At 34.8% G+C, this 72,089-nt stretch overlaps 1 pseudogene; it reads left to right on the top strand.

Moving 5' to 3' along the window:
- Positions 1-14,756: 14,756 nt before the first annotated feature.
- On the top strand, positions 14,757-37,678 carry LOC105712068 (small ribosomal subunit protein eS1-like; annotated as a pseudogene).
- Positions 37,679-72,089: the final 34,411 nt, after the last annotated feature.

Below are 72,089 nucleotides of genomic sequence, written 5' to 3'. Positions count from 1 at the left end.
GTTCCCACACATAAGATCAAAGGGTGGTCTTAGGACCCCCTGAATAACAAGTTATTTAGATAAACTCCTCTACATTCCTATGTAATTATGCCCTAAAGTTTTAAGAGAATTTAGCTGCCTTCAGGCATACCTTTTACTGAAGCTATGCAAACCCCCTGGCCTTCCAAGAACTTTTGTGACGTTTTCCTATAACTATCTTTATAATTTTTTCTCTAAAATTTTCCCACCACCCTGACTGAACTCCTACCTTTAGTAGAGACAGGGTTTCACCATATTGGCCAGGCTAGTCTCGAACTCCTGACCTTGTGATCAGCCCACCTTGGCCTCCCAAAACAGTGGGATTACAGGCGTGAGCCACTGTACCAGGCCTACTTTTGAAAAAATACACTTTGACAATTTTTGGCTTTTATTTGATATATTTAGATTATTTATATTTAAGGTAGTTATTGGTACATTAAGGACTATATTTGTTTCTTTATTATATGTTTTAGGGAGTTACCTCTGGGTTTTTGTTGTTGTTTTTCTATTTCTCTTTCTTTACTTCCTGAGTGTTATGTGAACATTTTAAAGATTCCATCATGTTTTACTTATATATTTTTGAATACATTATGTTTGCCTAGTTTTCTTAGAAATTGCTCTAGGTATTAAATATGCATATGCAACTTATCCCAGTTTATTGGTATTAGAGTTTTACAAGTTTGAGCAAAGTATTGTAACCTTAATTCAGTTTAGATTACTGTGCCTTGTCCATTTTTAAGTACAATTATCTAAAGTATTTTCTCTACATACTTGGAGCACCACAATAGATGTCATAATTTTTTCTTGAAAAGTATTTTGCTACTTCCTGCTGGTCTTAGTGTCAAATGAGAAATTCACTGTCATTGGAATTGTTTTTCCCTATTGATAATTCATAATTTTCTTTGGTTGACCTTAATATTTTTACCTTAGGTTTCAGGAGTTTAATTATAATGTGTCTTGGTATAGATTGTTTGAGTTTATCCTACTTGACTTTTGCTCAGTTCTATGAAAATTAAGGTTTATGTCTTTTTCCAAATTTAGGAAGCTCAGCCATTAGTTCTTCAAATACCACATTCCTTCTTCTCTCCCTCTGGGACACTAATAACACAAATATTGAATCTTTTGTTTTTGTGCCACAGGTCTCGGGATCCTACTTGCTTGAATCTATTTTCTCTCTGTTAATCAGAGTAGGTAAATTCTATCATTTTGTCAAATTCACTGATTCTAACTTCTGTCATCTCCACTTTACTATTGAGCCTATCCAGAAAGTTTTATTTTTTTATTTCGGTTATTGTATTTTTCAGTTCTATAATTTCCATTTGGTTCCTTTATAACTTGTATTTCTTTTCTGAGATTTTCTATTGTGCTATGTGTTTCAAATGAATTTGTTACTACTTACTGAAGGAATTTTGTGTTGTCTAATTTAAAATCTTTGCTCAATAGTTCCAACATCTGATCTCAGTATTGATCTCAATTGACTGTTTTTTCTCTTTAAGTTATGATTTTATTGATTCTTGATAAGACCAACAATTTTGTATTGTATTCTGAACATTTTGGATACTACATTAGGAGACTCTTGATCTCATTGAAATTCTCTGTTTTAGCAGAAAGGCAATTACTCTCCTTTGATAGAACATATAATTTCTGGCCTGCATTTGTGGGCTGTAGTCTTAAAACAATTTAGTCTTTTGAGTTCTTATAATTTTTCCTTCCTTTTTATTTTGTTGTTATGATTAAGCACCTGCTGGATCCCCATTGGTACTGCCACAGTGCTAGAAGATGCTTTTTTAAGCCACCCAGTTTTCATTAGGTATAGGAAGGGAAGGTGTTGTGTCAGTAGGAGAGAGGAGAGAGTCTTTCCTGTGTTCCATTCTTTGGCCACTGAGTATTGGTGGGTTTCTTACTCAATTTTTATGATGCTAGGGGGAAGAGAAGTGCCTTATCAGGACGCATTCTGTTTCTGGGTTTCGGACCAGAAGCTCCAAGGCCTGAGTATCTCTGATTCTAGGTAGTGGACCTAGTTTATCATCTGACACTGGATAGAGGGCTTGAAGACACCAGACCTGCTGTACTGTTGCTGCAGATAGAGACACTGGTGTCAGTAAGTGAGGGGTAAAGAGTAGGTCAGCTCACTTAGGTGTGTTTTCACTATCACTGTTGATTTGGGCAGGTTGAGCCTGCTACTGTTACTGTGTATGGGTCTCCCTCCTAAATCCCTTCTCGACTTTCCTTTTCCAAGTTTTTTTTTATTTGTATTTCTTATTTTTATTTTAAATTCCTGTGTACATGTGCAGGATGTGCTCATAGGTAAACGTGTGTCATGGTGGTTTTCTGCACCTATCAATCTATCACCCTTTTAAGCCAAAGACAGCAGGCCCAATTATTGTTGTTGTTGTTTTCTTTTTTTTTTTCCCATAAGTTATTGAAGTACAGGGGGTACTCTGTTACATAAGTAAGTTCTTTAGTGGTAATTTGTGAGATTTCAGTGTACCCATCACCCAAGCAGTATACACTGCACCATATTTGTAGACTTTTATCCCTTGTTCCACTCCCACTCTTCCCCCCAAGTCCCTAAAGTCCATTGTATCATTTTTATGCTTTTGCATTTTTATAGCTTGGCTTCCACATATCAGTGAAAACATACAATATTTGGTTTTCCATTCATAAGTTACTTCACTTAGAATAATAGTCTCCAATCTTATCCAGGTCACTGTAAATGCTGTTAATTCATTCCTTTTTATGGCTAGGTAGTATTCCATCATATATGTATACCACAGTTTCTTTATCCACTCATTGATTGATGGGCATTTGGATTGTTCCACTATTTTGCAATTGTGAACTGTATTGCTATAAACATGCATGTGCAAATATGTTTTCGCATAATGATTTTTTTTTCTTCTGGGTAGATACCCAGTAGTGAGATTGCTAGATCAAATGGTAGTTCTACTTTTAGTTCTTTAAGGAATCTCCACAGTTGTTTTCCATAGCAGCTGTACTAGTTTACATTCCCACTAGCAGTGTAGAAGTGTTCCGTGATCACCGCATCCATACCAACATCACATCTACTGTTTTTTGATTTTCTGATTATGGCCATTCTTGCAGGAGTAAAGTAATATCACATTGTGGTTATCATTTGCATTTCCCTGATAATTAGTGATGTTGAGCCTGTCTAGTCCTGGACGTTTTTGTTGGTAATTTTTTAGTTACCATTTCAATTTTGCTGCTTGTTATTGGTCTATTCAGGGTATCTAATTCTTGCCGATTTTAGCTAAGAGGAGTGTACTTTTCCAGGAATTTGGCCATCTCTTCTAGGTTTTCCAGTTTATGTGTGTAAAGGTCTTTCATATGTTTGCTGGCCATTTGTATATCTTCTTTCGAGAATTGTCTATTCATGTCCTTAGTCTATTCATTTATCTTCTAGGATTTATGTAGTTTCAGATCTTAGGTTTAAGTCCTTGATCCATCATAAGCTGATTTTTGTACAAGGTGAGAGATGAGGATCCAGTTTCCTTCTCCTACATGTGGTTTGCCAATTATCTCAGCACCATTTGTTGAAAAGGGTGTCCTTTCCCCACTTTATGTTTTTGTTTGCTTTGTTGAAGATCAATTGGCTGTAAGTATTTGGGTTTTTTTCTGGGTTCTCTATTCTGTTTCATTGGTCTATGTGTCTATTTTTATACCAGTACCATGCTGTTTTGGTGACTATGGCCTTATAGTATAGTTTGAGATCAGGTAATGTAATGGCTCCAGAGTTGTTCTTTTTGCTTAGTCTTTCTTTGGCTTTGTGGGCTCTTTTTTGGTTCCATATGAATTTTAGTATTGGTTTATCTAATTCTGTGAAGAATGATGGTGGTATTTTGATGGGGATTGCATTGAATTTGTAGATTGCTTTTGGCAGTATGCTCATTGTTGCAATATTGATTCTACCCATCCATGAGCATGGGATGTGTTTTCATTCGTTTCTGTTGTCTATGATTTCTTTCAGCAGTGTTTTGTAGTTTTACTTGTACAGGTCTTTTGACTCCTTGGTTAGGTATATTCCTAAGTATTTTATTTTATTTTATTTTTTTGCAGCTATTGTAAAAGGGGTTAAGTTCTTGATTTGATTCTCTGCTTATTCACTGTTGGTGTATAGAAAAGCTACTGATTTGTGTAAATTAATCTTGTATCCAAAAATTCTGCTGAATTCTTTTACCAGTTCAAGGGGCTTTCTGGAGGATTCTTTAGGGATTTTAAGGTAAACAATCATATCAGCAAAATGTGACAATTCAACTTCATCTTTACTGCTTTGGATGCCCTTGATTTCTTTCTCTTGTCTGATAGCTCTGGCCAGGATTTCCAGTACTATGTTGAAGAGGAGTGGTGAGAGTGGGCATCCTTGTTGTGCTCCAGTTCTAAGAGGGAATGCTTTCAACTTTTCCCTATTCAGTATTATGTTGACTGTGGGTTTGTCATATGTGGCTTTTATTACATTGAGGTATGTCCCTTGTATACCAATTTTTCTGAGGGTTTTAAACATGAAAGGATGCTGGATTTTGTTAAATACTTTTTATGCATCTATTGAGATGCTCATGTGATTTTTGTTTTTAATTCTATTTATGTGATGTATTACATTTATTGACTTGTGTATGTTAAGCCATCCCTGCATCCCTGGTATGAAACACAATTCATTGTGCTGGATTATCTTTTTGATATGTTGTTGGATTTGGTTAGCTAGTATTTTGTTAAGTATTTTAGCATCTATGTTCATCAAGGATATCAGTCTGCAGTTTTGTTTTGTTTTGTTTTGTTTTTTGGTTATGTCCTTTCTTGATTTTAGTATTGGGGTGATGCTAGCTTCATAGAGTGAATTAAGGAGGGTTCCTTCTTTCTCTATCTTGTAGAATAGTGTCAAAAGAACTGGTACCAATTCTTCTTTGAATGTCTAGTATAACTCTGCTGTGAATCTGTCTGTTGACACCAGCACCTATTTCAGTGGAGGTGGCAGGAAGGTGGGGTGCAATAGGCTCTGTGAGGGTCCTTAGCTTGGGTGGTTTAATGCTCCATTTTTGTACTAGTTGGCCTCCTGCCAGGAGGTAGTGCTTTCTAAAAAGCATCAGCTGTGATAGTGTGAAAAGGGACTGACAGTGAGTAGGGCCCCAGAACTCCCAAGATGATATGCCCTTTGTCTTCCACTACCAGTATGAGTAGGGAGGGACCATCAAAGCTAGGCATGTCTGAGCTCAGAGTCTCCTTGTGTGGGTCTTGTTACAGCTGCTGTGGGGAATGGAGGTGAGATTCCCAGGTCACTGGAACTGTGTACCTAGGAATATTAAGGCTGCCTCTGTGAGTCACGCAGGTTGTCAGGGAGGTGCAGGAAAGCCAGCAGTCACAGGGCTCATCCAACTCCCTCTCAAACTGAAGGGCCAGTCTCACTCCCAGTGTGCCCCCTTCAACAGCCCCAAGACTGTTTCCAGGCTGTGGGCAAGATGAGCTTAAGAACGTGTCCCAGGCTACCTGCCTCCCAGCTTTTCCCACCTATGGAGTCTGTACACCAGATTTGTGCCTTCCCCCAAGTTCTGGCCAGGAGGTTTCTCACTCCATTCAAATTGTTACAAAGTTTAGCTAGACTATTCCTTCTCTCTACCCCTCCCTGCTCCTCTGGCTGCCCTCCTTATGGATCCCTGTGATGCCAAGCAGGAATGGCCTGAGTGGGAACCCAGTGAGCTACCAGGGCCTGTCAGCTGCTTCCTCTACCCCTGCATTTAGCTCAGCTCTCTAAATTGACTCAGCTCCAGGTAAGGTTGGAAACTTCTTCCACAAACAGACATTCACTTTCTCCATTGGGGGTGTGCGTTCAGCAAAGGAGGACCTCCCTTTCCTCACTTCCACAGTTGGGGCACTCATAGTATTTGGGTTCTCCTGGGTCCTGCAGGAGCAGCCTTCTCCCTTTAGAGAGTCTGTGGGCCCTTTGCAGATTTCTGGTTGACTCTTGCAGTCGATTTGGAGCTAAAATTAACAATGCAAGCCTGCACAACTGCTCTGTCTGGAGCTGCAATCTAGCCCTGCCTCCCATCCACCATGATGATCCTGTGATCTATTGCTGTTGTTGCAGACCTCTTGGAGAGTCTGGGTTGCAGCACTTTCTGTTGCCCAGTGTCAAGTATATAGAGATAAATAGCCCAGGGAATCTACCCAGAAGTCGAAATACTGACATGTAATTCTTCAATTACTTCCTGTTCACATTTCAGATTAAATGATTGTTATTTACAGGATAATTAGTTACATGTTGTGGGGAGTGGCACGGAAAAGTGAGGGTTCACCATCTTACCTCAGAATTGGAATTTCTTCATCATTTTTAACTTCAAATTATTCAACATATCTTGGCAACTTTACTTCCAAATTATTAACCTCAAGTTTAGGTGCTTCTTATTTGCACTCTGGATAAACCTCATCTACTGCTTTTTCAACATACCATTGTCAATGAAAATATCATCATAAGTTCAAGAATCTCTGTTGAGCTAACTCCTCTATCAAATTCAATTTTAAATCTCCTTGCTATACAAAGCCCTCTAAAGTGGTCTTTTATTCATTAACTCTATCTATTTGTATATCTCTTAGTGTACATTATTTACCACGACAAATAAAATGATAGTGTCTACACAGACTTGCATATACTACAGGTAGATTATTGTGTTCACTTTTCCCTAATCACATCCTATACACACTTTCCTCCAACCATTTGCTTAAGCTCTTCTCATCATCTATTCAATTATTTATACATTCAAGCAAATACCTTTTAAATGCCTTCAATCTGCCTGATATTGTCCAGATTCTGGAGACATAATGTTTAACAGGACAGTGTGGACATCCCCAATGTCAGGGTCTTATAGTTTAGCTTTGAAATCAACATTACACAAAATATTGAAGAAAGTTCATCATACTGTACAAATATGAAGAAAAAATAGCAGGGAAAAATTTGGCTGACCTTTCACTATGCAAATGAAGCTCAAGCTGATATCTGTAAAATAAGTTAGAGTTAGGCAGATGAGCAGGAGGGAGAGGAGTGTTTCCAGCAGAAGGAATTATAGCATGTGAGGATGCACTGAAGACAGAAAGTACACTTTAAGAATAAAATCAGGGGAGTGGAAAGAAGAAGTTTGATAAGTAATCTAATACCTCTCTAGTTTCTTTTCATAACCATTTTCTACTTTCAAGTTTCATGGAACAATTTATATTTCTATTCAATTCTTTTAAAAACCAACTCTACTATTTTATTTCATGCTGTTGGTTTCTTCAGTTAAGTATCTGTAATGATTACTACTGAGTGTCAACTTGATTGGGATTGAGGGATACAAAGTGTTAATACTGGATGTGTCTGTGTGGGTGTTGCAAAAAGACCCACTGGAGAAGGCAGATCCACCCTTAATCTGGCTGGCACAGCTTCCAGCAAATAGTGACTATTCTAAGATTTAAATAACACTTTTATTTTGACCAACTATAAAATAATTAGCAATGCAAATAAATACTCAACGGTTATTGCCCACCAGGTATTTCCAAGAGAGTGACAAAGACAGACATATTTTTAAAATATTCTGTTACAAAGTATGATGAAATAAGTACTATAACAAAGGCTTGTATAAAATGTTCTGGCACATAAGCAGCAAGTAGAGATTAATTTCAATCAGTACACTCTGCAAGTCTTCTTTCAGGAAAAAAAAAATTAATTGGATTTTGAAGACAGGAAGGTATGGCACCCAATGTGTGGAAAGGGGGTCATTTCAAGGAATTCTATTATCATTACATCGCTTAAATGTTTCAAAGGTTTTTCATTGTTCTTAGGATAAATTCCAAAATACTTACTAAGGCCCATGAGGTCCTAACTGAGTTTGTCCCTGTTTATATTTCTAGCTTTCTTCTTTGCTATTTCATATTTAAAATTATTAAGTCGGTGAATTTTTCGTGAGTTAAGCAACACTAAATATTTTTGGTAGGCATTTTTAAATGCACGCTCATATGAATTTTTTACATTGTTGCTTAAATGCCGATTTAATTTTATAGTTAGTCATGTCCCTATGAAATATCTCTTTTTCTCAATCTCATTGTGAAAATAAAATGCACAGATTCATTCAATTTCATGTTCCAATCTCAAGGAGATTTATTTTGTAAGAAAATCTTTAAATGTAATTTGACCCAAGGTTCACATAACAACACAATATCCAGATGGTATCTTATGATTGTATAATATATTATTGCATCTGGAGGACATTATGTTAAGTGAAATAAGTCACACACAGAAATATAAATACTAAATGGTCTCATTTATATGTAGAATCTAAAAAAGCAAAACTCATAGAAGCAGAGTAGAATGTTGGGGACCAGGGGATGGAGTAGGGGTGGAGGAATTGGAGATCTATTGGTCATAAGATACAAAATTCAGCTAGAGAGTTGGAATAGATTCAGGAGATCTATTATACAACATGGTTACTGTAGTTAATAAAAATATATTGTATAATTTAAAAATTGCTGAAAGCATAGATTTTAAGAGTTCCCAATTTATCCATAATTTGTATATTAATGACCTGTTGAAATAATAACATTTTGTACCTATTCAGTTAAGTAAAACATATTAATAAAATATGTCACTGCAATCTCTGAATCATTCATGTTATAAACAACACTAAGTCACAAGGAAGAAAAGATGTATGGAAGGAGAGAAAGAAGAAATATATGTACATTCTAATTAGTCTAAAAACATAAAATTACATATAATTTTAGCATAAAACTCATGAAGTTCTGTCTGCAAATCTGCATGTTAAGTTATTGTTCTTGTCAAATCAGTTAGTCATAATGAGTATAGTAATTTAATTAAGCAGATATTCATTAATATCACTTATAAAAACGGAAAATAAATTTTAAAAGTGGTTGATATGCTCTCCTCGTTTACACAGGATAGCTTCATCATTCAGATCTTTTATTTTAAACAACTTACGTCTTCATCTTTAGACATTAACATCCCTAGATCATCTTTCATATTCTAAATTCAAATTTGTCTGTACTTAATTGCTGGTGTTTCTAATAAATACCTACAAACCAATATTTGTAGGTGGATCCTTATTCTCATGTGGGTTTTGAGAAGTTTCTCAAAGGGGTGGTATTTGGGTTGCACATAAGAAAATGAATAAATTTTCTCCAAATAACAAAAACAGTAGGAAGACTTTAGTCACCTGCTTGTTAGCAAGCAAGTAAACAAAAAATTATAAGAAGTCTGGAGTCTTCCAGACTGAACATGGGGTTAGACTCTGGTATGAGTAAGAAAAGAAAACCAATTTCTCAATTTCAGAGAGAAAAATTTCAACTGTGATGGACTGACTCAAGAGACCCCTAGTTTTACAGGTTAATCTGGACAACAATAAAATATTCTGGCAGTCTTATTTTGAACATGATGAAATTTTTTAAAGTTGAGCAGATGTTAACATGTAAAGCAGAACAGAGAAGTATTTCACAAAACATACTTTTTGCCAGAGAGCAAAATAATACCACACAATTCTTGCTTATTCTGACTTTTAGACATAGAATTTGAAGTTCTCCTTCTCAAAATTTCATAAGGCATCTTTAATGTTGTTCTTTACTTAACAATTCAAAACAATAAGAAAGTATATGTAATAGAATGATCAATTTAGGTTTTTATTTTAAATATCCCATTTTTTTCTGTTTTCTCAATTCAATGTCTATAATTTTTATTTCTTATCAGTAGTAGCAGCCTTCTTAACTGTAAACTCAATCCATTATTAAAATTAATAAGAAAATTCAAAAACTATTCAAATTATTTCAAAATCAACATTGTTTTAAAATTATGCTGTTGCTAAAACCCCATATATGCATTTTATGTGTAAAACAATGCACATTGTTTCTTATGCAACATCTAACATTTAATTATCACAAAACACTGTGAAATATATATTATTATCTTAATTTTAAGATGAGAGGTCCAAGGCTCAAAGATATTGAAAAACTTTGATAGATATTAAGTGCCCAAACTGAGATCTAACTCTTATCTATGTTCTTTGAGGTCTGAGGCTCAAAGATATTGGAAAACTTTGATAGATATTAAGTGCTCAAGCTGGGATCCAACTCTTATGTATGTTCTTCTTCAACCATAAGTTGGTATAACAAGGAAAAAAATAGATGATTAACTATGTCCTATGTTATGAGAACTTCCAGAGAGTGACTATAAAAGAACATTGCTATGAAGTTGTTTGATAAGTGATGACAGAAAAATGTAAAGACATGAAGGCATCCAAAGTAACAGTGAAAAAACCATCCATCCAGTTGAGTGAAGCTCATATTAATTTCCAAGAAATTCTGTTTTTTACTTCCTTTTTAAAGGTTTCTTCTCAGTATTGAACAATAAACTTAAATCTTCTACTGCAACTGGGAGGTTTTCTTAGTCCTGAATTGTTTGGTGTCAAAGTCACTACATAATTCTTCAAATAAATACAAACTATACAAGTAAAATAAACACGATCTTTGTGTGTGATCTGGATAAATTAATGCATATATATTTGCATGATCTTCAGTTATAATTGAATTTGAAGTAAGATCAAAAGCCAAAATTTGGCAATATTTAGCTTTGCTATAGTTTGTTAATTAGTTTTTAATGAATATTTTATTTTTAAAAACCCAACTGATTCTAACTACATGGTAGAAAAAGAGTAGAGGATAAAATCTTTATATCTACCAAAAAAAAAAAAAAAAAAAAAAACAAGAGAGAGAAAAACAAAATTGACACCAGCCTTATAATGTAGGTTTCACATAGTTTGCCATTCTAAATTAAGGTTTGATATTTATTTTGTTTAGGTTGCCTCCTGATGAGACTCAAGGCGGTTTATGAAAACATGTTAATTAACTTAGTCTTCTAGGCACATATTAAGGATCATGAGGTCATAGGTTTGCACAGGTTTGGATATGCAAATGTTCTGTAGTAGCTTAAACTGTTACTATGTGAAAAAAATTAGTGATGTCTCACTAATTGTTTTTTACACAGTTGAAGAGGTGCTGAAATTGGTAGACAAGAAAACTCTAGTAGTAGGTGGAAAAAGGATAATTTTGAGAATCAGCATATGCTTTGAGAAATTCAGATATCACAACAAAGTTCCAAAAAAGAAATCAGAACTCAAATTTTCTATTATTATTTTTAAAGCTCAGACTTATTATAAATCCAATAAAATTACTGAAAATAGGCTTGCTAATTCTAAAAAATCTCAAGTTGTTACTTCATGGTTTTTATTTTTATATTTATAGATACAACTCCTTGCCTTGACTATTTATTGTATGTGATACATACTGACACCTAATATGCACTGAAAGATGTAGTAACAAAGATAATTTTTCTGCAATAATTTATGCACATTTGAGTCTGTGTAATAAACTATTCATACTCATGAAATACAGAATCAGTTCAGAAAATTGCTGTAGGAGATAGAAGGTCTTGAACTGGGTGGCTTCACTAGTATCTCATTGTATGCTTTTTAAAAAATCACGTTTTTCAAAATTGATAAATAATATAGCTTCTGCCAACTCATGGGGAAAAATATCAAATTTCACTGGTAATACTAGACACTAGATAAATCTTTCTTCATCTACTATTGATCACTTTTGAGTATAAGAGGCCATTTTCTTTCTGACATTCTGAGAACTAAGTTGTAGTATATAGTACCTATATTAAATAGAAATGTATAGGGTAAACATAGTAAATATAGTATAGCATAAAGTAAATATTAATATAATAGTGACTTTTTTACATTCAGACAAACACATGTGTTCCCTACCCCACTTGGTAATCAATGGATCCATTTATTTGTAATATTTAAAGGGTAGTCTGTTAAGCTGGAACTGACCTACCACCTAACCTCATTCATACTAAGTTTTGAAAAATTGTGTTAATTGACCTATCCATGGTCAGAAATTTGTACATTAAGTGTTAAGTTTCCATGCCTTCTTCTCCTTCATAGGTAAGAAAAACAAATTACCTCATGAAAATGAAAAAGTTTTTTTATTTATACCAATATTCTATGTGTGAATGTATTGAATCTCATTGCATTTAGTTGCCAAATTATCATTCTAGCAACATTCTAAATTCTGTCTTCACTTTTGGGTCCAAAGTTCTATCTCCATTTTTTGGCCATCAAATCTAGCACTCATAATATTACTGTGATCTCTTGTGTGCACATATATCCAGATATTTATCATTTTCACTTTGTAATGTTAGTTACATTGCTTCCTTTCCATTTCCACTGTTAGCATTTCAGTCCAGACTGGTCACTTTGTATCTATATGATTTGGTAATCTCTTATGAAAAGTTATACATCTTCTCTCTCTCCCTAACCATTTTTCTCAATACCAGTTACTGAAGTTGTGCTCTTGAACCCAGAATGATTCAAATATTTCTTTCCAGTACCAAATACAGTCAATTATTAGAAGCAGTCTCATCCTCTGTGTTGAGAATAATTGTAAGACTCTGAAGAGAAAGAAGATAAATATAAGAAATGCGATAAGAGACAAAGAAAGAAGGGAGAAGACCTGTTGATAATAGTTTGAAAACTATCAATAATAAATATAAGGGCAAAAATTATTTTGCTGATAGCACTAGTCATATTATTTTTTAAGTAATTTCCAAACCATTTCTCATACATGTACTTAAAAATTTTTATTCTTTCAAGTGCATAATTTGAGAAACTCCAGATATAGCTCTAATTTGTTCTAATGAATATTTTAAACACTGATAGTGTTTCAGGAGCTTAAGGAAAGGTCAGAAAAGCTGGCTTTCCTTTATTCTAAAAAAAAACAAACAACAAATTGCTTATTTGGTTTTTGTATACTGACTTCTATTGTAAAAATATGCTCATTAAAATTTAAGATATGACACAGTTCTTTTTCCTAAACTCTAGTTTGTACCTCCAAATGCAAAGGAAGATCATGTATTCTATTCATGCTGTTGATGATTATCTGTTGTTACACTGCTGGTTAAGATTTATTACTTATTTTTAAAATATAGTTCTTGAGTTATAATTAAAATTGCATACAATTTACTAATTTAATGTCTTTAGCATATGTACAGGATTGTGTAATCATGACCACAATTATCCGACCAAAAAGAAACCCTATGCACATCAGCAGTCATTCCCTGTTCCTTTTCACTTGCCATCCTCCAGCCCTAGGCAACTATTGATATACTTTATGTAAAGCCTTGTGATGTATAAGCAATTTTCCCTGTTTTCAAGAAATTTTCAGGACAGTGAAAAGAACGTACACCAATAAATAACCATATCAATAACCATGTGGATTTTTCTCCCAGTTTTTTTTCTGAATATAACAGAAAACCCAAAGCAACAGGGACTTATGAAAGATTTGTGTGATCACATAAAAGGAGTCAGGAGGTAGAAAATTCAGGAATGGTTTTTCAATTTTATGAAATTATCAGAGACTTCACTTTTTTTTCTTTTTCTTCTCTAATATTATTATGCCTGCCTTCTTTCTGAATGGTTATATTATGGCCCAACATCCAAGCACCAGCATTTATGGAAAGAAACAAAAACAAAAAGACAAATATGGGAATGTTGAAAGTGTGCCTCTCTCACCTGACTGTTTTCTTTAGCCAGTCATTACTGGACAGCATTTATAAGAAATCTAGCAGGAGGGACGGCATGGTATTGGCGGTTTATGGTTAGATGCATTCCTAACTTGAATTATAATTTGAATTAGAATCTAAAAAGATAATCAAATTATTAAATTAAATTAATTAGAATTAAATTCTGGACTCTAAGGAAAACAGTGAAATTAAATGTTTAACATTAGCAAATGAGTACTTCCATAAGGGAGAACAAGAAAATCTGTATGCAAGCTTGGAGACTGGAGATATTACTTCCAGTTAGGTGAATGAGACAAAGACAATGTAGTCTTGAAGGGTGGGAAGATTTCACATATTAAATGAAAGTAACAAATCACAGGAAATGCCAGTAACAATTGTGTTTCTGGGAGAGCTCAGACTCTACACAGTAGGTTAGAAAACATTTCAGTTTCTGTGATTCTCCATTGCCTTCTGGCTTGCAAGTCCTCTATACAGGGAACTTGCAGAACAACAGAGTAAGGCAGTCAGAAAACAAAACAAAAATTTAATTGGTTAAATATATATATATATATAAAAATACATATATATATATATATATATACATATATATATATATATAAATACATATTATATTAAAGACACACACACACACACACACACACACACACATTTTAAAAATCTCTGGAATTTCCTAAGAGAAAATAGCAGAGAAACACTCATTTAAGAAAATCCACCAAATCTTGGTAGGAACAGGGGAATCTGTGCAATGAAATGCTTGATTATCATTTTCCCCAACTGTGTGTGATGACAGCTCTGCCCTGAACACATGCAGTCAAAAAGTTGGGGTTTCCTTTGTTATACTCAAGTGAGTTAGAAGGCAAGAGCCACACTCTGAGTTTCAATTGAGAGTCCTTTATTGTCCGCGACCGAGAGTCAGCTCACGCTCAAAAACCTCTCCGCCCTGATGAAGGGGAGGTAAAGTTGATTTATACCAATTTTTAGGGAGGGAAGGGGGAGCCTAGCTGAAGTGGAATTTTATAGGAGCAGAACAAGCAAGTTAGAAGGGGGAGCTGGTTACCAGGAGGTAAAGGGTTCTCATGATTGTTGCTTACTAAGGTGGGCAATCATAATGGCCAGAGGACTTGCCAAGCAGGTTGTGGTTACAATAGTTACAAGGTTCTGGGTACAGCGTGACACAGCTGTGCACCCGAAGGGGGAACTGGTGGGGAGGGTGAGGCTAAGATGGAGTTGGTCAGGCTCACATTTAAGATGGAGTCTGTTTGGCTCACTTCACCTTGTTTTCCCAGTTCTCATTATGGTACTAGGGTTTCATCCAAGAAAGGGGTGGTTTCTGCCATTTCTGACTTCCCCAGCTGCGATGTACAGAAGCTCTATTTCGGGTATATAACAGAGATAACCGTTACCTTTTTCCCTCATCATGTTCCTACCCATACAGTGAAAACTCTACCCAGTGCATGAAAGTCTGAGAATACTGGAGCCCTTATAATTGCCACTGCAGGAGTTTCTATACAGGAAAGGGGATAGAGAAAAGAACAGAAATTTCACACTGTGCCCAAGAGCCTAACTGCAAAGCAGGAGTATCAACCCAGGAAAACTGGGTCCCTGTCTCAAGCTCTGGTAAAGTGACACAGTGTTTCTGCCCGGGAGGAAAGGCTGGCTATAAGAACAAAGAGCACTGCAGCTCTTCCTGAGAGGACTGACTATATTTGGAACAGAGATTGAAATTCCATGCCTAAGGACATTATGGGAAACTATGAAAGTCTTTGTGGAGAACAATGAAGAGAAGACTGGTACCTCTGAAATAGCCAAAATGACAAAGCAGTCAGAACTCAGTGTAAAAAGCTAGAGAAAGGCACATCCTAGAAGAGCCTTCCTGGAATCACAAAATGTTTTGGAGATCAGTAGGCTGTATGCATATACTAGATTGCACCTATCCAGAAACAAAAAGGATTATCTGGGACAGACTTAAAAGGATTCTCTAAAACACACAAAGACCTATGAAAAAAATAGAAGAAACTCATTAATACAAGGGCTTAAACACAACTTTCTACCAAATACTGACTGAACAATTAGCTATTTTGACCAAGGATTTGTTTCTTTTCTTTTCTCTTTTTTTGAGTCGGAGTTTCGCTCTTGTTACCCAGGCTGGAGTGCAATGGCGTGATCTCGGCTCGCCGCAACCTCCGACTCCTGGGTTCAGGCAATTCTCCTGCCTCAGCCTCCTGAGTAGCTGGGATTAGAGGCACACACCACCATGCCCAGCTAATTTTTTGTATTTTTAGTAGAGACGGGGTTTCACCATGTTGACCAGGATGGTCTTGATCTCTTGACCTCATGATCCACCCGCCTCGGCCTCCCAAAGTGCTGGGATTACAGGCGTGAGCCACCGCGCCCGGCCCCAGGATTTGTTTCTTAAAAGCAGATGGTGAGGCAGGTAAAGAAAGAGAAAAGTACGATACATACAAAGGGAAAAAAGCAAAAAAAAAAATTTCTGTCTACTATATCTGTTATTTAGATGACTTCAAAAGAGATTTCTTTTGTAGACAAAAAAAAATTCAAAGCAGCTGTTATGAATATGTTCAAAGAACTAAGAAAAACCATACTTGAAGAATTAAATGAAAGTATAATTAGAATGTCTCATGAAATAGGAACTATCAATAAGTGAATAGAAATTATTTTAAAAAATAAATTGAAATTCTAGAATTGAAAAGTCACTAGAGGTACTCAATAGGGTATTTAAATTTTCAGAATTAAAAAAATTAGTAAACTTGAAGATAAAGCAGTAGAGACTGTATAATCTAAAAAACAGAGAAAAGAAGAAAGAGACTAAATAAATATGGCCTCTGAGAAATGTAAGAGATCATTTCTCTTACATTAAGAGAAATGTAAGATCATTATATTGATGTATGTATAATGAGAATACCAGGACAGGAGAGAGAAAAGGCCAGAAAGAAAATCAAATAAACAATCACTCAAAACAATCACTAAAAACGTTAATCTATATATTCCAGAATTTCAATAAATTTCAATAGGACAAAAGAAAAACTCCAAAACAGATCCATACCCAGGAACATCATAGTCAAAATGTTAAAAGCCAAAAATAAAGAAAAAATCTTCATAGGAGTAAGAGAAAAAAATGACTCATCACATACAAGGGAACTTTAGTAAGATTAATAGCCGACTTCTAGTAAGATTAATAGCCAGAAGTTAGTCAGATGGCATATTCAAAGTGCTGAAAGTAAGTCAAAACAAAATACGTCAACTAAGAATCATATCTGGAAAAACTGTCTTCCAAAACTGAAAGTAAATAATTTTTAGATAAACAAAAAAAAAGACATTATCAGGATTTTCTCACAAGAGGTATTTTTAAAAGTTATTTAGACATAAAGCAAATGACACCAGACGGTACTTCAAATTCACATGTAAAAACAAGAGTACCAGTAAAAGTAATTATGTAGATAATAGGAAAAGACTGTATAATTGAATGCTTGTTCTCTTTTGTTAATTCATTTTAAAAGATATTGTTTAAAGCAATAAGCAAATAATAATATTGTTTGTGTTACAATATATAGAAATGTAATATATTTCACAAGTATAGCACAAAGAAGATGGGTGAGATCAAAGTATGAGTAAATAAATGTCATAGCTGGTAACTCAAAACCATAAGAAGAAATGAAGATTATGAGAACAGAGAAACAAAAAGGCTAACATAAGACAATTTATAAACATATAACTTACTCTCTTCTCTCCTTTAGCCTCTTTAAAGGTTAAAAGACATAGGATTATATAAAGCTTCAATTACAATAATGTAGAGCAAGGATGCCAAGATAATCCAATGGTGGAAGAATAGGTTTTCTACAAATTTCACAGGCACAATGGGATGGTTACATGCAAAAGAACTAAATTGGACCCTTATCTTACACCATAGACAAAAATAAACTCAAAATGAATTGTAGACCTAATGTAAGAGCTAAAACTAAAAATTGTTCAAAATAAAACACAGGAATACATTTGTATGACATTGAACTAGGCAATGGCTTTTTAGTAGACAAAAAAAGCAGAAGTGACAAAAGAAAAAATAAGTAAATAGGGGATAATATCAGAATTAAAATTGTTTTTCTCAAATTATATTATCAAGAAAGTGGAAAAATAACCCACAGAATGGGAGAAAATATTTGCAAATCACATTTACTATAAGGAAGTTATATCCAGAATAGTATAACTGAATGACAAAAAGACAAATAACTAAATTTTTTAAATGGGCATTTCTCCAAAAAAGATTTATATAGGCACTTAAATTAAATTAAATTAAATCGGCATTTCTCCAAAAAAGAAACATAAATGACCAATAAATCCTGAAAAAAAAAAAACTCTGGAAACAAATCAAAACAGAACCTCTTGAAAGCATATATCTCACAGGACCTATAAAACAAAAATATAAAACACACACACATATACACACACACACACACACACATACACAAGCAAGGTATCAGGCAACAAATAGCACAATGAATGAAATAGTACCTCATATCTCAATATTGACATTGAATGTAAATGGTCTAAATGTTCCACTTATAAGATACAGAATTGCAGAATGGATAAGAATTCACCAGCCTACTATCTGCTGCCTTCAAGAAACTCACCTAACACATAAGGACTCATGTAAACTTAAGGTAAAGGGATAGAAAGGATATTCCATGAAAATGGACACCAAAAAATGAGCAGAAGTAGCTATTCTTAATCAGATAAAACAAACTTTAAAGCAACAGCAGTTAAAAAAGACAAGGGAACATTATATAATGATAAAAGGCCTTGTCTAACAGGAAAATACCACAAATTTAAATATACACCTAACAATGGAGCTGCCAAGTTTATAAAACAATTACTACCAGAAGTAAGAAATGAGATAGATAGCAACACAATAATAGCAGGGACTTCAGTACTCCACTGACAGCAGTAGACAGGTCATCATGACAGAAAGTCAACAAATAAATAATTGATTTAAACTATACCCTTGAACAAATGGGCTTAACAGGTATTTACAGAAAATTCTACCCAACAACCCAGAATATACATTCTATTCATTAGCACATGGAACTTTCTCCAAGGTAGACCATAGGTAGGCCAAAAAACAAGTCTCAATAAATTTAAGAAAATTGAAATTATATCATGTACTGTCTTAGACGACAGTGGAATAAAACTGGAAATCAACTCCAAAAGGAACCTTCAAAACCATGCAAATACATGAAAATTAAATAACCTGCACCTGACTGATCATTGATCAAAAATAAAATCAAGATTGAAATTAAAAAATTTTTCAAACTGAATGACAATAGTGACACAACCTATCAAAACCTCTGGGATACAGAAAAGGAGGTGTTAAAAGGAAAGTTCATAGTCCTAAATGCCTACATCAAAAAGTCTGAAAGAGCACAAATAGACAATATAAGGTTACATTTCAAAGAACTAGAGAAACAAAAAGAAACCAAACCCAAACCCAAACCCAGCAGAAGAAAGGAAATAGCCAAGATCAGAGCAGAACTAAGGGAAATTGAAACAAAAAAGGAAGACAAAAGATAAGTGAAACAAAAGCTAGTTTTTTGAAAAGATAAATAATATTGATAGACCATTAGCAAGAATAACCAAGAAAAGGAGAAAATAAAAATAAGCTCAATTAGAAACAAAACAGCAGATGTTACAACCAATAGCACATAAATACAATGGACCATTCAAAGCTACTATGAACATCTATACATGCATAAACTACAAATCCTAGAAGAGATGGATAAATTTCTGGAAATATACAACCCTCTTAGCTTTAATCAGGAAGAATTAGTTACTCTGAATAGACCAATAACAAGTAGTGAAATTGAAATGGTAACTAAGAAATTACCAACAAAAAAATTTGAGAATCATTGGTACCAATCTTATTGATACTATTTCACAAGAAAGAGAAAGAGGGAATCCTCCCTAAATCATTCTAGGAAGCCAGTATCACTCTAATACCAAAACCAGAAAAGGACATAACAAAAATAAGAAAACTGCAGACCAATATCACAAACATAGATGCTTAAAGTCTTTGACAAAAGCATCTATGACAAACATAGATGCTTAAAATCCTTAACAAAATACTATCTAACCAAATCCAATAACATAAAAAAGAACAAATCTTCAGGCATCACATTACCTGATTTCAAACTATACTATAAGGCCATAGTTACCAAAGCAGCATGTTACTGGTATAAAAACAGGCACATAGACCAATGGAATAGAATAGAGAACCCAGAAATAAACCTGAATACTTACAGCCAACTGATCTTCAACAAAGCAAACAATAACATATCTTCAACAAACATAACAATAATATAAAGTGGGAAAAGGACACCATTATCAACAGATGGTGCTGAGATAATTGGCAAGTCACATGTAGGAGAATAAAACTGGATACTCATCTCTCACCTTATACAAAAATCAACTCAAGAGGGATCAAGGACTTAAATCTAAGACCAGAAACTAAAAATTTCAGAAGATAACATTGGAAAAACCCTTCCAAGCATTGGCTTAGGGAAGGATTTTATGACCAAGAACCCAGAAGCAAATTCGATAAAAGAAAGATAAATAGATGACACATAAACTAAAGAGCTTTTGCATGGTAAAAGGAACAGTCGGTAGAGTAAACAGAAAATCCACAGAGTGGAAGAAAAACTTCACAATTTATACATTTGACAAAAGACGAATATCTAGAATCTACATGAGCCTAAACGAATTATCAGGAAAAAACAAACAGGCCCATTGAAAGTGAGCTAAGAACATGAATAGACAATTCTCAAAACAAGATACACAAATGTCCAATAAACATATGAAAAAATGCTCAACATCACTAATGATCAGGGAAATGCAAATCAAAACTACAATGCAATACCACCTTACTCCTGCCAGAAAGGCCATAATCAAAAAAATCAAAAAACAGTAGATGTTGGTGTGGGTGCACTGATCAGGGAACACTTCTACACTGTGGGTAGAAATGTAAACTAGTACAGCTGCTATGGAAAATAGCGTGGAGATTCCTTAAAGAACTAAAAGTAGAACTACCATTTGATCCAGCAATCCCACTACTGGGTATCTACCTGGAGGAAAAGAAGTCTTTATACGAAAAAGATGCTTGCGCAGGAATATTTATATCAGCACAATTTGCAATTGCAAAAATGTGGAACTGACCTAAATGCCCATCAATCAATGAGTGTATAAAGGTGTATATATACATACATACATACATGCACACCATAGTACCTTTATACACTGTGGAATACTACTCAGTCATAAAAAGAATGAATTAACAGCACTCACAGCAACCTGGATGGGATTGGAGACTATTATTCTAAGTGAAGTGACTCAGGAATGAAAAACTGAACATCATATGTTCTCAATCATAAGTGGGAACTAAGTTATGAGAATGCAAAGGCATAAAAATAACACAATGAACTTTGGGGACTCAGAGGGAAAGGGTGGGAAGGGGTGAAGGATAAAAAACTACCAATTGGGATCAGTGTATACTGCTCAGGTGATTGGTGTGCCAAAGCCTCACAAGTCACCACTAAAGAACTTACTTATGTAACCAAACACCACCTGCTCCCCAAAAACCTGTGGAAATAAAAAAAAAAAAGAAAATGAAGAGGATACAAACAATTGAAAAGATATTTCAAGTTCATGGATTGGAATAGTCAATAATAATACAATATTCATACTACCCAAAGTAATCTACAGGTTAAATGCAATGTATATCAAAATTCCAAAGACATTCTTCACAAAAATGGGAAAAAAATTCTAAAATTTGCATGGGATCACACACACACACACACACACACACACGCACACACACAAATCAGAATATCTGAAGTAATCTTGAGCAAAAAGCACAAAGCTGGAGGAATCACATTTCCTGGCTTCAAATTATACTGCAAAGCTGTAGTAACCAAAATTGCATGATACTGGCATAAAAACAGACCCATAATCAATGCAAAAGAATAGAGAACCCAGAAACAAATCTATATTCCCATAGTGAAGTCAGTTTTGACAAAGTGCCAAGATAATACATTGGGAAAAATATAGTTCCTTCAATACGATGTGCTGGAAAAACTGGATATCCATATGCAGAAGAATGAAATTTGGCCACCATCTCTCGCCTTATTAAAAAAATTAATACAGATGAAAGACTTAAATCTAAGATCTCAAACTATGAAACTACTACAAGAAAACATTAATGAACCCCTCTAGGACTTTCATCTCGGCAAAAATTTATTGAATAATACCCAACAAGCACAGGCAACCAAAGCAAAAATGGACAAAATGGATCATATCAATTTAAAAAGCTTCTGTACAGCAAAAGAAACAATCAACACAGTGAACAGACACAAAATGGAAGAAAATATTTGCAAACTACTCATTTGACAAAGGATTAATAACCAGATTATATAAGGAGCTCAAACAACTCTATAGGAAAAAAATCTAATAGTCTGATTTTAAAATAAGCAATAGATCTGAATAGATGTTTCTCAAAAGAACACATACAAATGGCAAACAGGCATATGAAAAGGTGCTTATCATCATTGCTCTTCAGAGAAATGCAAATCAAAACTTCAATGAGATACTATCATTGGTTCTTATCCAAAGTGTTATTTATCCAAAACTTAAGCAATAACAAATACTGGTGAGGATAAGGAGAAAGAGGCACTCCCATACACTGCTGGTGGGACTGTAAGTTAGTACAATCAATACGGAGAATAGTTTGAAGATTCCTCAAAAAAACTAAAAAGATCTACCATAGCATCCAGCAATCCCACTGCTGGGTATATATCGAAAAGAAAATAAAAATCAATATATTGAAGACATATCCATGCTGCAACAAACATATCTCCCATGTTTGTTGCAGCACTGTTCACAATAGCCAAGATTTGGAAGCAATAGCCATCAATAGATTAACAATAAAGAAAATGTGGTACATATACACAATGGAGTACTTTTCAGCCATGAAAAGGATGAGATTCTGTCATTTGCAACAACATAGATGAAACTGGAAGTAATTACGTTAAGTGAAATAAAACTAGGTGTAGAAAGCAAACATCATATGTTCTCACTTATTTGTGGGACCTAAAAATCAAAACAATTGAATTCCTAGAGATGTAGAATAGAAGCATGCTTACTAGCATCTGGGAAGTGTAGTGAAGTGTTGGGTAAAGGGGAAATGGTTAATGGGTACAAAAAATAGTTAGAAAGATTGAATATGACCTAGTATTTGATACCATAGCAAGGGGACTATAGTCAGTAATAATTTATTATACATTTAATAATAACTAAAGGTATAATTGACTTGCTTTTAACACAAAGGATAAGTGCTTGAGGGGATAGATACCCAATTTTCCATGATGCGATTATTACACATTGCGTGCCTGTGTCAAAATATCTCATGCACCCCCATAAATATATATAGCTTCATTTATAGAGATCAAAAGTGGTTGCTTACTTCTGCAGTATGGAGAGAATGAGAATTGAGAGTGACTGCACAAGATTTCTTTGATGAGGGATGTAAAATTTGTTTAGTATTAGGTTGGTGTGATGGTTACATAATCCTGTGAAAATACTAATTTTGAATTAGTATTCAAAATTTTGAATTGTACATTTCATATGGGTGAAATGTATGGTGTATAAGTACTATCTCAGTAAACTGTTAAAATTTTGCTACATTTTAAACTTCTTTTCCTTTGCAGGTAAACTCTCTTTTTGTCCTTGGTGATTTCAAGATTTGATATTTATGACTGCTGTTCATCAATATGGTGAAAATGAATGTTGTTTCCTATATGTTTCTACTGCCTAGGTTCTTTAGCTTTCTTTAATTTATGGAGTTTTAGTATGCACAAAATTTGAAAGTTTTTCAGCTATTTATTGCTGAAAACATTTTTCTCCTTCTTCATTTCTGGGACCCATTTATATGTATACAAATGGCTTCGTATTGTCCCACTGGTCATTAATACTCGGTTCATGACTTTTCAGTTCTTTCATTCTTTTTTGTGTGAGCTAGTTATGTTCTGTGACTATGTCTTGAAGTTCACTTATCAGATATTTTCTTTTACAGTGTCTTATCTGCTATTAATCTTATACCACTTTTTAAACTTCTTACATATTTCATCACTTGAAATTCCATTTGGGATTTTTTATGTCTTTCATTTCTCTCTTCATCATATTCATGCCTTTCTTGAGCATATGAAATATACAAGTTAGAGGTGTTTGATGCCTTTTCTGTTAATTTCATCGTATTTACTTCTGAAAGGGTTCCTCTTCGTTGCCTTTTCTTCTTGGTTATAGTTGACATTTTTTGATTCTTTGTATATCTAGTAATTTTTATCTGGATTCTGGACACTTTATTTTAGTATGTTAAATTCTGGATTTTGTTGTATTCCCTTGAAGTGTAACTTTTTCTTTCAGGCAATTCATTAATGGTAGATTGGTTTATTATAGTTAAATTTTTGAAGGATTTTTTAAAAACTTGTGTAGAGGGCTCTTTATTATAGAGTTAACTTGGTCCCTACCTTGAAGGCTTGCTCTTCTGGTATGTCTACTATATTTTCTTTGATTTTAATGAGGTCTTTCATTCTGATTGGAGGGAATTCAAAGGATTCCTGGTTCTGGGTGAGCTCACAGAAGTTTTCAGCTAGTAGATCCTCCAGAATTATTTCTTCTGAGGAAGTTGTCCTTGTCTGATGTTTGGGGGTTTCATTGTATGCATTGACTGAGTGGTACTTAGCCAAGGGTTCATGTGAACCACCATCTTAATATCTGAATCTATTGTTTAATGTAGGTCCCTTTTCTGTGGTTTTCTGCTTTGCAAATACCAACTACCTTGGTCTCCCTGAACTCAAATACCTTATCCTCTTGTTATCAGATGTTCCAAGCTTTGTTTGTATTTCCCTTCTTATGCCATTTTCCAGAATACAGAAAACCCAGATGATAGGTCATATCACATTTACTTGTCTCAGGGATAGCATCTTTTTCTGTTGCCCATTGTCTGAAAATTACTTTTCCCTCAATTTTGTCCAGTTTTCTACTTTATTTTATTTTATTATAGCAAAAAGACAATTCAGTCAACTTATTCCCTTAGGACTAGGAACAGATTTCTTGATATATTATGTTCAGAACAGAAAGGAGAGGGGTAGAAATGACCTGCCATCTCATAAAAAATAATTAGGGTCAGAAGTCCATGGAATGACTTTTTAAAGTGCTCAAGCAAATAGCTGTCAATCTAGAATTCCCTACATAGTAAAACTATCCTTCAAGAAGTAAGTGAATAAAAATGTTTTCTGATGCATAGAAACCTTAAGAATGCATTGCCAGCCAGCACAATATCATTACTATTAATGGTAACATAACTTTTTCTGGCCAAATGTCACTGAAACCAGATAGTAACTATGACCTACAGAATGAACTTATAGATCAAATGATTGGTATATATAAAAGATGGTAATTTTCTTATTTCTTTAAAAGAAATATTGCCATTTAAATAAAAACTTTATAACCAAAGTGTGACATTTATAAAGTGTATACATATATGGCAACAATCCACACAAAGAATGACAAGCAAATAGAACAATACCGTTATAGATTCTTGGGCAGGCAGGATGAATTATGCCTATAATCCCAGAATATTGGGAGGCTGAGGTGGGAAGATTCCTTGATTCCAGGAGTTTGAGACCAGCGTGAGCATCAATGCATGACTCCATTGCCTAAAAATAAATAAATAATTTTTAAAAATCATCATATTCTATGTAAAGTAGTATCATGTTAACTACATGTTCATTTTGATAACTTTAAAAATGCATATTATAAACCCTACGACAATCACTAAAAAATGCAAAATGGTATAACTAAAAGAAAATTGAAGAAATAAATAGGTAGAAAAACATGTTTGACAGGAAAGAGAAAAGAGATAAAACACTGATGATTCAAATATGATATAAATATAAAATAAGTAGATGTAAGGCTGGGTGCAGTGTCTCACACTTTAATCCCAGCACTTTGGGAGGCCAAGGAGGGCAGATCACTTGAGGTCAGGAGTTTGAGATCAACCTGGCCAACATCATGAAATCCTGTCTCTAATAAAAATAAAAAAACATAGCTGAGCATGATGGTGTGCACCTGTAATCCCAGCAATCAGTTGACTGAGGCAGGAGAATCACTTGAAACCAGGAGGCAAAAGTTGCAGTGAGCAGAGATTGTGCCACTACACTCTAGTCTGAATGACAGAGCAAGACCCAGTCTCAAAAACAAACAACAAAAATGTAGAAGTAGACTCCTAACCCTCAAAATTATAGATATTTTCTGACTAGATATATAAACAAGATACAACCATATGTGGCCTACAAAAGAAACATTTTAATTAAAAAGCACAAATAGTTGCAAAAAAAAATAGATGGAAAGACTGTACCATCCAAGCTCAAATAACAAAATATTGAAGAAGGTATACTAGTATCAGACAAAATAGACTTCAACACAAAAACTAAAGGCTATACATATGATACCTAACCTTCACAGCACACAAAGCAAAAATGATGGAACAAATAAGCAATATAGCCAAGTTTATAATCATTAATAAATTAGGTATCCTTTCAATAATTGAAATAAGAATTAAACAAAATAATCAGTAAAGATACTGAAAATCTGAATGAGTCTATGAACCACTCTGATTTCATTGACATATTTATAGACCATAAGACAAAATAACTATAGAATAAACACAATTTTCAAATGTACATGGAATATTCTACAAAATAGTTCACAAGATAGGCTGTGTCACAAAACACATTCCAACAATATTAAAATATTAAAATCTTATAGTGCATATTCTCTGACTATAACAAAATTAATTTGGAAAGTGATTATGAACTAAATTTTAACTATTAGCTAGTTGTAAATTTAAAACAAATCTAAATTATTTCCAAGAAGAAAAAATTACAAAGAAAATAAACAATATTTTAAATGAGTGATAAACAACAAGAACGTATGTAGACTGAAGTAAGACAGTGCTTGGAAGTCAATTTAAAGCTGTACACGTTGCTTGGAAGTCAATTTAAAGCTGTACACGTTTATATTGCAACAAAAGAAAAGCCTCAAATAAATAATTTAATCGCCGGGCACGGTGGTTTACGCCTGTAATCCCAGCACTTTGGGAGGCCAAGGTGGGTGGATCACGAGGTTAAGATACCGAGACCATCCTGGTCAACATGGTGAAACCCCATCTCTACTAAAAATACAAAAAATTAGCTGGGCATGGTGGTGCGTGCCTGTAATCCCAGCTACTCAGGAGGCTGAGGCAGGAGAATTGCCTGAACCCAGGAGGCGGAGGTTGCAGTGAGCCGAGATCGCGCCATTGCACTCCAGCCTGGGTAACAAGAGTGAAACCCCGTCTCTAAAAAAAATAATAATAATAATAATAATAATTTAATCATCCACCACAAAAACTTCTAACAGATAAAAATAAAGTTTAAAGCAGTGATCAATAAAATAAGTACATAATAGAGAAGAACGTAAATGGTAGAGAAAGTTAACAAAGTCAAAATTGGTTATTTGAAAAGATTAATAAAATTGGTAAATCTTTAACAGGGCAGATCAAGGAAAAAGAGAAAAACAAATTATTAACGTGAATTCAAAGAGAGAATATTGTTACAGATCTCATAGAGAGCTATGGTAAAATAAGGAAATATTATAAACATTATTCTGATAATCTTGACCACTTAGAAGAAATGAACATAAACCTTAGGAAGTATTACCAAAGCTGAACCAAGAAGAAAAGATAAAATTTAAACATCCTTTTATCAATTAGGGAAATAAAAATTATAATTTAAAATCTTCCCACAAAGAAAACCCCAGTTCAAGATAATTTTACTGATAAATTCCTTCAAATATGTAAGAAAAAAAAAAAAAAGATTTAACTCCACAAACTTTTTTAAAAATCAAGGTATAGAATCCAGGAGGCGGAGGTTGCGGTGAGCCGAGATCGCGCCATTGCACTCCAGCCTGGGTAACAAGAGCGAAACTCCGTCTCAAAAAAAAAAAAAAAAAAAATCAAGGTATAAAAAAACACCTGATTTGGAACAACAGAATTCTTATAACAGAAGCTGACAAAGATACTATAAAAAAAGAACATTATAAACAAATACCTTTATAAACATAGAAATCATGTTTAAAATTGTGAAGAAAAAAATATGAAGATAAAATGTGTGAAAAAGCATACGTCATCAAGCACGATTTCTCCCAGGAATACGCAGTTAGCTTAACATTTAGAAAAACTAATCAGCAATGAATATCCACTTGTAATAATATGAATTTTAATTTTACCTCACACCATACACAAAACTAAAAACATATCATAAACCTAAACTGAACCATAAAAATTCTAAAGCTCTAGGAAGATAGGAATGAATCTTCATGACCTTGAGTTAGGTAAAAGTTTCACAAATAAGAGTTCAAAAGCACAAATGAGAACGGGAAAAAATGGATAATTTGGTTTTATCGATATTAAACACTTTTGCTTTCTTAAGATGGCATTATAAAATTCAAAAGACAGAACATATTCTGATGGAAAACATTTGCAAATCAAATATGTGATAAGGCAGAAAACACTGAAGACAGAAACTTAAAAAAGGTCCAAATCAATGCTCATGGATATTGTTAAGATGTAAATCCTTCCCATATTAATTTATAGATTCAATATAATTCCAACCTTACAATCCATAAGCTTTTTAAAATATAAATTGCAAGTTGACTTAAAATGTACATAAATATAGTCAAAACAATCTAAGGAAAGTATATAGCTAGAGGACTCACACTCTGTCATTCTGTTTGAAAGTACCAGCATGACTCTTTTATATCTTTTTTATGAACTGTTTTCTACAATAGTCATAATAATGGTATAGCAAGCTTTTAGATTTTAGCTAATGGTATTTTTACTGTGTTCATTATATATTCTAGTTTGCCTAAAACACTATAGCTTTATGTCTGTCGCTCCTGTTTTAATATTTTACATTTATTTTTTAACAGACTTTATACTTTATAGTTTTAGATTTACAGAAAAAATTGACAAAATACCACAGAGAGTTCCTATATACCCTACCCTGTGCCCAGTTTCCCCTATTATTGACAGTTTGAAGAAGTATAATACATTTTTTTATAATTGATGAATATTGAAACATTATTATTAATTTGTCATTGTTTATTGAAATTTGTTTGGTTTTTACATAATGTCCTTTTTCTGTTCCAGGATTCCATACAGAATACCACACCACATAACATTTAGTTACATGTTTTCTTAGGCACCTCTTGGTTGTGGGAAGACCTCAGACTTTCCTTGTTTCTAGACCGCCTTGACAGCTCTGAGAAGTACTAGCCCGGATTCAGTAGGAAAGCCTTAAATTGGAATACATGTGATGTATTTCTCTTAATTATTCTAGGGTGATGGATTCTTGAGAGGAAGGCCTTAGAGGTGAATTGCCATTGTCATTACAAATATCAAGAGTAAATACTATTACCATGATTTATGACTGTTGATGCTAGCCTTGATCACCTAGCTGAGATAGTGTTTGTCAGACTTCTCCACTGTAGCATTACTTTTTTTCTTCTCCGTACTGTAATTTTTGGAAGGAAGTCACAATGTACTTAAGTGGTAAGAAATTTTGCTCCCTCTCTTTTCTCTTTGTGGGCAGCATACCAACATAAATTATTTAGAATTGTTTGGCTCTGGATATTTATCTCTTCTCCTCATTTATTAATTCATATAATCATTTCTTCATAACAGTATGGACTTGTGGATATTTATTTTATACTTGGGTTGCAATCCATTGCTACTATATATGTATGTAGTTATGTACTTTTGCTCAAATTGTTCCAGCTTTGGACCCTGGGTGATCTTTAAGTAGGCTCCTGTACCTTTTGGTATACCCCTGTCATGTCATCAGTTTTTTAGGCACCTTTCTTACTTTCTGGCATTAAACAATGCTCCAGGCTCACATTATATATTACCCTACCCAGTCCTAAAATCAGCCTTTTCTCCAAAAAGTCTTTGTTTCCTTTATTAAACAACATTAGAAACCAATTTCTGTGCATTCATTATATTTTTGCTACTGATGTATTGTTACTTTTAGACTTTGTCAACTCACAAAGCAAGGAAATATGTGTGTTACTAATGCACACACATATTAATAAATATTTCCATAAATAATCATTTCTGTCTATATGTAGCAAAACTTGAGTTCATAGTGATGTTTCCTATTCTAATCACATATGGCATAAATCATTTCAACCTCCTCCAGTTGTATATCTATAAAGTCCTACTTCAACAATGAGAAACCAGTCTTCCATCATCTGCCACCAATTTACTTAATTGTTCAATTCTTAATGTTCATGTATAGCAGTATCAGGATCGTTAATCTATCCCCTCTGGGAAACAACTTTATCAACTAGAATACAGTGCTTTTCGCAGTTGCTTTTCCATTAGTCTTACAGATTCTGTTCATTTCCAAAATTACTGGCATAAGCATCTTTTCCTTTTACTCTTTTCACTCTGGCAACCATTTACTTCTTTACTTCCTCTATAAGTTGCCTTTGCCAAAATGTTATGACATTAGATAATACAGCCAATTAGATAATATAGCATGTCATCTTGTCAGATTAGCTTCTTTCACTTAGTGATATGCATAATGTTTTTATGGCTTGATAGCTCATTTCTTTTTTATCACTGAATAAGGTTCTACTGTCAGGATGTACCACATTCTTGTTTATCCATTCACTTAGTGAAGGACATGTTACTTGCTTACAGCTCTTGGTAATAACAAACAAAGCTTATAAAAACATTCATGTGCCGATCTTTGTGTTGACATAAGTTTTGAAATCAGTTGAGTGGACAGTCAGGAGCTCATTTGTTGAATTGTATGGTAAGTCTATACTTAGCTTTTAGCCAAGCTGTCTTTCAAAATGACAGTAACATTTGGCATTCCAGGTAGCAAAGAATGAGTTTTTGTTGTCCTGCATCCTTGTTAGTATTATGTAGTGTCAGTTTGCTTAGATTTTAGCTATTACAATAGGTGTGTAGTATTATCTTGATGTTTTAATTTGCAATTCCCTAATAAAGAATACGGGTTGAGCATCTTTTATTTACCATCTGTATGTCTTCTTTTGGTGAGATAAGTTTTCAGATAGCTTTTTACCCATTTATTAATAAGTTGTTTGTTTTCTTATGGTTGAGTTTTAAGTCTTCTTTGCATATTTTAGATATCAATCTTTTATCAATTGAAGTATTAACAGCATTTATCTTAGTGTTCTGCACATTCACTAGTACCATAAAAATAGCCTTAATTACATGTAATTTCAAAGACCATAGAAAGACATTAGTGTCCCAAGAGTACCTTCAGCATCTGATAATTGATTTAGTGTTGATAAGTCTATGTACTATTAGAAAATCATTCTTGTATTTTAAGATTCTCAGTCACATTAATTTAGAAATGTCCCTAGGAATTACCGAACTACATTTTTAACTTTATTAATTACTTGTACTTCACTTCAGTCTGTATACAAGTATTATAACATATTCTTTTTAAATAACACAATGTAAGAAGAATTCAGATTGAAAAATAAAGTTTCTTAACCCTTTATTTGGAAAATAGAAAAGATGAAAACTTGACATACCAATGATGAATATATTTTAATTCAAAAAAAAAATGGAAAGGGTGGCACTAGTTAGCAATAATAGCACTAGTCATGTAAGAAAATTAGTCAAGAATATATCTGATCTCAGAGAGTAAAGAATATTTATTAGATTCCTGGGATATTTTTAAGTATTTTCATGTTAAGTAACCAGACATATGATTTCAGCTGTTGCTTTCTTCTTCACAATTTAACAACTTTGTGATTCATTAGACAAAAAGTAAATAACGAAGCTATTTGTTCAAGTGCACTGAGAAGTAGGGTTCCACAGTCTTGCAACAGGATGGCCTGAACTTTGGGAGTAGTTCCTACATACTTCCCTGGCAGGTGGGACTCAAATATCTTGCTTACTCCAGAAAAGTTCAGTTGCATCTCCCTGTTGAATATTTTACTTAGTTCTACATAAGTCCCCCTGGTCTTCAAGGATCCACCATGTCCAGAATACAGATTGTTTTTTGCTTTTTCCTTATTGAGAAAGATTGTTCTAAAAGAATATATCTTGACTTTTTGCTCTCTGAGTAGCACCATTGCAGTTGGAAAGAACAAGCTTCTTACGAAAGGCAGCAAAAAGGGAGCCAAGAAGAAAGTGGTTAATTCATTTTTTAAATAATTATTTTCTTAGTTTTTTTGTTGTTGTACTTTAAGTTCTGGGGTTCATATGCAGATCTTGCAGGATGCTACATAGGTACATACATGCCATGGTGGTTTGCTGCTTCCATCCCCCCATCACCTACATCAGGCATTTCTCACAGTATTATCCCTCCCCAACCTCCCTGCCCCTATCACTGTCCCTCCCCTAGCCCCCACCAAACAACAGACTCCAGTGTGTGATGTTCCCCTCCCTGTACCCATGCTTTCTGATTGTTCAACACCCACTATGAGTGAGAACATCTGGTATTTGGTTTTCTGTTCTTGTGTCAGTTTGCTGAGAATGATGGTTTCTAGATTCATCCATGTCCCTACAAAAGAAACAAACTCATTTTTTTTAATGGCTGCATAATATACCATGGTGTACATGGGCCACATTTTCTTTGTACAGTCTATCATTGATGGGCATTTGAGTTGGTTCCAGGTCTTTGCTATTGTAAACAGTGCAGCAATGAACATACGTGTCCATGTGTCTTTATAATAGAATGATTTATAATCCATAGGGTATATACCGAGTAATGGGATTGCTGGGTCAAATGATATTTCTACTTCTAGATCTTGAGGAATCGCCACACTGTCTTCCACAATGGTTGAACTAATTTACACTCCCACCAACAATGTAAAAGTGTTCCTATTTCTCCATATCCTCTCCAGCTTTTTTGTCTCCATATTTTTTAATGACGGCCATTCTAACTGGTGTGAGATGGTATCTCAATGTAGTTTTGATTTGCATTTCTCTAATGACCAGTGATGTTGAGCATTTTTTCATATATTTGTTGGCCTCATAAATGTCTCCTTTTGAAAAGTGTCTTTTCATATCCTTCACCCACTTTTTAATGGGTTTGTTGGTTTTTTTTCTTGTAAATCTGCTTTAGTTATTTTTAGACTCTGGATATTAGCCCTTTGTCGACTCTGGATATTAGCCCTTTTTCAGATGGGTAGATCGCAAAAAATTTTTCCTATTCTGTTGGTTGCTGGTTCACTCTAATGATTGTTTCTTTTGCTGTGCAGAAACTCTTAAGTTTAATTAGATCTCATTTGTCTATTTTGGCTTTTGTTGCCATTGCTTTTGGTGTTTTAGTCATGAAGTCCTTGCCTATGCCTATGTCCTGAATGGTATTACCTAGGTTTTCCTCTAGGGTTTTTATGGTGTGAGATCTCATGTTTAACTCTTTAATCCATCTGGAGTTAATTTTAATGTAAGGTGTCAGAAAGGGGTCCAGTTTCAACTTTCTGCACATGGTTAGTTTTCCCAACACCATTTATTAAACAGGGAATCCTTTCCCCATTGCTTGATTTTGTCAGGTTTGTCAAAGATCAGATGGTTGTATGTGTGTGGCTTAACTTCTGAGGCCTCTGTTCTGTTTCATTGATCTATATCTCTGTTTTGGTACCAGAACCATGATGTTTTGATTACTGTAACCTTGTAGTATAGTTTGAAGTCAGGTAGCATGATGCCTCCAGCTTTATTCTTTTTGCTTAGGATTGTCTTGGCTACACAGGCTTTCTTTGGTTCCATATGATTCTTCTCTCTTTTCTTATTAGTCTGGATAAAAGTCTGTCTGTTTTGTTGATCTTTTCAAAAAACCAGCTCCTGGATTTATTGATTTTTTGAAGGATTTTTTTCTGTCTCTATCTCCTTCAGTTTTGCTCTGATCTTAGTTATTTCTTGTTTTCTGGTAGCTTTTGAATTTTTTAATCTTGCTCTTCTAGCTCTTTCAATTTTGAAGATAGGGTTTCAATTTTAGATATTTCCTTGCTTCTTGTATGGACATTTATTTCTATAAATTTCCCTCTAGACATTGCTTTTAATGTGTCCTAGAGATTTTGGTATGTTGTGTCTTCATTCTCATTGGTTTTGAAGAACATCTTTATTACTGCCTTCATTTCATTGTTTATTCAGTCATCATTCAGGAGCCAGTTGTTCAGTTTCCATGTAGTTTTGTGTTTTTGATTGAGTTTCTTAATCCTGAGTTCTAAGTTGATTATGCTGTGGTCTGAGAGACTGGTTGTTATAATTTCTGTTCTTTTGCATTTGCTGAGGAGTGATTTACTTCCATATACATGGTCAGTTTTAGAGCACGTGCAAGGTGGTGCTGAGAAGAATGTATATTCTGTGGATTCGGGGTGGAGAGTTCTGTAATGTCTATTAGGTCTGCTTGGTCCAGATCTGCCTTCTAGTCCTGGATATCTTTGTTGATTTTCTGTCTCATTGATCTGTCTAATATTGACAGTGTAGTGTTAAAGTCTCCCACTATTATTGTGTGGGAGTCTAACTCTCTTTGTTGATCATTAAGAACTTGCTTTTTATATCTGGGTGCTCCTGTATTGGGTGCATATATAATTAGGATAGTTAGTTCTTCTTGTTGCATTGATCATTTTACCATCATGTAATGCTCTTCTTTGTCTCTTTTGATCTTCGTTGGTTTAATGTCCATTTTATCAGAGACTAGGATTGCAACCCCTTCTTTTTTTTGCTCTCCATTTGCTTGGTAAATCTTTTTCCATCCCTTTATTTTCAGTCTGTGTGTGTCTTTGCAGGTGAGTTGGGTCTCCTGAACACAGCACACTGATGAGTCTTGACTCTTTATCCAGTTTCTTATGTGTGAATTCGATCCTCCCGTTTTGATACTAGCTGGTTGTTTTGCCCATTAGTTGACTCAGTTTATTCATTGCACTGTTGGTGTTTACCATTTCATATGTTTTTGCAGTGGCTGGTACTGGTTATTCCTTTCCCATGTTCAGTGCTTCCTTCAGGAGTTCTTGTAAGGCAGGCCTGGTGGTGATGAAATCTCTCAGCATTTGCTTGTCCATAAAGGATTTTATTTCTCCTTCACTTATGAAGCTTAATTTGGCTGGATATAAAATTGAAGATTCTTTTCTTTAATGATGTTGAATATTGGCCCCCACTCTCTTCTGGCTTGTTGGGTTTGTGCCAAGAGATCTGCTGTGAGTCTGATGGGCTTCCCTTTTTTTCCTTCATTTCAACCCTGGTGAATCTGATGATTATGTGCTTTGGGTTTGCTCTTTTGGAGGAGTATCTTTGTGGTGTTCTCTGTATTTCCTCTATTTGAATGTTGGCCTGTCTTGATAGGTTGGGGAAGGTCTCCTGGATAATGTCCTGAAAAGTGTTTTCCAGCTTGGATTCATTCTCCCTGTCACCTTCAGATACACTGATCAAGTGTAGATTAGGTCTTTTCACATAATCCCATATTTTTTGGAGGGTTTATTCATTTCTTTTACTTTTTTTTTCTCTAATTGTGCCTTCTTGCTTTATTTCATTGAGTTGTTCTTCAGTCTCTGACATCCTTCCTTCTGCTTTATTGATTTGGCATTAAAACTTGTGTATGCTTCGTGAAGTTCTCGTACTGTGTTTTTCAGCTCCATCAAGTCATCTACTTTCTTCTCTAAGCTGGTTACTCTCATTAGCATTTTGTCTAACCTTTTTTCAAGGTTTTTAGTTTCTTTGCATTGGGTTAGAACATGTTCCCTTAGCTCAGAGAAGTTTGTTATTACCCACCTTTGAAGCCTGCTTCTGTCAAGTCATCAAACTCATTCCTCATCCTGTTTTGTTCTCCTGCTGTGAGAAGTTGTGATCCCTTAGAGAATAGGTCTTCTGGTCTTTGAAGATTTCATCCTTTTTGTGCTAGTTTCTTCCCATCCTCATGGATTTATCCACCTTTGATCTTTGAAGTTGGTGATTTCTGATGGGGTCTCTGAGTGGATGTCCTTTCTGTTGATGTTGAAGCTATTTCTTTTTTTTCCCTTCTAACAGTCAGGCCCCTCTGCTGTAGGACTGCTGAAGGTCCACTCCAGACATTGCTTGCCTGGGAATAACCTGCAAGGGCTGCAAAGGATTGCTGCTTGATCTTTCCTCCGGTAACTTTGTTCCAGTAGGGTACCCCCCAGATGTCAGCCAGAGTTCTCTTGCATAAGGCATTTTTTTGGTTATTCAGGGGTCAGGGAGCAGCTTGAGGAGGCAGTCTATACCTTGTCTGCCTACAGAGGCACTACTGGGCTGGCTCGGACTCAGCCAGGCTGCTGTGTTGGCTTTCTCTGGCTGTTGTTTACATAGGTGAGATTAGACCCGCCTTCACAATGGCGGACGCCCTTACCCCCACTGAGCTCAATCATCCCAATGTGCTGGCTGCGAAACTCTCAAGCAAGAGGGCTTCAGTTTGTTGGTCTTTGTAGGGATGAAATCTGCCAAGCCATATCATTTGTCTCCCTGCTTTCAGCTCTCCCTCTTTCTGGGGGGTGGGTAGATCCACCCTGCAGGCACTGTTGGCACTAGTCAAAACTTCTGCTCAGATCTGTGCTGACAACTCCTGGCGCTGGGCCAGCTGGAGTTGGAGCTCAGATCTGTGTTGGTAACTTGCAGTGCTTTCCTGGTGGCATTCTCCTGATCTGCAGCTTGCACAGGCCATGGGAGAAGTGCAGTGTCTGAACTGGAGTGCTGAGGGGATAAAGTCTCTGATCCTCCATCCAGTTGTATGTCCTGGGTAGGGCAGTGCCCCACCCTGCCTCAGTTCATCCTCCTTGGGCTACACCCACTGTCCAACCAGTCCCATTGAAATGAACCTGATACCTCCACTGGAAATGCACAGAACACTCACCTTCTGCATCTTTCTCACTGGGAACTGTGCCCAGGAGCTGTCCTATTTGGCCATCTTGGCTGAAGTCCCTGGATGATCCATTTTCTAAGAAAGATTGGTATGATGTGAAAGCATCAGCTATGTTCAGTATAAGAAATATTGGAAAGATGCTAGTCACCAGGACCCAAGGAACCAAAATTGCATCTGATGGCCTCAAGGGTTGAGTGTTTGAAGTTAGTCTTGCTGATATGCAGAATGATGAAGTTGCATTTAGGAAATTCACGCTGATTACTGAAGATGTTCAGGGCAAAAACCGCCTAACTTCCATGGCATGGATCTTACCCATGACAAAACATGTTCCATGGTCAAAAAATGACAGACAATGATTGAAGCTCATGTTGATGTCAAGACTACCGATGGTTACTTGCCTCATCTGTTCTGTGTTGGTTTTACTAAAAAATGCAACAATCAGATATGAAAGATCTCTTATGCTCAGCACCAACAGGTCTGCCAAATCCAGAAGATGATGGAAATCATGACCCTAGAGGTGCAGACAAATGACTTGAAAGAAGTGGTCAATAAATTGATTCCAGACAGCATTGGAAAAGACATAGAAAGGGCCAATCTATCCTCTCCATGATGTCTTCATTAGAAAAGTAAAAATGCTGAAGAAGCCCAAGTTTGAATTGGTAAAACTCATGGAGCTTCTTGGAGAAGGAAAAGCCACTGGGGATGAGACAGCTGCTAAAGTTGAACAAGCTGATGGATATGAACCACCAGCAAGAATCTGTTTAAAGTTCAGACTTATAATAGTGGCAAATAAAAAGTCTTATTTGAAAAAAAAAAACAACTATGTATCTTTGGATTATTTTAAAATTTGAATTAGAGATTTGGCTCCTTTGTTTCTTTCATTTTACAGTGTTCTCCTTCTCAAAGAGTAGGAGATAGATACTTGCTCTCTGAAATGTATGGTGATGGTAGTGATGGGGGACGGGCCCTCAAGCACCAGAAAATAAATTCAGTGGCTGATTATATATGAATAGTTTATCTCAAACATCCCTGAGCTGGTGATGTTCTATGTTCTTTAGTAAACATATACCAAAGAATATTAGATAATTAAATACATTGACATGAATGAACTAATGTTTTACTATGAGGTTTTGTTTGTTTGTTTTAATCTTAGGTAATAAGATTACTCTTTTTTTTGTTTGTTTGTTTGTTTGTTTGTTTTTCATTTCAAGTTTTAATCAAAGCTTGTATATAATTTTTTTTTAATTTTTTTTAATTTTTTTTTTTTCGAGCAAAACAAAATCAAATTTAATGGTCTTAAATGCAAAAGTAAAAACAAACAAAAAACACAAAAAAGCAAAAGAAAATTAACAGAACAGAACAACCCAAAATGTCAAGGCAGTTATGAAGAGAACTTTGAGGGTTAATCTTTAAAACTACAAATCAAAGGTTTTGGTTAACAGATAACTGGCAAGAAGTAAGTACTTTTCTGCTGACATCTTGTGACTTACAAGATGAGATAGGAGGCCGCTACAATTTACAATTTACAGGGCACAAAGACCCTCTTAATAAAACAGGTTGCAGTAAAGAAGCTGGCCAAGACCCACCAAAACACATATGGTGATGAAAGTGACCTGTGATCATCCTCATTGCTCATTTCACATGAATTATAATGCATTAGTGTTCTAAAATCACTCCCACCAGCACCATGACAGTTCACAAATGTCATGACAATATCCAGAAGTTGCCCTATAGGGGCTAAAGGAGTGGAAAAAAACCCAGTTGTGGGAAATCCCTGCCCTGTTTCCGGAAATCTCATGAATAATCCACTACTTGTTTAGCACGTAATCAAGAAATAACTATAATCATACTCAGTCTTGCAGCTCATGCTGCTGCTCTGCCTATGGAGTAGCCATTCTTTCATTCCTTTTCTTTTTTAATAAACTGGCTTTCACTTTATGGATTCACCCAAATTCTTTATTGCGCAAGGTTCAAGAACCCTCTTTGGGATCTGGATCAAGACCCTTTTTCAATAACATTTCCTCTCAAATCCAAAAATGTCTTTTAAATAGAATTCTCTTAAAGCAATTTTTAATTGTGTAAACTTGCTAAACAACAGCAGGAAAACAAATGAAGGGTATGTGAATTATAATGAATTCAAGCCATAAAATTGAAAGCCCCTCCCACCAAAATAAATCCCAGAACAAACGAATCTGTATAGAGGAACAGATACAGAAAAAAGCCTTTTTATAGGTATAATATATATGTTGGCATGAAGAAAAGTAAATTCACAACTTCGTTTTGAAATTACAGTAAAAGCAGATTCTGGAATATTTCACAAAAATTGTCAAAATAAAATATTTTAGTATTAATAATTCAAGTTACATTAAGTGCTATTAATATTAATTTCATTTAATGTGCTGACCCATCACACTCAGAATAAATCCAAAGTTGTTAATGTGAGACACAAATCCTAACTGAGCAACTTCTGGCATCTTACCACATCTCCTTCCACTCTCAAACTAGATAACTGCTCTAGCCACAAGCCTTTGTGCTGCTCCTCAAACCCACCAAACATTTGGCTACTCAGTTACTGATTGCATCTACTGTTGCCTCTTTCTAAACTGTTCTTCCCTCAGATATATGCATGGTGTGCTTCCTGATTTACGCAGGTCTCTGCTGAAATGTTATCTCCTGATAGAAGCCTGCCTTGACTATGCTGTCTTAAAATAGCACCACCCCACTCCACACTGTGTTTCTTTACTTTGCTTTTTCTCATAATCCTTATTGTGACCTGGATTACTATGTAATTATTTACTTCTGTCTCTCTTTCATGACTAAAATATCATCCCCAAAAGTAATCACTTTATTTGGCTATATCTCTAAAGTTTAAAATAATGTCTAGCATATAGAAGATGCTGAATAAATATTTGTTCAATAAGTAAATGAGTAAATAATTGAATGCTACGTTTATTGTCTTGTTTTATAGATGGCAACATATGTGTAAGAGTTTTATAAGTTAATTTGTAATCTTGGTCTATCAATATAATTTTCCAAGAGGCTTAGTTTTTAAAATTAAGGTAAAATCTATATGTCATAAAACCAAAACATTTTAAAGTGGGCAATTCAGTAGTTTTTTTAAATTATACTTTAAGTTCTGGGGTACATGTGCAGATCATGCAGGTTTGTTACATAGGTATACATGTGCCCTGGTGGTTTCCTGCATCCATCCTCCCATCATCTACATCAGGTATTTCTCCTAATGTTATCCCTCCCCAATCCCCACTCTGCTATCCCTCCCCTAATCCCCCAACCCCTCAACAGGCCCCGGTGCATGATGTTCCTCTCCCTGTGTCCATCTGTTCTCATTGTTCAACACCCACTTATGAGTGAGAACATGCAGGTGTTTGGTTTTCTGTTCTTATGTCAGTTTGCTGAGAATGATGGTTTCCAGCTTCATCCATGTCCCTGCAAAGGACATGGACTCATCCTTTTTTATGGCTGCATAATATTCCATGATGTATATGTGCCACATTTTCTTTATCCAGTCTATCATTCATGGGTATTTGGGTTGGCGCTAAATCTGCTATTGTAAACAGTGCCACAATAAACATATGTGTGCATGTGTCTTTATAATAGAATGATTTATAATCCTTTGGTTATATACCCAGTAGTATTAATTACATTTACAGTGTTGTATAATTAATATCTATCAAGTTCTGAAACAGTGTCATCACCCTTAAGGAAAACCCTGTAGCCATTAAACAGTCACTCTCCATTCTCTCTTCCCCTCAACACTAACAACTGCCAACCCATTTCTGTCTCTATTGGTGTACCTATTCTGGATATTTCATATTAAATAAGATGGAATCATACAATATGTAACCTCTTGAGTCTGTCTTCTTTCACTTAGCATAATGATTCCAAGGTTCATCCATGTTGTAGCATGTACAGTACTTCATCTCTTGTTATGGCTGAATAATATTCCATTGTAAGTATATACCACATTTTGTTTATACATTAATCAGTTGGTGAATACTTAGGTTGTTTCTACCTTTGGAATACTTTGGATATTGTGAAGAGTGTGAGGTAGGTAGGGATCCAATTTCACTCTTTTGCATGTGGAAATTGAATTGTCTCAGCACCATTTGTTGAAGAGACTGTTCTTTTGCCTATTAAATGATCTGATAATAACCTTTTCAAAATCAACTGACAATGGACACATGAGTTGATTTCGAACTCACATCTACTTCATTGGTTACTATGTATATCTTGACACCAGTTCCACCTTAGTTTGAATACTGTAGCTTTATATTAAATTTAGAAATCAGGAAGTGTGAATCCTAAAGTATTTTATGCATTATGATGTCTTCTTTGATCCATTGTTTAAGAATATATTGTTTAATTTTCACATAATTGTGAATTTTCCAGTTTTCCTTCTGTTAATGATTGCTGACTTTATTCTATTACATTGAAGAAGATACCTTCTATAATTTCAATATGTCACATTTATTGAGACTTGTTTTGTTGCCTGACATATAATTTAGAGAATGTTCCATGTACACTTAAGAAGAATGTGTATTCTGTTGTTACGTATGTATTTTTCTATATTTGTCTGAGAGGTGCAGTTTGTTTATATTGTTTTTCAAGTTTCCTATTTCCTCATTAATATTCTGTCTAGTTCTATACATTATTGATATTTTGGTATCAAAGTCTCCAACTTTTAGTGTAGAATTGTGTATTTCTTTCTTAATTCTGTCAATTTTTGCTTTAAATATTTTAGGGCTTCATAATTAGGTGCATATTTTTTATAATTGTCATATATTCTTGCTGGATTGTCCCTTTTATCAAAACATAATGTCTTTGTCTCTTGCCATGGTTTTGAATTAAAGTCCATTTTTTTAAATATTAGTATTTCCATCCTAGTATTCTTTTGGTTACTATTTGCACAGAATATTCTTTGCTTTCAACTTATTTATATTTTTGGATCTATAGTGAGTTTCTTATAGACAACATATGGTTAAAAATTGATTTTACCAAGGTCGGTCTTCTGGTGAATTTAATTTATTCACCCTTTAAGTAATCAATAACAAGAAAGAGCTCATCTCTGACATTTTGCTATTTATTTGCAACATGTCATTTTTTGTGTGTTCCTCAATTCCTTCATTACTGCATTCTTATGTATTTAATTGATTTTTTGCAGTTTATCATTTTGATTATTCTCTCATTTCCTTTTCTGTATATATTTTAGTAATCTCAGTAGTTCTTCTTGGAATTACTAGTCACATTTTAAACTTATAATCAAAATTTAATTAATATTAACTTGGCCTCAATAGTGAAAAAAATCTTCTGCTTTTATACAGCCCCAATAACATGTTTCCTTTATGTGTTGTCACAAAGCATATCTTTACACATGTCTGCCTGTTAGACTAGAAGTACAATTATTATTTTATGCATTTTTATTTTAAATCTTATATTTTAAAAAGAGGATCTCCAAATCGAAAGTACAATACTGGCTTTTAAATTTACCACTCTAGTTACCTTTATCAGTATTCTTTATTTCTTCATATATCCTCATATCCTCATGTTGCTGTCTAGTGTCATTTCATTTTTGCCCCAAAGACTTTCATTAGCAATTCTTATATGGCAGGTATAATAGCAATAAATTCTTCCAGCTTTTTTGTCTGATAACATTTTAATTTCTCCCTCATTTTTGAATAACAGTTTTGCCAAATATAGAATTCTTGGTTGAGTGTTTTTTTTTTTTTCTTTCAGTATTTTAAATATGTTATCCCACTGTCTTCTGGTACCTATAACCTCTGATAAAAAAAAAATGGCTGATATTCTTATTGAGGACCCCTTATAATGACAAATTACTTCTCACTTTTTTGCTTTTAAGATTGTGTTTGGTATTCAATAGCTTGATTATAATGTCTCATTGTTTCCTTTATGGAGTTCTTTGAGCTTACTTAGACATAAAAATTAATGTCTTTATTAAAATTATACTGTTTTAGCCATTATTTATTCAAATATGGTTTCTTCTCTGTTCTCACTCTCATCTTTTTCTTGGACTCTCATTATTCATATGTAGATCTGCTTGATGGGATCCCACAAGTTCCTTAGGCTCTGTATATTTTTCTGCATTCTTTTTCTTTCTGTTATCAGACCACATAATTTCAACTGATCTATTTTCAAATCCATTGATTCTTTTTTTACTGTCTGCTCATCTGCTATTGAGATCCTCTAATGGATTTGTCACTTCAGTTATTGTACTTTCTAGATCTAGAATTTTTATTTTTAAAAATAATTTCTATATCTTTGTTGACATTTTCCATACATTCATGCATTGTTCTACAGATTTTCTTTACTTCTTTGTCCATGATTGGTTTATTTTAGTTCAGTCAGTGACTTTTCTAAACTAGTGTGTGTGTGTGTGTGTGTGTGTGTGTGTGTGTGTGTGTGTAGAGACTATATAATTTGCTGCATACGGTTTCCAAAGTCACTATTTCTTCAGTTTCTGGTAAACTAATGTTTGGACAGAGATGTCCTTTAATCATTGAAACCCCTAAAAAGGGGGAAAGAGGGAGAGCTTAAATAATTTTTGCAAATTGGCCCTGTTTAGGTGTACTCTCTCAACACTTAGCCATGTCGTTTTCAACTTAACATTAGTGTTCACATCCTGCTTGCTTTAAGTCAAATAGCCAGAGATCAAAAAGTAGAGCCTTCTCAGCTTTTTTCTGAGCATGCATCCTGCTCCGGGCATGAGTGTGGTTTTCTAAATTACCCTGCATGCACAAAAGTTTGTCTTTTAATATTTTCATGAAATGACCTCTACATAGCCATTTTTGTACCCTGAAAACTTTGCAAGTTAGATAAAACAAAAGCTATCATTTTATGTCAATTTCATAGGCATTCCCCAGCCAGGTCAAAACTGATAACACAGTTGTTTGAAAACAAGGTCTACTCTGCTGCCTCCATAATCAGAAACCAGGGTCTCACATTGGCAATGAAGGCGTCTGATTTCAAGACCATTACCATCCCAGAGTAGAGATGGAGCAAAGGCATGTAAAAATGCAACAAAGCTTTCTTATTATTTTAACTTGCCCCTTTCTTGAGTCAGTATTTGCTTGGTTACTGTTAACCTTTTATTATTTTCCAGAAAAAGTTGACTTTGACAGGTTTTTTTTTTTTTTTCAGTATTTTTGTGGAGGGACAATTTTCTCTGATGTCCTACCAGACAATTTTAAGTTCTTTGACTTTAAATTTTCCTACTACAGAAGTTCTCTTATGATGACAATTGGAAGTTGAAAAGAATACAATTCTGTATTCTTTCTAAGACTTAGAATATTATTGACCTTGGGGGAGATTCTTCATGAAATACTAATTCATCAAACTCCTTATTGTACAGCTTTACCTTCAAATTATAAAGTTAGTGGGGAAAAAGTGTATTGTCATTTTTCTTGTTTGTTTTTTAATTCTGGAAATCACATTTTTTAAAAAAAATCATTGATCTAATCTTTGAATAATTTTTATGCAATAAGGGTTAGCAAAATTTTTCTATAAAGGCCCAGATATTAAATATTTTAGGCATTGTGGACTACATGATCTCTGTTACAACTCTTCAACTTTGTCACTGTAGTGCAAAAGCAGCCACAGAGTAAAGCATAAATTTATGAGAATGACTTTGATCCTATAAAGCTTTATATATAAATTAGATAGCAGACTAAATGTGGCATACTTGCTGTAATTTACCAATGACTGTTATAGCATATAGACACCAGTGTTTCCAGTTGAGTTGATGTTTCAGTCCTGGTCTACTGGTTCACTTTCCACAATATCAAGTGACATTTGTTAAAAAAAAAAAAAGTAAAGAATTCTTAACTAGAGAAAAATGAGAAACTTGCTGGATTCTTTCTTTCTTGTTCTGTTTAGTAACTCTTAATGTCACAGTTGCCTCCTACAATTTGAAAATAATTCTAAAGTCGGTAATAAGGGTTTTAGTAGCTTTCTCACATTTTACAGAATTAAAAAAAACTTTCCATTTTTTATCTTAAAAATAGGATCATGTTTATCTTTTACAGATATTTACTCTGGAAAACATTCACTAAGTTTCATGTATGTGAAATTTGAGACTAATTTAACTATGTGAAGCTTATTTATTCAGAAATAATTTAATTTCACAGAACATGCTTTAAGCTTTTGAATGTTAAATCTTTACATATTTTAAATCACTTCAGCATTACACATAAAATATAAATTCTAATTCCACCTTAAATATTCATACAAAATTTCAAAGACAAAATTTCCATGCAAACACTGTTAAGCCTATTTGACTTATACTGTGCTCCTAAGGTAAAAAATATGAATTCTTTTAAAGATACTTTTTATTTCAGAATATATTCATTCAATTCTAATTAACTAAATATGGAGGTTATAAAATAAATACATCATAGAATGCCAGAATTAAATGAACACTGAAATAGACAACTATGCATTGCATATAGACTCATACTATAGATGTCTTTTCAGCTTCATATTTTATAGCTTCATAGCTTAAAGCCTTATAGGTTTTTGTAAGAAGGCAGGTTAAAGGGCATTTATACATTAGTTTTCTGCAAAGGAGTATTGGAAGTCTGACTTCTTTACTTTTGTTTTGTTTTCCATTTCTAGGAAACCCGAATGGGAGACTTTGGTCTCAGAATACCTCACAAAAATAAGCTATTGTTGCTTCCACATGCCATAACAAATTAGAAGACTGTACATGACATCTAGACACACACAATGAAACTAAAGGTTAAATCCTCCAGCAGGACTTCTTATTTTAGTACAAAAAAACATCATAACTAAGAGTGTGATTTTTCATAAAAACTGCTCTCTGTGATGCGTTTGAAGTTGTGCATGGTGAAAATGATATTACTGAACTGAGTCCTTATTTGGTTTTCCCTATTAGCAGCACAGCTAGTAGCCTTCAGATCTCTGTATTCTTCTAACTATTTTGTGAGCTGTCTTTTATCCCACTACAAAGAACAGATAAGGCAAGAAAAGAGACATTTTCTGCAGGCTTTAATTGGAAAAGGTATACATTTCAAGAAGAGAAATGAGGATAGCTCTTTTTAACTAAATCCACTTTCTTTTTTGGTTTCTAAGACTCCTCCACAAGCCTGACCTAAAGCAGGCTCTGCCAACTTAAAATTTTCAATACTTTGGTATATCAAGGAAACTTTACTCTAACACTATTATTTTCATTTAAGTGAAGACTAATCTACTCATTGAGTTGAGTATTAAAGAGCACAAAATACATAGTTTGATTATTCAACAAGAGCCAACACTGGTTGTTTATGTCTCAGAAACCCTGAAAACTTGCTTGCCCTCTCTCATACTCCATCTGATTCCCCCTCATCTAGCATCCCTGGTGGAATACCTTTCATTTCTATTCTGATGAAAGCCTGTCCCCCAACTTGTGATATTTCCTAAATCCTGTGAACCCTGAAAATCTGAGACAGGTCTCAGTTAATTTAAAATGTTTATGTTGCCAAGATTGAGGACACGCACCCATGGCACAGACTCAGAAGGTCCTGATGACATGTGTCCAAGATATAGGGGCAGAGTTTGGTTTTATACATTTAAGAGAGATATGAGATATCAATTAATGTGTGTAAAATAAACATTGGTTCAGTCCAGAAAGGTGGGATAACTTGAGGTGAAGGTGAGACAACTCAAAGGAGGGGCTTTCGGGTCATAGGTAGACAAAAGACAAATGGTTGCATTCTTTTTTTTTTTTTGAGACAGAGTCTCATTCTGTCGCCAGGCTGGAGTGCAGTGGCACAATCTCGGCTCCCTGCAACCTCTGCCTCCCGGGTTCAAGCAATTCTCCTGCCTCAGCCTCCTGAGTAGCTGGGACTACAGGCACACACCACCCCTCCCAGCTAATTTTTGTATTTTTAGTAGAGACAGGGTTTCACTATGTTGGCCAGGATGGTCTCTATCTCTTGACCTTGTGATCCACCTGCCTTGGCCTCCCAAAGTACTGGGATTACAGGCTTGAGCCACCATGCCTGGCCGGTTGCATTCTTTTGAGTTTCTGATTAGCCTCTCCAAATGAGACAATCAAATATGCATTTATCTCAGTGAGCAGAGTGGTGACAGAATAGAATGGAAGGTAAGTTTTGCCCTAACCAGTTCCCAGCTTGACTTTTCCCTTTAGCTTAGTGATTCTGAGGACCAAAGATTTATTTTCCTTTCACAACCCAATCTTCAAAATGCCACATGTCTTATTCATCGCTAGGTGACAGCTGATTAATTTGCTCAAAATAGTTGGTGCTCATGGGAAACATTCAGCAGTACTTTCAAAAACAGGTTTTTATATAACAAACGTGATTTTATTGTTGGGTACTTGGCAAAATCCAACGAATGAAATCTAATGGAGAAATTAGTAAGCACTAGAGTAGAAGAGAGCTGAAGTTTTAGAACTTGTTCTCTTAAGGAAAACAACCCAGATGGCTGACCCATTTCACCATAGAACTGGTATATTAATAATCTCTTAAAAATTTTTCCTCCTGCAGGTATATCTCAATACCACATATTCAGTTTACTAACTTACCAAAATCTCAAAAGATGAAAGATGATTGAATGGTGAATATTTGTTTGCTAGAAACATATGGGAAGAAGAAAATGTACTCCTAGATAGCATGAGCAAATAAGTAATCAATTCACAGAGAGCCAAGCATATTGAGACAATGTCTACTACTATTGAGACAATGTCTATTAATATTACTGGGTTACATACTGTTAAAGCAAACTAAATATGGCCTGAGAAGGACTCGGTATTTCTAATTTGAGTTCTTGTGGATTAACTGTAAAGTAGCTTAATAGTCAGACAAAGTTGAAAACCCAGCTAAATAGTAAAAACCAGTAACAATAGCTGAGTGTTGACCAATCCCAGCAGCCATACTTCAACAACTTATAGGTTGCTGAATGTTCAAACTGCATTCAAATAAGACAAATGCCAAGCTGTAACCAACCTCACTCTTTCTGTACCTCACTTCTGATTCCTGTACGTCACTTTACCTTTTTTGTCTATAAATTTGTTCTGACATGGGGCACCCCTGGAGTCTTTGTGAATCTGCTATGATTCTGGGGACTCTCTTATTCACAAATTGTTGATTACTCAGTTAAACTCCTTTAAATTTAACTAGGCTAAAGTTTATCTTTTATCAATACAAAACTGGTAAATGTTCCACATAGCGCTCTACCAGACAGAAATTATTTCATCTCATGCACTAAAATCTACATTTTAACATGTAACTTTGTTTAGTTTGAGGCCTTTAATCAAGACTTAACTGTCCACCTTTTCCTTGTGATCATAGTAAACTTCAATAATTTTTAATGTTTCCATTAAAAAAAAGCTGGTCCCATCATGTGTGGCCTAATTATTTATTTATTTACATCAAGAGTGTTAATACTAATAGCTTCCTTGAGTTTTTTCTGTAACTCCTAAGGCCAAATAACTAACTCCTGTCTAGATTTTCCTCAGAATCTTGAATTGCCCTTCAAACAGCCTCTATTATTTGCTCTTCTATTCCATGATTACAAAACCAAGCCCAAGACACTCTTCCCATCAGACTTCACTTGAAGTACCTGCATATTTTCATGAAGCTTCTGCAGGGTCCCTAAATTTGCTATGGTTGCCAACTTGCTAGAAAGGAGCCCCCATTGCCATCTCTGAGACTGGGACCCTATGAGCCAGCTACAAAGCCCCTTTTCTCAGAAGAGCTTTGTAGAAATTGGCTCTACATATAAAATCAACCATTTTTTTCTTAATAGCAGGCTGGGCTTGGCATATCTAATTAAATGATAATCACTCTCAAATACGATTCTCTAGTAGATGTGGCCTCAGTTGTACAATTAGTTTGTCCAGTTATATACTGGTTAAAAGGAAAACAGGTTCTCATATAACCTATGCAAATAATTTATTACATAGAAATTAAGGGAAATGAAAAAACATATCTGTTCCTAAAATCTGGAGGGAAGCAATGAAAGTTATATATCATTGGAATTGTTTCCTTTTATTTCATAAAAAAAATCTAGTAACTTAAAGGTTAAAGATACTTTAAGAAGAACAAAAATAAAAATTAAAATTTTAGAAAGATCTCTTAAAAAGATAAGACACTATTTTGAGCAAGCAAGCATCCACAATAAAATTTCTATTATTAGTTCATTCAGATGTTTCATTCATTCTCCTTCTGCTCAATCTTAAGTCAGCAAGTCTACTTTCATTAAACATGTCAGCTTCAGGAATGATAGGATCCCTGGAACCCTGTCTTTATCCACTAAGATAATCAGAACATTATTCAAATAATGTCAGCTCTCAAGCTTGGACTCAAAAGCCATACTATTTTTATTTCTGTGGATGCCTGAATATTTGTGGAATTTTTGTTGTTATTGATTATTTTTTACATTTAGCCAAGATAAAGACAGTGAAATTAATAATACACAGTTTAAGGCTCCAAACTCCCCTGGCCTCCACAGGGTTAGTTTCTTCACTGAAGATCTTGAACTGACCTAAATGGTTTGACAAGTCTTATTTGACTACTTAAAAAATAACTGAACATTTTTTCAGTGAGCTGTCCTGTAATCAAGACTTTCACACAGTTGTTGGCAAAATGAGGCAGATATCCATCTGGGTCCAATGTGCTCCACGAAAGGGCCCCAGGAGAACTGGGGCTGAAGAAAGTCCCTGGCACCCCTGACACTTGCCTACATTCTTTTCCTCTCACACATCACTGCACCATATCCCCTGCTTTTAAATAAAAGCCTCCTGTGAGTATGCCAAGTGAGTCTGTTGAGTGTTTTCACATATTCAAACTGAAGAAAATAATACATTCTGTACAATATTCTTTCCTCACAATCTTATCTTGTGAAAAGCTGAACGTTTCTTCTGATTTTGACCTTTCTTATATGTAACTCTTTACATATGATTTACTCTTAGCATTCCAGTGGTGTTGAACCAATTATGACATATGGAGCATGCTGAGAGCACCAATTATTTCTAGCATCCCTCTTTTAGAAAGTGAAATCTGCCTATTTTCCAGGGACCCTTTGGGAATTTCAAAGATGTTTTTAGGTGTAAAGACAAAATGAATACCTTTTTCTGATTTTAAGGCCTCATCTGAGAGTGTAAAATAATAACCAATAGAGATTTGGTTATTTGATTAAACTAGAATCAATACTGGTTACTTATTTAATCAAAGTATCATCAAATCTTTAAAAATAAAACACAAGATGATTATCTCTATGTAAAGAACATCGGCTCTTTCACAACTGAGGAAAGTTTTGTTTTAATAATTAAAACATTACAAAGTTTACTCAGAGAAAATTATTTTAGTGTGATAGAGAATCTTTGTTACCTATAACAATTATACAAAATGTAAAGAATAACTCAGGGAGGAAGATCCAAGATGGCTGGTTAGGAGCAGCTCAGGATTGCAGCTCCCAGTGAAAGCGCAGAGGGTGAGTGGACGCCACATTTCCAGACAGACTTTTATTGCCCACAGACTAGAAGATTCCCAGGCGGAGGAGCCCCATGGGTCACCAGCACGGCTATTTTGGCCAGCGTGGCTGTTTGCGCAGCGATTCCCGGTGCAGAGTGAATGGAACTGGGCCCCACTTTGCCAAAAAGGAGAGCTCCGGGGAGCTTTGGGAACCTCCGGGAAGGCAGAGTTGCTCATTCCTCTGATTAAAAAAAAAGGGGGACTGAAACAGGGAGCCAGTGCAGGAGATTCCCAGGCAAAAAAGCACCACAAATCTCAGCCACTGTTTCAGCCGGCGCAGTGGGTCACCGCATGGGAAATCACACAGATCCCGGCGCCTTTCCAACAGGCAAAGAGAACACCTGGGAAAGAGCAGACCGTTCAACTAAAAAATCAAAAGGATCTGAGGCAGGGAGCCAGGTGATCAGGCCCACCTGGTCCCACCCCCACAAAAACAAAAACAAAAACAAAAAAACAGCAATTGGAAACACTCTGGGTTGAGAGTTTCACAGCAAGCACAGCTGAACCCGGGATGACCAGTTCAGTGGTGGAGGGGCGTCCGCCATTACCGAGGCACTCCACCACTACAGAGGCAGTCTGCCATTGCCAAGGCAGTCTGCCGTTGCCGAGGCAACCCGCCATTACAGAGAGAGTCCGTCATTACAGAGGCGGGCCACCATTGCTGAGGCAGTCCTTACTACACCCATATGAACAGGACTGCAGGGAAGTTTACATGGCAGCTGGGTGGAGCCCACAGCAGCTCAGTGAAGCCCCTGCAGGCAGACAGTGACTAGGCTGCCTCCTTGCCAGGCAGGGCAGCCCTGAAAAAAAAAAAAAAGGCAGCAGCACAGTGGAAACTCATAAATAAAGCCCTAACTCTCCAGGACAGAACACCTGAGGGAAAAAAAGGGGTTTATGAGTTCTGCAGCAGCAAACTTAAACGTACCTGCCCAGCAGCTTGGAATGAACAACAGAGCTCACAGCTCAGCACTTGAGCTACTATAAAGGACAGACTGTCTCCCCAAGCAGCTCCCTGACCCCTATATATCCAAAGAGTCACCTCATAAAGGAGAGCTCAGACTGACATTTGGCAGGTGTCCTTCTGGGACAAAGCAGAAGAAGAAACTGGTGGCAACCTTTACTGTTCTGCAGCTGCTGCAGGTGATCCCCAGGCAAGCAGGGCCTGGAGTGGACCTCAGCAGTCCTACAGCAGAGGGGCCAGACTGTTAGAAGGAAAACTAAGAAACAGAAATAACTTCATCATCAACAAACAGGACATCCACTCAGAGACCCAATCAGAAAGTCAGCAACTACAAAGACGACAGGTGGATAAATCCACAAAGATGGGAAGAAACCAGTGCAAAAAGGATGAAAACACCTGAAACCAGAACACCTCTCCTCCTACAAGGGATCACAACTCCTGACCAGCAAGGGAACAAGACTGGATGGAGAATGAATGTGATGAAATGACAGAATCAGCTTTCAGAAAATGGATAATAAGAAACTTCTGTGAGCTAAAAGAACATATTCTAACCCAATGCAAAGAAACTAAGAACCTTGAAAAAAGATTTGACGAAATGCTAACGAGAATGGACAACTTAGAGAGGAATATAAGTGAATTGATGGAGCTGAAAAACACAACAAGAGAACTTTGCGAGGCATGCACAAATTTCAACAGCCGAATTGACCAAGCAGAAGAAAGGATATGAGAGGTCGAAGATCAACTCAATGAAATAAAACAAGAAGGCAAGATTAGAGAAAACAGGGTAAAAAGGAATGAACAAACTCAACAAGAAATAGGGGACTATGTGAAAAGACCTAATCTATGTTTGATAGGTGTACCTGAATGTGATGAAGAGAATGAATCCAAGATGGAAAATACTCTTCAGGATATTATCCAGGAAAACTTCCCCAACCTAGCAAGGCAGGCCAAGATTCAAGTCCAGGAAATACAGAGAACACCACATAGATATTCCTCAAGAAGAACAACCCGAAGGCACATAATCGTCAGATTCACCAGGGTTGAAATGAAGGAGAAAATGCTAAGGGCAGCCAGAGAGAAAGGTCGGGTTACCCACAAAGGGAAGCCCATCAGACTCACAGCAGATCTCTCAGCAGAAACCCTACAAGCCAGAAGAGAGTGGGGGCCAATATTCAATATCCTTAAAGAAAAGAACTTTCAACCCAGAATTTCATATCCAGCCAAACTAAGCTTCATAAGTGAAAGAAAATTAAAATCCTTTGCGAACAAGCAATTGCTCAGAGATTTCATCACCACCAGGCCTGCTTTACAAGAGCTCCTGAAAGAGGCACTACACATAGAAAAAAACAACCAGTACCAGCCACTCCAAAAACAACCAAATGTTAAAGAGCATCAACACAATGAAAAATCTGCATCAACTAACGGGCAAAACAGCCAGCTAGCATCAAAATGGCAGTATCAAATTCACACATAACAATATTAACCCTAAATGTAAATGGACTAAATGCCCCAATCAAAAGACACAGACTGGCATATTGGATAAAAAGCCAAAACCCATCAGTTTGCTGTATAAAGGAAACCCATCTAAAATGCAAGGATACACAAAGGCTCAAAATAAAGGGATGGAGGAAGATTTATCAAGGAAATGGAGAGCAAAAAAAAGCAGGAGTTGCAATTCTCATCTCTGATAAAATAGACTTTAAAGCAACAAAGATCAAAAGAGACAAAGAAGGACATTACATAATGGTAAAAGGATCAATGCAACAAGAAGAGCTAACGATCCTAAATATATATGTACCTAATACAGGAGCACCCAGATACATAAGGCAAGTTCTTAATGACTTACAAAGAGACTTAGACTCCCACACAATAATAGTAAGTGACTTTAACACCCCACTGTCAATATTAGACAGATCAAAGAGACAGAAAATTAACAAGGATATCCAGGACTTGAACTCAGACCTGGACCAAGCAAACCTAATAGACATTTACAGAACTCTCCACCTCAAATCCACAGAATATACATTCTTCTCAGCACCATATCACTACTCTAAAATCGACCACATAATTGGAAGCAAACCACTCCTCAGCAAATGCAAAAGAATGGAACCCATAACAAAGAGTCTCTCAGACCACACTGCAATCAAGTTAGAACTCAGAATTCAGAAAACAACCCAGAACCGCACAGCTTCATGGAAACTGAACAACTTTCTCTTGAATGTTGACTGGATAAACAATGAAATGAAGGCAGAAATAAAGATGTTCTTCAAAACCGACTAGAACGAAGACACAACATAGCAGAATCTCTGGGACACATTTAAAGCAGTCTCTAGAGGAAAATATATAGCAATAAGTGCCCACATGAGAAGCAAGGAGAGATCTAAAATTGACACCCTATCATCAAAATTGAAAGAGCATATCACCACAGATTCCACAGAAATTCAAACCATCATGAGAAATTACTACAAAAAACTCTATGCACATAAACTAGAAAACCTTGAAGAAATGGATAAATTCCTTTGGATACTTGCCTCCTCCCAAGCCTAAACCAGGAAGAAGTCGAAACCCTGAATAGACCAATAACAAGGTCTGAAGTCGAGGCAGCAATTAAGAGCCTACCACCCAAAAAAAGCCCAGGTCCAGATGGGTTCACAGCTGAATTCTACCAGACATACAAAGAGGAGCTGGTACCATTCCTTCTGAAACTATTCCAAATAATCCAAAAAGAGGGAATCCTTCACAAATCATTTTATGAGACCAACATCATCCTGATACCAAAACCCGGCAGAGATGCAACAAGAAAAGAAAACTACAGGCCAATATCCACGATGAACATAGATGCAAAAATCTTCAATAAAATACTGGCAAGCCAATTGCAACAGCACATCAAAAAGCTTATCCACCATGATCAAGTAGGATTCATCCCGGGGATGCAAGGCTGGTTCAACATATGCAAGTCTATAAATGTAATTCACCACATAAACAGAACCAAAGACAAAAACCACATGATTATCTCAATTGATGCAGAGAAGGCCTTAGACAAAATTCAACAGCCTTTATGCTAAAAACTCTCAATAAACTAGGTATCAACAGAACGTATCTCAACATAATACAAGCTATTTACGACAAACCAACAGCCAATATCATACGGAATGGGTAAAAACTGGAAGCATTCCCTTTGAAATCTGGCAATAGACAAGGATGCCCTCTCTCACCACTCCTATTCAATATCATACTGGAAGTTCTAGCCAGAGCAATCAGGCAAGAAAAAGAAATAAAGGGTATTCAAATAGGAAAGGAGGAAGTCAAATTGTCTCTATTTGCAGACGACATGATTGTATATCTAGAAGACCCCATCGTCTCAGCCCAAAATCTCCTGAAACTGATAAGCAACTTCAGCAAAGTCTCAGAATACAAAATCAATGTGCAAAAATCACAAGCATTCCTATACACCAATAACAGACTTAAAGAGAGCCAAATCAAGAACGAACTGCCATTCACAATTGCTACAAAGAGAATAAAATACCTAGGAATACAAGTAACAAGGAACATAAAGGACCTCTTCAAGGAGAACTACAAACCACTGCTCAATGAAATAAGAGAGGACACAAATAGATGGAGAAACATTCCATGTTCATGGTTAGGAAGAATCAATATCGTGAAAATGGCCATACTGCCCAAAGTAATTTACAGATTTAATGCTATCCCCATCAAGCTACCAATGACCTTCTTCACAGAACTGGAAAAAAACACCTTAAACTCCATATGGAACCAAAAGAGAGCCCGCATAGCCAAGTCAATTCTAAGCAAAAAGAACAAAGCAGGAGGCATCACACTACCGGACATAAAACTATACTACAAGGCTACAGTAATCAAAACAGCATGGTACTGGTACCAAAACAGAGATATAGACGAATGGAACAGAACAGAGGCATCGGAGGCAACACAACATATCTACAACCATTCAATCTCTGACAAACCTGATAAAAACAAGCAATGGGGAAAGGATTCCCTGTTTAATAAGTAGTGTTGGGAAAACTGGCTAGCCATATGCAGAAAGTAGAAACTGGACCCCTTCCTGACACCTTACACTAAAATTAACTCCAGATGGATTAAAGACTTAAACATAAGACCTAACACCATAAAAACCATAGAAGAAAATCTAGGCAAAACCATTCAGGACATACGCATAGGCAAGGACTTCATGACCAAAACACCAAAAGCATTGGCAACAAAAGCTAAAATAGACAAATGGTACCTAATCAAACTCCATAGCTTCTGCACGGCAAAAGAAACAGTCGTTAGAGTGAATTGGCAACCAACAGAATGGGAAAAAAATTTTGCAGCCTACCCATCTGACAAAGGGCTGATATCCAGAATTTACAACGAGCTAAAACAGATTTACAAGAAGAAAACAAACAAGCCCATTCAAAAATGGGCGAAGGATATGAACAGATACTTTACAAAAGAAGACATACATGAGGCCAACAAGCATATGAAAAAATGCTCATCATCTCTGGTCATTAGAGAAATGCAAATCAAAACTACATTGAGATACCATCTCACACCAGTTAGAATGGTGATCATTAAAAAATCTGGAGACAACAGATACTGGAGAAGATGTGGAGAAATAGGAACACTTTTACACTGTTGATGGGAGTGTAAATTAGTTCAACCACTGTGGAAAACAGTGTGGCGATTCCTCAAGGACCTAGAAATAGAAATTCCTTTTGACCCAGCAATCCCATTACTGGGTATATATATAAAGGATTATAAATTGTTCTACTATAAGAACACATACACACGAATGTTCACTGCAGCACAGTTTACAATAGCAAAGACCTGGAATCAACCCAAATGCCCATCAATGATAGACTGGACAGTGAAAATGTGGCACATATACACCATGGAATATTATGCAGCCATCAAAAACGATGAGTTTGCTTCCTTTGTAGGGACATGGATGAACCTGGAAACCATCATTCTCAGCAAACTGACACAAGAACACAAAATCAAACACCGCATGTTCTCACTCATAGGTGGGTGTTGAACAATGAGAACACATGGACACAGGGTGGGGAGCACTACACACTGGGGTCTGTTGGGGGGAAATAGGGGAGGGACAGCAGGGGGTTGGGAGTTGGGGAGGGATAGCATGGGGAGAAATGCCAGATATAGGTGAAGGGGAGGAAGGCAGCAAATCACACTGCCACGTATGTACCTATGCAACAATCTTGCATGTTCTTCACATGTACCCCAAAACCTAAAATGCAATATAAAAAATAAAATAAAATAAAAAAAGCTTAATACAGGCAAGTTAGGATAAGGTTGCTGCATTGGATACAGAACTGATTAACTAATGCCCTAATTAATGTCCTACAGGGCAATAAAGTATAATATTTGATTTAACTACTTATTTGCCTAGTCGTTACAGTGACTAACAATAGAAAATTCCAAGAAAGCTGCTTGATCTTAGAAGTACAGTCTAGCTAACAAGCACAAGCCAAACCGAACATATCATTTTCATATGCCATGAACATATCAGGTTATCAGGACCATCATTTAATCAACTCAAATAATTTATTTAAACAAGAAAATATACAGACCTTATGAATGAATTATAAGTATAAAAAGCAAGCTAAAACAATAAGATGAGGGTTAAGCAAATAATTAAAATCTCTAAAAAGCTTATTTAGTTTCAATATAAACAAGTATAACACATATCTCTAAGTTATCTGTTAAGGAAAGAGGATTGGCTACTATATGAAGTTATAAAAAGACTATCATCAAAAATTTTAAGCAAGTATCCTGTGCATGTTTTGTTTCATTACAAAAGCACGTAGAGAGATACATTTGTTGTAACTACACTGTGTGAGTATAAAAACTATAAGCTTTCATACAGTACAATTACTGATTCACTATAGAAGTGCCCATAGGGAACTGAGCTCATGGTTGAATTTTGGAAGGAATGTAAGGAAGGAGATGCAAGAGGTGATGAAGCTAAAAAAATAATGAATGACATCAATTATAAATGAACTTTTAGAACATATGGTAATTAATGTAGCATTAGATGAAAATAACACTAAAATGCCATCTGGAGCACAGCAGTATTAATATATTTTTAAGCAAGAAGTTACAGATAACAAATTCTTATTCCACGAAGTTTTCTTTAAACTCTAATATTCCAGCTAATATTCGTAATGTCAGAGTACTGAACTTATTATGAAGGAAAAGAAAACAAACAGAGAAAAAGATACTATCTGTTACATTTAAAAAACTGTAAACCATCACCACTTTAAAGAAAAGGAAATATGTTTTTCATACCATGTAATGCTAAATTCTCTCAACTAATGAACACATAAGTGGAGTCTGAGAAATGGAGAGGCAAACTCAACAGGGCTCAAAGATAAAACTAGTAGAATGAATTTATAAATAACCAGAATCATATTCCCCTATAAGATTGTGAAGAGGTTATTCCAAGTGCCAAAAGAAATAAAAAGCCAAGCAGCCAACAGTCAACCAGTGATGAAGAAACTACCTAATGGTCGAACACATAAAATGGCCTAAGAAATAAGAATTCTGCTGTTAATTTTGGAAGCTAAAACAGTATATGGAACTGAAGAAATTGTTCTATGAAAGTATAAACTGAATAGACAAGAAGAAAAATTTAATATAGAGAAATAATGTACTTTAAGCTCAAAATCGTGTTTTATCTGATATTCTGGGTTCTTTAATACACAAAAAGAATATTTTCAAAAACTATGAGCACATTTTTTCCCCCAACTTAACCAGACATGTTTCTGCTCCTTTTCGATGAAACAGTTTGTAAAATTAGCATAGGCAGTATGGTCCAATGAAGAGTGCCTGTGACCTACAATCTCATTTCCATATCAGACCTTTATTAAGTTCCAAATCTCTGTGTTTGCAAGAGTATTTGATATCTCTTCTTGAATGTCTCAAAAGCATCATAACCAAATTTTACACCTAAACCTCTTTCAATATTATCTAAATCAGCCAATTATACTACTATGCGTTTTGTTATACGGATTAGAAACCAAGAAATCATCTTTGATAAATAACTCCCTCTACACCACCTGTGTGTTCACCAGCCACAAAATCCTGTTGCTCTTATGTCTCATAAATCTTTTAAGTTCTTCCATTTCTCCACCCCCACTAGTCCAAACTAACATATAGGGTTACTCTAGCAGCTTCCTGACTTGTCTACCAATGTTTTCTCAGGTTTCTCTCCTATTCCTTCTAAATTTTGTTACCAGAGTTATTTTTTGACCCACAGGTAAATATGTCAGCACCTCTTTCCCCAATGGTATGATTATTTCTTGGTGTTGCATTCCTGAGGGCATAGTCAAATAGACTGCAGATCCTGGAGAGCCTCTTCCACAACTCCCACACAAGCTTCACTTGCCAAAGATCTACCCCTCACTCTCTGTCTTCCAGACACACTGGTCTTGTTTCATTTCCCAAAGTTGCAATAGCAGCTCCTGAAACAGGGCCTCTCCTCATGGTATCCACTGTGCTTACCATACTCCCTGTTGTATTACCCTCAGAACCCCATATCACAATCTCTTTTACCAAGTCAACTATATATATATATATTTTTTAGACTGCATCTTTCTTTGTTGCCCAGGCTGGAGTGCAGTGGTGTGATCTCAGCTCACCACAAACCCCACCTCCTGGGTTCAAGCGATTCTCCTGCCCATCTCCCAACTAGCTAGGACTACAGGTGTGCACCATCATGCATGGCTAATTTTTGTATTTTTAGTAGAGATGGGGTTTCACTATGTTGGCCAGGCTGGTCAACTATTATAATTCCATCAGGTCTCAGTTCAATCCTATTTCTTCAGGAAATCCTACCTAATTACTTATGCTGTGTTTGGCACACACACACACACACACACAAATGCACACAGACACACACATACATACATATCTATCTGCTGCACAGTTATCACAGTTGTAATTTTAGACATTAATGGAGACTGTAAGCTCCTTAAGGAATTGAAAGTTTGTCTATTTTATTTGTTTTGTTCACTAGCATATCATCTAAGGCTAATAGCATATAGTAGAGTATCAAGAAACATTGGTTGAACATATAAATACATGAAGAAAAGGACAAGAGGTTAAAAAAAGCCTTGAACACTTGCACCCAAATTCCCCAGCTATATCTCGTCTGCTCACACTTGCTTTCCAGAAGTCTGTTCCAGCAAATCATGAACTAGAGGTAAATCACTTAAAAATCTCTATAACCTATATACTCTGTGAAATAAAAGGTGCTAGATGTTATACTTGGCAATTTGCATGGTTCCTTCCAGCTCGTATATTTTTTAAGTCTGAGAATTTACTAAAGGAAACACCAGTCTAGTACTTAGGAAAATTTTTATGGTGTTGTTGGCCTTGTAAAATGCATGACTTCAGAAAATGTTGGTTGGTAACTAAAGTATAAATGTGTACTTACCAAGAGTTTTTCTATAGCAGAATAACAAACATAAACTGTGACTGAATGGTGGATAATTCCATTTACTGAGGAACATGTTATTTGAGGCATATAAAAAGAATTTTGTTGAAATATCACTTCGAAAAGATGCTATCCCATTAAGCTATATTTTACTTCAATTATACCAACATGTATGGCTTTATTTAAATTACCTTTATCTATATTAAGAATCAATCCTTTTAAAACTGCTACACAAAGGACAAACTACCTTGGTTTAAATATTTTTATATTATGTTGAGAGTAGTCTTACTTAAAGTCAACCTAAACTAAGGATTAAATTTTGTCAAATCAAAAATACTTTACCTGACACACATTATCATCAGCTATATTTTTTCTGGAGCTGTTTTAGATATAAAGAATTAAGGGAGAAGGATATATAAAAGCTTTTTTGTTAGTGCTAAATTCAATTTAATGTTCAAGATGCAATGTGATGCTATAAAATGTTAGAAATGTACTTTGAGTTTATTGCAGTAGGAATATTGCTTGAGTGCACACTTAATAAGTGACTACCTATACTTATAAATATATAAAGTTTATTATCTAAACTCATCTATTCTTCTACAAATGCCAAATCACTAACAGGTAAATGAATGGACATTTACAATTTATTTTTTAATGTTCTCTAAATCCTTGATCTATGAAAAGATATTTCTAAGAGGTTTCTTTGAGTCATTGTTGTAGTCCTGATTTTCCCATTTAGCTTTCAGGATTTTTTACTTTTTTATTCTACTGGAAGCTTTAAGAAATAGCTGAGTCCAGAAGCTTGTGGGGCTAGGAAATAGAATAGTTTTATTTCTGTCACTTCTCTTTGATTTTTCTAGGACAGATCCTGCCGGTAATGAATTTTCCAGTATCTTATTATTTTTCCTATTTTAGAAATAAATCTACTGAGTTATTTCCAGGAAGATGGTATTATTACTTTCCATTTTACTGATACTTATTTTCTTTGGTTTTCAGTATCTTGTCACAAATTTGTTGATTATTTTTTAGAACTTTTATTTCCTTTTATCTGGCCCTTTTCGTAGTGCTAATTTCATAGTAAATGCAGTCTTATGGTCCTCATAACCTTTTATACATCAGAAAGTGTTTCAACGAATGCAAATAAGCAAAACTGATATCTCTACACAGAGTCATTTTCTTATATGAAGTATATCACTAACTTTATCTTGAAGTTTAATCTAATTTTCTGTTCCAAGACAGAAAGGGGCAATTAGCAGAAGCATGTAAAAATAAAGTAAAAAGCTTCAGGCCCCCCCTCCATCTACATCAATGCCGTTTTTCAGGTTTTGTTTTCGGATTTCATGCCATTTCACATAGGACAGAATCCAGAGGGGGATGAGGAAACTGCAAATATAGCAGGCTCCTAATATGCCTATTCCCAACCTTTGGGAATGAACAGTATTTCAGCCAAATGTTCTCTAAACAACCGCAAACTCACTATATCTATGTTTTCTGCTGTTCATCTGGAAGAGTGAGTGTAAGCCTTCTCTGTGAAGATGGTATTTGAGAGAGAAAGCAAACCTGACTGTGAGGAATCAGTTTTCTCATTACTGTTGGTTGGTATTGTATTATACTTGACATATTCAGGAGGTTAATAAACTTTAAAAAAATAATAATGAATAGTGCTAAAAAGGACTAGCAGCTTTCTGTGATATTCATTGTCAACTGATTTGAGAGGCATAGAAATGTAATTAGGCCTATTGTGGTCTTCCCAGTAATCACTCTATTTTCCAAGGATGGTTGCACATCAAATTCTTGTAGACATTTTTAAAATTATTTAATATCTGAGTCTAATCTAAAAGGATGCATAATGATATGAAACACTCGACAACTGATATCTAAGACTCAGAACCAGGATAAGAAAAGCAATTAGAAAATATGGCAAATATGTGGAAGGAAAGGAGAAGAAAGAAAACTGTGAAAATGTAAACATAAATACAAGAGTGAGACTCCAGCAATATATTTCAATATAATTGAAAAATAAGCCCAAAGTCTGGCTCATTGAAACCAAAATGAAACCATAAAATATCCAAATGTTACAAATCTAATTATTGAAAAGAAGAATTAATCGTACACAATTTGGAAGAAGAATAAAATACCAACAGTTGGCAATGAGAAACACTGAGAAAGAGGGGGCTGTAGGGATCTAAAATGAGTCCTAATAGCTGTGTCTAAGATGTGAGTGTTAGACATGTCCTAACGAACACTATGGTCAGATATGGTAAGATTTACTGAGAACAACTTAAATGCGAAGGAGCACACAGGATTCTCTGCCTCTGTGATTGTTCTATAGAGAGGCATGCTTCCATCCTTTCAGCTGACTACAATGTAGAACATTCAAGTAGTATGAACTCTGCCTCCATCCTATGGATATTTACAAGCCCTGCTAAGGGCACATAAAGGCACCTAGTTTTCTGGGTAACATAGATACTTCTGGTGAAGTACGTAATCTAAAAAAGTTTCAGGAGCTCAGCTAGAGCTGAGCTGAGCTGAATGCCAGCCTGGCCAGTATCACCAAACATCTCACTGTACTTCTTTGAATAGGCTTAGTTCAGCAAATCTACTCTGCCAAGCATCTTGGAAAGAAGGACACGTGGCCATTACAGATCAACGTTTGTCTCTATTCAGCCTATTAATAAGTGCAGATACAGGAGATATCTTTAAATGGTAATATATGAATGAATGCTTGGAAAATAATAAAAGATCAATTTTATAGGAAAATATAAATTACCTAAATAGATTTCCAATCAAGATGTTATGTTGAGCAAGCATGGGCAAGTTTTCAATTCACTCCAAATACATAAAATTATAGAAAAAATATTTTAAACAATGTGTAAAAAAACAACAGAGCTTGAAAATCAGAACTAGAAATTATCAGGTGTGAGAAAATAAAGAAAGAACTGATGATAGTCCTGGGATTAGAAACATATCTTTTTTTTTTTTTTTTTTTTTTTTTGGAGACAGAGTCTCACTCTGTCACCCAGGCTGGAGTGCAGTGGCATGATCTTGGCTCACTGCAACCTCCACCTCCTGGGTTCAAGCAATTCTCCTTCCTCAGTCTCCCGAATAGCCTGAGTAGCTTAGACTGCAGGCACACGCTGCCACGCCCATCTAATTTTTTTTTTATTTTAGTAGAGACAGGGATTCACTGTGTGGCTTAGGCTGATCTTGAACTCCTGAGCTCAGGCAATCCACCTGCCTTGGCCTCCCAAAGAAAGTCCTGGGATTACAGGCATGAGCCATCGTGCCCAGCTTAGAAACAAATCTTAATGTTTAATGCCTCTATGGGAAAGAGCATTGTGGCCATACAATTTATGCTCGCTAGAAATGTGAAACTAATCTCCCAATTAAGTACCAGAGTACAAAGAAGCAAGCAGTTTTTGGGAATGGGGTAAAGGAAAATCTGCATCCTCTAGCCTAGATTCATATTAGGATATGAGTCACCCCAGGTTCATGAACAGGCTATACAGTCTGTGCCAACCATGAGGATGTGTCTTGCTGATATCCAACTACAGGGGATTAATTGACGAAGGATCAAGCAGCTGTATCCTGAAACCTATCACCATGTTTGCACCAAGACCACACCTCTTAGCTGCTCTTAGTCGATGATTTATTGTGATTAAGATACTAAGGCAGAGCTGTTCCTCAGAGAATGAAGACTCTTCTGATATATAATTGGCCCAAAAGACACCCAGGTCATGCCAAATAAAGACTAATGCTATCACCCCAAAACAACATTGTCAACGTATTATTAATGTAATTACCTTAAAAGTAAATTATACAAATATTTTTATTATTAAAAGATGGAAAGAATCTACAAAACAACACTTTTTGACTTGGAAAAAAAACTGCTACATTTGAAGGAAATACAAATATATTCTAGAAATTAAAAAATATAGAGAGATATATTTTTAAATATATATATAGATAGCTATCTCTTGCATATATATGTGCCAGAGAGAGAGATAGGTTAAACAATAAAGTAGACATAGATGAAGAGAGCATTGGTGAATTGGATGAGAAAGAATTTAAAGAAATTACACAAGAATCAAAACCATGAAATATATATATATAAAGCTCATTCAAATAAAGTATAACCAAACATATTTTGGAACTTGCAAACATAAATTTTTAAGCTCCCTAAATATATTGTTTAATTCCCCAAGATACCATCAGGTAACCTATAAATAAATCAAAGTTGAACTCACTGAATTTGTCACGGTTAGGAATGATGTCACCTTTAATAGTCTTAATCATATGTCAGAGGGGGAAGAAATGGGAGAATATTTATAGGATTTAAAATCTAGGCTTAAGTAATTTAAGGCATCTGTCAAGATGGAGAACAGAAATGGATTGAGCAAAATTTGTGTTGTAATAGTTTAAGATTGGTGGGCATAGTGAGCTGAAGTTCTTAAAAAAATATTGATAAGTAAAACTGTTTCATAAGCAAACTGTTTGCCCCAGTGAGCAGATAATTGTCCCAGATAAATTAATTAGCAGGAATATTCTGAAAAAGATGTTGAAATTCTCATCCTTCTCATACAAAGGACAAACAACCAAGTTTTACTGATACATGTGGGCTCATTTCTTAGTTCTAATAGCTATGTTAAACTGATAATGGTAGTCATGTTCACATTATGAAACAAAATATAATTGAAACATAAAGAAACATTGATAAATATACAATAATAGTGGGAATTTAAATAGGATCATCTCAGAAACCGATATATTAAGTAAACTAATAGCAAGGCTGTAGAAGATCTAGGCAACATAATTTACCTTGCTAAGTGTATCCTATAAATCATAATAAAACTAAGATCAAATTGGAAAGAACTCTTTTATTTTGGAATTCTCCCAAAATCCTTTATATGATACTAAAATTTATGAGATGAAGCAAAATAGCAAAGGAAATCAAAGAGAATACATTTTCACCCTTCTAGTTTCTCTCAATCATTCAGCGATGTATTAGGAGTTAATGCTCTAAAAAAAATTAAGTTTTATTTTAAAACATAGAAGCAGAGCAATTGTTTATTTTTTTTTTTTAAAGAGTGTTTCAAATAACCTAATGGAAGATTCTAGTGAAGAGTAGTGGAATACAAGATTATCTCAGATGAGAATATACAGACTAGTGTGAAGACCACAAATCCGGTGTTGAACAGATCATCAGCTTATATTTATGTCAGTAACAAAGTAAAACAGAAAGATGAGGCATTATGAAATTATGACTCTTAATCACTTCTAAAATGCTGACTGTGATTTTATTGCTGTGAAGTCAAAACTTTTAATGGGATTTTGCAGCTTCCTGGGTGGCTGCTCCTTCTGGTTTTCTGTTATCTACTAAACACATTGAAATAATATTTTCACTTCCTGAAATCAAAATCTTCACTAATCTCTCACTCATGAAAACCAAACATGCTTCTAAAAGTATCTTCCAATAAATCACATCCTGATTTCTCACCAATGCAATGGGCAATTCTTATTTGTACCTGCAAGTGGGTTATTAGGAGTTTTAGTAATTCGTTCTTTGATATTTTATTTTTTAATATTCTACAGAATGCTAGTCAATGCTAATTTAGGAGAGGAATTCTAGTTACTCATTCCAATCAAAAATATAGAGAAAAGACATCACAAAGTTCATTTTACTTTCCAGAAATAGAAAAATTTAATCCACAAAAATTACCTTTCAAAAGATGAGATACATGTGGTTATGACTATTTCAAAAGTGGATAATTTGGACTTATTTTCCATTATCTGTCTACTTACAGAAAATTCTTCAAAGTGCAAATCAATCCATAGTGAGTAATAGTGGATGAGGGTTTGCCTGGGAACATGGGGTGGATTACAAATAAGCATCAGAAAAGCTCTGGGATTGCTGGATATGTTCATTACCTTGATTTGGCAATAATTTTCCAGGTGTATTCATATGCCAACATTTATCAAGTTGCATGCTATAAGTATCTACAGTTTAGTACAATAATATCTTAACAAAGTTAGTGAAAAAGATAATGCCAAAACTTTGCCCATTGCATTGGCCTTCAGGTTCCTTATCACTTTTCACTTAGCAATATGCTTTTAAATCTTTTCATGAGTTGATGTAGTGATTTTCCCCATTTTTTATTGTGACTAAATACATATAACAAAATTTACCATTTTAACTATTTTTAAGTATATAGTTCAGTCATCTTAAATACATTCACAATATTATGCAATCTTCACCACCATCCATCTCCATAACTATTTTTATCTTGTAATACTGAAACTCTGTACCCATTAAACAATAGCTCCTCATATTCCCCTAGCTCCAGCCCCTGGCAATCGCCATTCTACTCTCTGTCTCTACGCTGTTGACTTCTCTAAGTATCTCACCTAAGTGAAATAATACAGTCTTTATATGTTTGTGACCTGTTTATTTCATTAACCTAATGTCCTCAAGGCTTATCCATGTTGTAGTATATGTCAGAATTTCTTTTCATAAGGCTGAATAATATACCATTATGTATATACCTATTCTATTGAATGTATGTACCATATTTTACTTATCTGTTCATCTGCCAGTGAACATTTGGGTTGCTTCCAAATTTTTGCTATTGTGAATAATGCTGGAAGGATGACTATCAAAAAAATAATAATGAATAGTGGTAAGGATGTGAAGAAATTAGAACCATCATGGGTACATTATTAGTGAAAATGTAAAATGACATGTAATTATTTAGAATGGTGAAAAACAGTGTAACAGTTCCACAAAAAAATTAAAATTATAATTAACATTTATAGCAATTCCACTTCTGTTTGTATACTCAAAAGAATTAAAAACAGGATCTTGAAGAGAAATGTGTACATCTATGTTTACAATTAATCTCTACAGTTTATCTTTTCATCTATTCAAGAACAACCCGGTTGTTTCCAAGTTTTGGCAATTATGGATAAAACTGCTAAAATATTCACATGCAGGTTTTTCTGTAGACATAGTTTACAAATCGGAAAATTGGGAAAATAGCAAGAAATACAGCTGAAGATCTTATGGTTAGAGTAGGCTTGGTTTTATAGCAAACCACCAAAATGTTTTCCAAACTTGCTGTACCATTTTGCAATACCCCAACAACGAATCCCTCTAGCAGTGGAGTTCCTGTTGCTCCACATTCTTGCCATCATTTGATGTTGTCATTGCTGAGTTTGAGCCATTCTAATATGTATGCAGTGGTATCTTTTTATAATTTGTAATTCTCTAATATGTGATGTTTGGCATATTTTCGTGTGTGTGGGTGTGGGTGTGTGTGTGTATATATATATATATGAACAGATATTGATGAAATATCTGTTCGGATCCTTTGCCCATTTTAAAATATTTGGTTGGTTGTTTTCTTATACTTGAGTTTCAAGAATTCTTTGTATATTTTATATACAAGTTCTTTATCGGGTATGTTTTTTGCAAACATTTTGTTCAGTCTGTAACTTATTTTTTAACAGTGTATTTTGCAGAGCAGAAGTTTTAGCAAAGTCTAACTTATCATTTTTTTCTTTTTTAGATTTGACTTTTTATGTTATATCTACAAAGTCACTGCCAATACACTGTCATGTAGATTTTCTCCTATGTTATCTTCTAAGAATTTTAAATTTGTGTGCTTTACATTTAGATCTGTTATCTATTTTGAGTTAATTTTTGTGAAAGCAGAAGGCCTGTTTCTCAATTTATTGTTTATATGTGGATTCCATTTATTATTTTTCAAAAGTCATCTTGAAGCATTACATCCAAAATTCTAGGGGAAAAACATCTATGACTCTAATACTAGTCTCCTTTATTACAGGTATTTTCTATCTATTTGTTGGCAGAGCCTCAGTTTGTTCATCTTCTACTAGGCTAAAAAGCCAGCAAGAATTTAATATAAATTCCAAAATAATATTTGATTAATTTACAAAAAGGACAGTAAAGTCGGGATAAAGATCAGAGAGGAGCAATAAAAAACGAATAGTAAATAGTAGATTTAAACCAAACCACAATAGTAATTACATTAAATACAAAGTGACTATTCTAAACAAAAGACAGAGATTGTGAGTTTGGATTTTAAAAAAACACAAAGGATTCTACTAGATGCTGTTTATAAGAGATACATTTAAAAATTAAAGACCCAAACAGATTGAAAGTAAAATAATCGGAAAAGACAACTTGCAAGTGGTGACTATAAGTTGCTTCATAGTTACAACAAAAAAAAAATCTGTTAATACTAAGTTAATCCAACCGTAAGATAGTTTGTTAGAGATAATAGTGGTCATTTTATAATAATGAAAGTAGAAATTTATGAAAAACTAATACAAGTTCCACATGTACATGCATATGCTCTTGATAATAAGGATTCAACATATATGAGGCAAATTTGACAGAACTGAAAGGGGAAAGAGACAAATCTGCAATAATTTTTAGTGATTTTAACTCTTATCTCTCAGAAATTGATGGGACAGCTGGACTGAAATGTTAGCAAGAACATTAAAGACATGGGTAACACTATCCACTAACTTGAACAAATTGATATTTTTAAAATAACGTAGGAAACAGTTGCAGAATACACATTCTTTTCAAATTTACATAGAACATTCACCAAGAAATATGCAGACCACAAAGTAAGTCTCAATAAATTTTTAAAGCATTGAACATTTTCAGAATTTGTTCTCTGAACATAACATAATTAAATTAAAGAAAAATAAGAATGAGATATCTAGAGAATCCTCAAATATATGATGTTTATCAACATATTTTTAAATAACCCATGACCCAAAGAAGAAATCATATGGAAAATTAGGAAATATTTCAAACTGAATAATAATGTGAGTACAATATATACAGGTATCTGGTTACTGCCATTGCATAACAAACCACTTCAAAACGAAGTGGCATAAAAACAATAATTTTATTGTACTCATGAATCCTATGGTTCAAGAATTCAAACAGGACACATGGTGATGACATGTCTCCTCTACAATGTCTGGTCCTCAGCTGGGAAGACTGGAACAGCTGGGGCAACTAATGACTGAGACTAGAATTATTGAGTGGTATCTTTATCCCCATGTTTGATCCCTGGGCTTAGGATGACCACAGGCTCAGCTCATTGAAGGCACTGAACAGATCATCTACATATGCCCTCTCCATATAGCCTGAAATTTCTCCTAGTATAAAGGCTTCAAGGCAGCCAAACTTTTCAGTAGTCTTCCTGGGCTACAAAAGTGAGTGTCCCCTTTAAATATTGGTAAAGACAGGAACCAAATGAAGCTCTTTGCTGATAGAACAACTGCTGTATAAAACTGTCTGCCTTTTTTTCTAATAAACTTATACATATATACAGCAATATAGATAAACTTCAAAAATGTCATATTAAATACAAGAAGTTAAAGACAAAATAATATATATACACATGATTCCATTTATATGAATAGGCTAAACCAATCTAGTGTAATGGAAGTCAGAACAGCAGTACCCTATGTCGTGCCTCAAGGATAGCACAAAAGTACTTTCAATATTATTAAGTAAATAGAAATTATTACAGATGCGATGATAGTATTGTGCTTATGTAGTCAAATCCCTTATGGTAGAAATATGCATGCAGCAAGTGTCATGATATCTATAAGTCACTTTCAAATAGTTCAGCAAAATTTCAAATAGCTCTGTGTAAAGAGGGAGAGCCAGAGAATGAAAGACAACAGATGCATAGATAAATAAAACAAGATAAAGCAAGCACAGCAAAATGTTAATAGTCAAACTCACTGAAAGTGTATATGCATTTTCATATACAATTATTTTACCTTTTTTTTCTATTTCTTTGAGACAGGGGCTCACCCTGTCACCCAGACTGGAGTGCAATGGCACTATCTAGGCTCACGGCAACCTCTGCCTCCCAGGCTCAAGGGATTCTCCTTCTTCAGCCTCCCCAGTAGGTGGAACTACAGGCGCCTGCTACCACGCCAGCCTCACCATAGATTTGAGTATTTCTAAAGAAGAAACAGTTGTAAAGTACAATAAGTAAATACTGAGGAATTTGAAATTTATTAATTAGAAAACATTCCCTGAGTAACTCTTATGTCAGATTTTTTTGATAGCTCAAATATCACTATTGTTTTATTATGTCCAGAAATCTTGCTAATTAATTTTAAGAGCATTTTCTTTATTTCAAACAAGTTTAGATAGTTTTAGAAATAAAAGATTTAAAATAAATGAGAAAATAAAATTATATTACATGGTTTTAAAGTTTAAATGCAAATTATAAAAAAGATAAACTAAACTGAGGTAGAAAATCATGACACTTGTATTCAGATAGCTGTAAATAATCTTAGTGAAATTATTGACACAAAAGTAAAACAAATTTCCCCACAGGAACAAAGACAGTAGCTGACAACGTAGAAGGTCCAGACATTGAGGTCAATGGTAGGAGTATATGTTTTTCTCTAACTTGCCTAACATGAGGAATCCAGCCAGTATTTTTACTCACAAAACCAAGGTTATGTATTGCAGTTTACTTTATCATCTAAAATGGCATGCAGTGCCAATGATATGGGTTATCTTACATATAAGATGCCGCAAATATATTCTCCATTTAGGTAAAAGCTATTTAGAAAAACGTAGGGAACAGGTTGCCTCTTGGAAGAATAAACCATCTGCAATCTTTATTCATAAAAGCCACATGAGACAAACAGCCACTGTCTCATTATGATTCTCCTGCATTTAGTAGCCAAGGTTTAGAAGTGAATAGTTGTGGGGAAAATGGTAAATAGTACACAAATTCATTATGTCCAAAGCTTAAAATTTAACCTAGAAGTAGAAATTATAATTTAGTTTCTTTTTTTGCAAGTTTCTCATTCCATCATTAGATTTTGACTAGGAGGTGACTTTTGTGGGGCATTTTTTTTTTTTATATTGAAATTTCCTCTGATCTCTTATGGCACTGAAAAAGAAAAAGAAGAATCTATCGTCCATGATAAGGTGGATACATAAAAGTCTCCCAGAAATTTTTAGGTGAAAGGCTAGCTTATTTTGTAATAATAAATAATGCCCACTAGGATAGCAGAAATACGGAGTTCTCAATTCTTTTCTGCCCATTCCTCTTCTCTGGGCAACAGATACCAGGCTTTAAAGGATAGCATGGAGAAAGAAAAAAAAGAAATTTTGAAAGGAAGAAGAAATATGACAAAGACAAAATATACAAATAGAATTAAGTTTGAGAAATATTTCATGCACAAGATAAATTGAGAAAAATAAAATACAAAACTAATTGAATTCATTTGATGAATTTGTTCCCAGTAAATTGGCAGCATTACAGAAAGGAATAAAAGAACATTTTGAGGTAATGGTTGAATTTAAAGCCCAAACACAGAAACACTGGCAATTTTTTTGTTTCACAAATGCACTTTTAATGGTAAAATAATTACATTATTTCTCCATTAAGTCAAATATTCATTTCTACTATATTTTTGGTTTTTTGTTACCTATCAATGGAAAGTGAGGTTTTTTTTTTTCGAAGGTGTAAGATATCTTGCCACATCAAGAAAAACAATAAAATGTTTGTGAGACATCCAAAAAGAAGCTACATTTTATTTTCTTCATGCATAAAGAAAGGAATCTAAATTCAGAATTACCTTTAAAATTCTGCAATGCTACTTTATAGTCAGCTCTAGGCAGAGTAGAGTATGAATAAGATGAACAATGACTTCTGATGTGTTTTGAGGGAGAAAAATCAAGCTCATACAGGAATTGAGGAACTAAATCTGAATTACAGAGCTGAGCCAAATTATTATGCCCCATAGTCTCTGATTAGTACCTTTAAGAGTATAGATGAACATATTGTTTTGGCCTCCTTAGAAAGCTCTTTCCCATTATTATCTGAATATAATTAGAAAATCCAGCAATGAGAAGAGATATCTTAATTAAAAATTACACTTAAAACATATAAAATTCTAAATGCCATCTCTGGTTCATTTTGTGTCAATCTATCTGAAATATCAGAATTACATTATTATGCCTCTTAAACAGAAATAATCAACTATTTTGGTTAAAAAAAGGATATTAACTCAAAAAGATAATTAGGAACTGAAAGCAATATTAATAGATATAAATCATAATGCACCTTATCGTTTCAAATGTAAATTTATGTAGCACATTTAATAAGTGTCCATTTTGAAAAGACTATAATAATGCTCATAATGGTCTTGCATTATTTGTGTCATTAGAGGAATTCTATTATGATTCATAAAAGCCAAAATAGTCATAATCTGACAAAGCATTTTCACATACAAACCATACTGCAAATTTTAGATCAAAAATTACATTTCAATAGAAAACATATTTGTGTATCATATAGAAAATAAGAAAATATCAAAATTGATATATGCCCTATCTCTTCAAATAAAAGGGTTACAGAAGAAAAGCAAATATCCA

This window comes from Aotus nancymaae, unplaced genomic scaffold (assembly GCF_030222135.1).
Source record: "Aotus nancymaae isolate 86718 unplaced genomic scaffold, 86718_ANA_hifiasm-v0.15.2.pri h1tg000020l, whole genome shotgun sequence".
Taxonomy (NCBI): domain Eukaryota; kingdom Metazoa; phylum Chordata; class Mammalia; order Primates; family Aotidae; genus Aotus; species Aotus nancymaae.
This window is presented reverse-complemented; position numbering and strand designations above follow the sequence as displayed.